Here is a 72,089-nt window from a genome sequence, read left to right on the forward strand (position 1 = left end):
ACTAGGTATTATATAGGTATCGACCTATAAAGACGTGTCTTAGCGCGCGCATGTATGACTTTTTTAATAGGTCTATAAAAAATAATTTAAAATTATTTTCCTGTCAAATTAGCACGTTCGCGTGAGCAACCTCATTTTTGAATATTGCTACTGTGGCGCACCTTTTTCTCATTGGTGGTAAGACTTCTTGTGAGTCCGCGCGGGTAGGTACCACCGCCCCGCTTATTTCTGCCGTGAAGCAGTAATGCGTTTCGGTTTGAAGGATGGGGCAGCCGTTGTAACTTATACTTGAGACCTTAGAACTTATATCTCAAGGTGGGTCGCGCATTTACGTTGCAGATGTCTATGGGCTCCAGTAACCACTTAATACCAGGTGGGCTGTGAGCTCGTCCATCCATCTAAGCAATAAAAAAATAAAGAAAAATACAAATTTAGCAACGTCTAAAAACGTCCCGCGCCGTAATACGTACATCTTATGATGATTTTTTTTGGGAACGCGGTGATGCTGGCTGTGAAAATCAAATGTGTTGCGGCACTAAGTAGATGCGCCATAGGAATTTTCCCACAAAATAGAAGTCCAAAGACGTTCGGACAAAATAAATATGATAATCTAGAGGCCGTCATATGACGTTGCGCCATTTCATAATTTTAAAAACACGTAAGACGTTGCTCACGCGAACGTACTAGCATTGATTTTTGTATTTTTTTAAATTTTTTATAAGGTACTTTTTCAAATACCTTTTGCAATTTCTGCGAAAATAAGCTCAGCCCTACAAACAACTTTTATGTTTCAAGGTGGGCGGGCGGCTCCACTTATCTGCGACGGCGGTGAATCCTATTAATAAATAGTTTTAAAAATATATGTTTCAGCTAAATATTTTCATCAATTCTATTATTTAAAAAAGATAATGAATTCCGAAACAAAAGACTATTGAATTAAATTATATTTTTGCCGTGACGGCTCATTAGTGGGTCGCCTTTCCGATACGATGGTAGATTCTGCGAAGCACTGTTAGTGTTAGCAACGTCGTCAGGTTTGAGTCCCGTGATCTCTCACCTACTTGTTAAGTTACGCTGATATAGCCTCTCAAGGCTATCAGCTTAGGTAGGCTTAGATAGTTAAATAAGATATAAAATTTAGACATGTTAGATATGGTCAAGGTCATCGGGTTAGGAGATGCTTGTGATGTTTAAGGACCCCGGCACTAATTGAGAACTAGGTGTGCTGTGAGTTCGCCTTCCCAGCTATTGCTTTACAAGAATCATTTAATTAAATTACTATGAATAACTACGTAGGCATGTCTTTTAAATAGGATTGATCAATGAAACAGACAATAGATTGCACAAAACATTTTAATATAAACTTAAAAAGTCGTACAACAATTTGAAAAATTATTGACTAATTATATTAGCCGGCAATGGAGTGCCGCTTTTTACTATATTATGCAAATATTATATTATCTTTAACACTTCATCGAATATATCTTACAAAAGGAAAGAAAAATAAAAATTATCTTTTACAATAAAAAATTTCATTACACTAAATTGTATTAATATTAAACTTACATTATAGATTTTATCTACAAAATACTGTAGCATTTCGGTCAGTTTTTCAATGGATTGTCATAGAAAATACATTTCATGTAATTTAATAATAAGATATTAATAAAGTACACTTTAAAGGTATAGAACTCATACAGCTAGACTTAACTCTAAATCAAAATATAAAAATAGTAAAAATAGTTGTACATTTCCGTTTAGGTACAACTTGTCCATGTTGTGCATTGAATTGTTTCATCTACAATACATATTTGGTGAAATTGCGAGATACGTATAGAGCAATTTCCCGTTGCCAATTATTTCTGTTTTGTATTCGCAACACAGTGACAAGCTGATCCGACTACCCGTTTCCCGCGCTATAGCAGCGCTTAAACTACAGACCTCCATTAAAAAAACTGTACCGATCGCTAATGAAATATAAAAAAGATAAATAACACATAGTATTCAATTTTCAATGAATCGCATGCACCCGTTATTTTAATGAATTGAGATATATTTTTCTATGATTTATTCTTATTCATGTCTTTTAATAACAATTTAAATATTAAGTATACGATACACGCTAAGACCGGCCACCGCGGTGCGGTCGACCAATAAATTTACACAAGGACTAATATCTTCTTAAAAAAATACTGTTAGATTGAAACGTAGCTAATCCTATATTATTATGTTATGTATGTTAATTATTATAAAAAGGGTACAATCGTACGAGTGATGATAACACTATGTGAGATCTCCGACGCCCTCGGGCGGCCCGCCGCGCCGTCCGACCGCGTCCGACCGGATATGCAAATATTACAACATACGAATACAATACACAGGTATACCATACCGATACGCTAAAATAGTATGATTTATTTATTTATTTTTATTAAAATACACAATTTCTCTATTGGCTTTTCGTTTTCACGTGAAAAATTATATATTTATCTCGTACGAATATATATTGTATACATAATTAAATATTAATACTTCTTAGATCGGAGGACGTATGTATACAGGCTCGCTCTAGAAGGTACGTCGTCAACGCACTCGGCCGTGCGGCTGTTGGCTCTCTTAAACTACTAATATATCGATATCGAACGAAGACATCAAAAACGACTCGGCTTTTAAATATTACGAAAATAAATCGCCGGCGAGTCGCGCGGCTAATTATTATTGCTCCTATCGATTAAATTTACACATCGACGTAACGAACGAGAATACAAAAAGTTATGGAAAATCGTACGGATATCACAAGCGGCGGGCGGCGCGGGACGCCCCCGCGGAAAATAAAAAAATAAATCGCGGCGCGCGTCTCTCTCGTAAAAAAGTAAAGACTCTATGAGCGGGTCGCGCGGTGTGCGGCTCAGTTGGCGAGCAGCAGATGCGACGGCGCCGGAGGGTAGGGCGGCGCGCTGCCCGGCGCCGGCTCGCGACGAGACAGGTACGCCGCCTCCGGGGCCGGTGACATGGACCGCGCCGCCAGCTGCTGCTGCATCGCGCGCTGCTTTATGTAATTGCTGAATTCGGTGGGAGACATGCGGTTTGCGCGCTTGCTGCTCGTTTTGAGCTTGGTGCTGCCAAACTTCGTCTGTGCAAATGTAGCTGTCGTGAAGGTGAGCGGCTGTGCACGGAACGGAGGCGCAGGAGAGAAGGCCGCGGGCGCTGGCGGTGATGGCGCCGCAGCAGGCTCCACTGGCCTGAAGCATTGGGCCTCAGGGTTGAACGCGCGTGTTACCTGCACATTACAATTATTGTTTTATTTTAATTATTTTTAAAAACTATTTGTAGTTATTTATTATACTTATCTTAACTTTTTTTTTTATTAAGTTTAATTATAATTAAGAAATATGTTTTTCTATTTATTATCTACCGTTCCATTAATCTTATGAGATACTAGCCGCACTCGCCCGCTTCGCTGGGCATTTAAAATTGACATTATTATTTATTGTCATGCTTATTAGGGAGTCCAACACTCATAAAAACATTAGCTTATCCATTAAGTACATGTATTTTCTACATGGATACCAAGTTTCAAGTCAATCGGATCCACGGTTCAGTAGTTATAACGGAACATCCGTAAAAACCACTGTAGATTTATATATTAGTATAGACTACATAACATACACATTTCATGGATTAATAATAGCCATATAAGGTGTTACAGTGGTCTTCAATTTAATCAATCAGATACTGACGATCTGTTTAATAGGGTTGTTATAATTGATTTGAAGGTGATTAGTCTGCACGTAGATGTTGCTTCCGGGCCACCAGTAATCTTTCAATCACAAAAAAAATATGTAGATATTGGTCTTACCTCCCGATCGGTTCTTTCATCGGCAGCACGCTCGTCACTGCTGAACAAAACCTTCACAGCGCCCTTTTCTCCGATACGGTATGATACTTCACCTGAAATTCAAAAGATCCCAGTTATTCAAAAGGAATATTGCGTTGATAAACTAAAGCTAAGTATTTACTGTCATTAGTCGTTTATGAATTACTTCTTAACATTCCCGATCCTGTGGACCGAATGGTAAACAGTCGATGTCGCCCAAAACAGGTCATTTCTGATCCTCCCTATCCACTAACGGTGCTTTTAGGTACCCCAAACACCGGTCATCGTTCTCGTCGAACCCGTCGCTTGTGACGAAGGGCTCGACGAGTAAATTAACCCACAGACACAGCCCACTGAGTTTCTCGCCGGATCTTCTCAGTGGGTCGGGTTTCTGATCCGGTGGTAGATTCTGCGAAGCACTGCTCTTGCTAAGGTTAGTGTTAGCAACGACGTGGACTCATCTATTATGTAGTTAAAGCTACGCTGATATGGTCTCTCAAAACCATCAGCTTAGGTAGGGATAAAAGAGGTTCTTAACGATTCATCTAATAACTTCGTAAGATGTATTTTCGTAAGATATACGGCCAGAAGATATGCATACAACCAAGGCCGTGAGCTTATCTATCCAACTATGCTAATGAGTAAAAAAGATTGTCTGTGTTTGTAATTTTGAGCTATGAGCCATTGAAGACACATCAAATATAATGGTACTGATAATTAAAACTGTTTTACGGTTTATACTCGCGTTTTTTTTGTTTTCATGTAATGAATGTTTCCGAGGTTTTCAATACTTTACAGCTTACGTAGTCACGGACGACGATAAAAAGCGATTAGAAAATTTAAACGTAATTTTAGTTACATGTCTACGACTCGCGAACACTGAAGAAAATACTAGAATGATAGTGTTTTGTCTCCCACATTTTTAGTTAAATATGAATGTAGTTTAAACACTTTAATGTCTGAGCTGTGTGCTGCTGTGTGTGTGTGCGAGTTTTTTAACGTTCTCGTTAGCGTAAAAGTGAACCCAATTTTGTAGGCAGTTGGAACAGTGCCCCTAGCGACAAACGTAAGCAAACGATCCCATTCCATACAAATATGAGCTAACTTTTACGTTCTCGAGAACATTAAAAAACTCGCACTAAGCACACTGATGAAATCTCTGTAACAATCGTCAAGTTCAATATACTTAAATGCAAAGTAAACAATTAAATTTCAATTTGCACGTCATTCTTAAACAATACAGATGTCACGGACTTCGCTTGCGTCTCAAACGAGGCCTTAGTACGTGCGAGCCAATTTACGTGTATCCGATAATGCCCTCCTATTCTCGGTCGCCTTATAACTATTACCGAGATTACATCTAGTTGCAATAGTAGTGGTGCTGTAACATTCATGTTATTATTGTCGAGGATTATATGACCTTTACTATTTGTTTGTTTAATAATACACGTTTTTTTTTTATTTTTTTTTTATTTTTTTGTTTCATGTGTGTTTTAATGTTTCCGAAGCGAAGCGAGGGCGGGTCGCTAGTAATATTATAAAGAGGAAAGGTTTGTTTGTTTGTTTCGAATAGGCTCCGAAACTACTGGACCGATTTGAAAAATTCTTTTTCCATTAGAAGCCGACATTGTCCCTGATGAACATAGGCTACTTTTTTTTTATATTTTTTTATTTTTATTTTTTGGTTTCATGTGTGTTTTAATGTTTCCGAAGCGAAGCGAGGGCGGGTCGCTAGTAATAATAATAAAATGAAATGAAAATCCGGAAGCCGGCAACGATATTGTTGTTGTTGTTTTTAAATTCACCAATAAGCAGGCAAAGAGCGTAGCCTAGTCTGTCGAAGTTATATATTTTTTATGTCAATAAAAAGCCGGTGTATCTCTTTTTATTGCTTTTTGGGAGTTTTGACGTCAACTCGACGAATACCACATTGACTGAGCATGAGTTTACGCAGACCTTTTATACACAATATTACAAATACAAATAATACAAATTACATAATAAACTATTAAAAAAACATTAAAATAAAAATTCAAGTGACGCTTCACTCGGTTTGCTGCCAAAACTCTCTGATATAATAAGAATAGAGTAATGGTAGGCCATTGATATTTTTACTAATGGAATCATTAATATCGAAAAATATTAAATAATTCATGGTTTTAAGTAATAATTATTATTACAATATATAAATATTGAATTGAACAAAAATAAACTAAGAAGCCTGTGAATTATAAGCATTAGCTAATTTTTTTTAATTTGTTGTTCAAGTCACAAACAACTTTTTCGTTTGACAGCATATAGGTTTGCTATAAGGCTGTATGGGCTAAGCCCTTTGCCTATTGGCGAATTTAAAAACTATGGCATGGATAGTTTTGGGATGTTATCAAATAAGTAATTTATTTTTTTGGAAAACAATGCCAGGTTGAAAGAAATGTTGATACATAAACTAAACAACGTAAAAAAATAAGGCATCGTTTTTCAAGTACAAATAGTTTTGACATAAAGTTGGCCCACTTTTGGGCATTGTCCTTTTCATTACGTTCGTGTTAAGTATAAGAGCGAGAGTGTTTTACAATTTTATCTTGGTTTATTAAGTAGCTCCTATTTGAATGCCATCTGTACTTGTATCTATACCTAGATACAGTAACATTTTGATCGTTCGTACGTTTATGCAAGCTAGTTTCTACAATGGCTGACTAATTTGCATTTCGTTTTCATTTGGTCATGAAAACGGTGTAATGTCAGTAACAGAACAGTATTTATAACCAAGAATAAAAGCTAAGCAACATTACATTTGTTTTGTTAAATCTAGCGAGATGCAGCGAGATGCAGTTTTTAGCGAGACGAAGTCATCATTAAAATGATTATTATCTACTATCCCATACTACCCACTGTATAAAATAGAATTTATTATTGCCGACGTTTCAAATACTTTGCAATTTTCGTGGTCACGAAAGACACGAGCTCAATGGTCACGATGTCAGTGAGATATGTATTCGCGAGTTAAAAACGAGTGTTGAGGTGTCTTATAAAATTTTACTTTTCAACATCTACAATGAAATAGGAAAAATAGTTCAGTATTTTTTCCCTTTTGTTTTCAATCGATTTTTTTTACTAATTGCTGTTGTCCAGCTTTAGGGTTTATCAATACAGTTTTTTTTAATTAGAAAGTAGTCAATCACGAATCAAAAGAAAATTTAATTACATACAATTGAGGTGCCAATGAATATGGTAGAATTTCGACCACTGGGCGAACACTAGTAACTTAATATAATTGATCAAATAAATAAATAAAAATATAATTAAACATCAAACGAACCTGGATCAACCCAGACAGCCAGATCCCTGGGTAGGTGTTCTAGTACATCACGTACGGGCACTCCCGATTCCCTCGCCGCCCTTTCAAGCACTGGATCCAATGGGCCTCCAGTTTTCAGGCATCGGAACGCAGAGCCCCGGCACGGTCTGTCCGGGTACCAATGACCCCTGAATTTATCCTTGAGTGCCTTCTCTAATTCTTCCCCGAAGATGTTGACTCGCCGTCTTGGCAGCTTATTGTATAAGTAAGATATGACGAAGTTTAGGGCGACTTGCACTTCAATATGCATTTTTGGGAGCACTGTGAACAAGAATAAAGGTTGAAATTAGTTTTAGTAGACGCTATCGCAGTTTGTTTTAATGCTCTTGTAGGTAGACGAACGAGCATACGGACCGCCTAAGGGTGAGGGGTCACCGTCGACCATGGGCGATCGATCGATCGGTCCATTTAGATAAAATCACGGACCACCGAATATACTGTCATATTTACTATAGCATATATACCCAGCGTTGTCCGGCTTTACCATTTACCATGACAAAAGTATCATCTGTGTTAATTCAGGTTGTAATCCATCTATGTGCTAAATTTCATGTAAATCCTATCAGAGGCAATCTAACTCATTTTTGCGTGATTATGTTACAAACATATGAACATTTTATCTTTCGAATGTTTTACATTTAGTATTCTTTTCATTTAGTATGATTTTTTTTCATTTAAATGATTTTTTTTAAGAATCAAAATTTGTATAAGAATTTTTCCTTCATGTCATGCAACTTATTGTTGCATGTTTCTGCGTTGTTTCATTAAATTGACTACATTAAATGTTGACTTTTCCTAACAAAACTCATTCCATTTGATCATGAAGATGCTACAGCTAAATTTTTTTTATTGCCATTGTAGGTAGACGAGCATACGGCCCACCTGATGGTAAGTGGTCACCGTCGCTCATGGACGTCAGCAATACCAGGGGCAGAGTCAAGCCGCTGCCTATCGTTTAGTTATTAGGTACATATGTAAATACTGCAAAAGAATTAATTAAGTCATGACAGTGACACGGCTCATTAGATGCTGAAATAAAACGTGGTTCCTTAAGCCTAATAAAATTGTAGGCTAATCGATTTTCTAAGGCGGCGGAACGGTAAGCGAAGTTTCAAGTGATTTGCAAATTTATTATTTAAATGAAGATTACTTTCACAATCATTCTGCGAATTTATCGATCGAGTCACTGGAAGCGTTTATTTCAAAAACTAGCACTCACCCGCCGTTCGAATCGTGTTAACTTAGAAATAAATCGGATCTAGTACTTTTTTTTGGACGAAAAGTGACTAATGTTATTTTTTGGACTCCTAGTGATAATGTTTGTATAATTCCATGTTCTTTGGTAGAGTAGTTAAAAGACGAAATCGTTGCTAACAAATTCATATTCGCATTTATAGCATTAGTGTCGATTTCGTATAGCTATTATGTTCTTCGATGAAATCTACTTCGACAAGTTTGAAACTGGATACGCGTATTTGTGATAAGTTTATCGCGCTATAGCATTAAAACTTTAAAGAGTACACTTCAGTGGCTAGAAGGAAGGGGTAGTTGGATTTTAAAGAAACTTTTACGTAATGTTATATTGCTTCCTACCTCAAAACTAGTTTCGGAAGTGCTATTAAACAATAAATATTTTTCGACATTCAATGTTTTTTTCCTACCTATGCTAATAGCCTTGAGAGGCTATTTCAGCTTCACCCTAACGCGTAAGTGAGTTCACGGGGCTCAAACCGGAGTGTTGCTAACACTAGCCCTAGCAAAAGCAGTGCTTCGCAGAATCTACCACCAGATCGGAAACGCGACCCACTGAGAAAATCCGGCGAGAAACTCAGTGGGCTGTGTCTGTGGGTTAAACATTGAATGAAATTCTTAGTTATATCGCAGACGAACAGTCTGATACATTTGCTATTGCATGACGGTCAAACGGATACATAGTGACTCAATGAAAGTCAAAATATTGATTTGTAATACAAATAAATTTGAGACACGTGTGAATCTAAATAGTTCGTGTGATACTACATAGTTTCTTCAATGTATTCAAGCGAAGAGCATAACTAAGTATGTGAATTTGGTACAGTGATATCGGGCATTGTCCCCAGACAAGATCGAAACATGTATATGTAGTTATAAGCGTATTTGATCGCGTGAGAACATATTTGATGACTATTTTTTATCGCCATACTAGGCGACAAGCGTACCCGTGGTGAGTGGTTATCGTCGATTATGGAAGCCGCTTAGTAACGTCATTTAAAATACCTATTGCAATTAAACGTCGTGAATAATATAAAAGCTCTGGTTTTTTATAAATAAACATGTAATTAATATTATGTTTAGGTACAAATGCCTTTGTCCTAGAAAAATATTTGTATAGGTATGTGTATGATTTCTAAGCCATGGTTACTACCTATGTTGAAATTTGAATATTTTTTGTTTGCGACCTTGAAATATATTATTATGTACATTTGGGCCACGTGTGGCTTTTTGTTTTTGGATTTGTGGTCAGTGACCTATCAGTATTGTTAGATATGCTTGGCTAATTTTTCGGTTTCAAATTTTTAGTTCGAATAACTATGTTCATATTTAAAAAAAATGTCTACTTAATCATAATTTATATATAAATATATATATGTATATATATATATATATATATATATATATATATATATATATAAATATATGTGACCACGAATTCTGACCTTGAATACCTTAGTTATGATAAAATTCAATTTACCTTTTTTTCATTTTCACGATTTCGTTTTAATTTGGCTATGGATATTGTGTAAGTTTTTTTTTGTAATTGAATTTTTTTTGTATTTCAATATATACAAATTTTGAACATTAATTATTTCAAATAAATTTCCCTCAAACTTAATGGTTTTATGGTGATGTAAAAAGAATTGTTAAAATGAGTAATAATAATAAAAAAGTTCAAATATTAAATGGAACTAGAGGTCCCGCACTAGTCGAAATTCGACTATAATTAATTAGAATTGTAAGTTTGCACACTATTATGATTGTATTTTATACTTCTATAATCACAAATTCCGCCAAGACTACACTATAAAAAAATATTAACAAAAACAAACAATATTTAATCTGACAACAGACGTCAAGAACAAAAGTTTGATAATAAAATTATGCATGCGTGTGTGCGTCAAATACATGGTATGTAGTGTGTGTAATGTTTTCTTCATTGATTTAATGTATCTTTTATGCATTATTTAAAAAAAAATTAGCATTGTGCACTTCTTCTCTATATTCTCTATAAGTGTGGAAAATTTAATACTCCTCCGTCCGCGCAATTTTCGTAAAAAGGGATACAACGTTTTTGCTTCACGTATTAATATATAGATGTATTTCAAATCTTTTGCTATGCTAAAATCAACTGTAAAAACCCTTAAAGTGTATACTCATACATATAACAAATATAGTATTTGTCTCGTGACTTTCTGTTTTGACTTTGATTCTAATTTGAATTTTAAATTACAGTCTGTGGGCCTTGTTTTTCGTATATTAATGCACATTATTTACTTCATTCAGAAACATATTTATTTGACGTTCTCGTGTTTTCAAGAACTTTCTAGAACTGGTTTTCTTTACTGTGTGAAGTAGAAGCAATTTTTCTCAGACGTGACCAGACGTCACGGTTGTGTTATGAGCTGGAGATAAAACAGAACTGGTTATAGATAAAAATGTTTATTTCAGACTAGCACTTGAAGTCTGATTCGTGATGAATGCGATATAATCGTGTTTTTCGGTAATCTAAAAAAACTGTTTGAAGTGATACTCTATTGGTGTGGTATGACAAAATATGCTATTTAGATTGCATCGGAAAGGAAGCCTTTGGACAAGCTAGAGTTGCTCTATAAAAAAATTGCACGTGACAATAACTTTAGAAAACAAATTCAATGTAATATATAAATCGAAGGTTTTGTTCGAGACGAACGATATAACCCCAAACCTCTTTGAAGGGTACTCAAAGGGTCTTCTGAGATAAGTTTCCTCGGAACAAACTAAACAGCTTTGGCCCAAAGGAATGACAATATTAACCCATTTCCGTCAACACAAAAACCTTTTCACTAAAATATGCACATATTGAAACCAAAATTTACACCCAAAGTGGTTAATGGTTTTTTTTGGCAACCGTCGCTTATTAGTCAGACAATAATGTCTTTGGATTTCTAATTACGATTATAACCGAACAATCGAAATTTCTAGAAGGTAAAATGGAACAAAAATGTCCTTTAACAGTCAATTGCCGCAAGCTAAGAGTGATTCGGAAAAAGTGTCAGGAACAAGCGCAAAAGAAGCTGATCAGCAATAGTACTAGAGCTAAATCGTGTAGCAGGGTCACTAGCTACTAAAGCAACCATATCCGATCCAGTCGACGGGGCAAAGCAAATCCGCCGTCACCCAAAACATGTCTTGTCGGATCCCCGGATTCATTCTCGGTACTTTTAGGCTCTTCAAGCACCGTCTTCAAGTCACCGTCTTCGTCAAACTCGTCGACTACGGACGTGCGAACTAGCCCGTAGACACAACCCACTGATTTTCTCGCCGGATCTTCTCAGTGGGTCGCGATTCCGATCCCGTAGTAGATTCAGCGAAGCACTGCTCTTGCTAGGGCTAGTGTTAGCAATTCTCTCAGGTTGAGCCTGTGACCTCACGTACCGGTCCGCGCGAAGTTGGAATAGTCCTCTAGGCTACCAACGATTAGGTAGGGAATAATTAATTAAGGCAACAGGGCAATCAAATTTTATTAATGTTCCGTTTATGTATGTTTGACCTCTGTGCGTTTGATTGTGAACGAACTTGGTACGATTGTTGTTGACACTACAGGGAAAGTTTCTGTCGTAGTACCATTAACGAAAGGTAGGTGGCGCGGTAATTTCAAGAAATCAATATTTTTCATACAATTAAGCATGACAACCGCGGGGCGCGACCGAGTTTTACCAGTATATAATAAAATATGTAGTTTAATAAGCATTTTTCTGTGTATTTCTGTAATATGTGCAGTGATTAATGAATCGGTTAGTTCCTTTTTACTTGGAGTTTGTCTTCTATGATTTATTGTTTATATGCGGTAATGATGATGGATCATGGATAGGATAGAATACGGAATGAATATGTTAGAGGAAGTCTGAAAGTGGCACCTGTGACAGAGAAGCTGAGGAGTGCGCGTTTGGGATGGTATGGACATGTGATGAGACGAAATGAAAATGAGGTTGGTAAGAGAGTGTTAACTATGAATGTGGAAGGATATAGAGGAAGAGGTAGACCTAAGAAGAAACGGATAGATTGTGTGAAAGACGATATGGGTAATAAGGACGATATGGGGAGTGAGCGAAGAAATGGTATATGATAGAAGAGTATGGAAGGAGAAAGCATGTTGCGCCGACCCCAGGTGACTGGGAAAAGGGCAGGAGAATGATGATGATGATGAGGCGGAAATAATGAACAAACGAAATGTGGACAGTTTGCCTTATTTCGATTAACATTATAGAGGAGCGAAAGCGTGTGTTCTTGTCTTTATTCTTTATTGCATGTATTTCCGTTTTTGTGATACACATTAATTATCGGATGAAGACATGCACATAGTATATATAGGTGATTTAGTTCGATGAGTATTATTTAGTTTTATAGTGTAAGTGGATGTACATAATAATATGTGCGTATTGTGTTCCTTTTTTTTGTTTTTTGTTTTTTGTTTTTTTTGTTAAAACTTAAATTTTTAAATTTTCTCTTATTTTTCTTCCTTTGTCCACTCTCTACTTATATGTGATTTTTTTTTAACAGCCTTAGCAGGTAGACGAGCATACGGCCCACCTGATGGTAAGTGGTTACCGTCGCCTATGGACTTCAGCAATGCCAGGGGCAGAGCCAAGCCTCGTTTGAAGAAGGACATGTCATAGCCCTCAGGAAACACCGTGGAGGGGAGCTCATTCTAAAGTCGGGATGGTACGTGGCAAAAATGATCTCTGGAAACGCACTGTGAATGAATGCAGTGGCTCCAGGTAGTATGGATGAACTCTACTCTAGGATTTTGATGGTGGAAGCATGTTTGGCTATTGTTTTAGCTATTTGTTAAAATATTATAAGTTTGTATTGGACAGTTGGTTTCTCAAATAAAGAAATAAGTTAATAAATAAATAGTATAATAAGTGTTAAATTTACTTAAATTTAAAAAGTTCGCAATAATTGTATTGTCTAACTCTTGTCAGCTTCAATTCTTGAATCACATTGTACTTGAAACGGAAAATATCATGTTGGAACACCAAACAGTCCTAATTAAAAATACAATACGGACACCATTTATAAATTAAAGATAGAAAAGCTACCTACATAATATATGTATATTCAATTAACTTTACGTGTCGTGAATCGTCGTGAATTTATAAACAAAGAATAAAGCTAAATTATTTTATTTCCAAAAATTATATAAATCTCATATATAATACATAGTTACTATAGTAATTATTATTTTAGTAAATCTGGTTTTTAATTCGGATTTATTATCTTCATTGCCATTGTTATAAAACAATATAAGAAAACGTAATAAGTAGAGGCCGACAATTATACCCAGGTATTATTTTCTAGGTGAATGTTTCCTAACGTTATATCTGGAACAAAGCCACCCTTGTCACGATGAGGAATGGCAGAATGCGGGCGCGGCGTTTGGCAGAAGAGATAGCGACTATGGTATTTTTTTATTTAATAAAATGTAACAACTTAAATAAATAAAATTGTTATAATAAAAATGCATAGAACAGAAAAGGTTTAAAGGTAGACTTGAATACTACATCATTTTTTTTTATTGCCTTTGTAGGCAGACGAGCATACGGCCCACCTGATGGTGAGTGGTTACCGTCGCCCATGGACTTCAGCAATGCCAGGGGCAAAGCCAAGCCGCTGCCTACCGAAAATGGCCGCTGAAATGTTACTGAAAGAAAAATATTCAAAGTCAAACTATATAAGTTCGATCAAAACCGATTGAACGATTCCAAGCAATAATTTTCTCAAACGTTAATATTTACCAGAAACATAAATGAAACAAGAACGATTACTAAATGATTTTTCACAAAGATTCCGCTATAAATCAAATCCAGACCTAGTAGCGTAGTTATTATGGATCATTTTTAAATATTTGATGTATATTTCACCTGACAATTCGATTTTAATTTTCCTCAGGAGACACAAACGTAATTATTTGTAACTATCTAACAAAAAAATATATATATTTTACCTACGCTATTATTAATTACTATTAATAACATGATTCGTTGAAAAGGTCCCGGCCCTCTTATTTATTGAAGGGTGGGGCAGCCGTTGTAATTATACTGAGACCTTAGAACCTATATCTCAAGGTGTGTGGCGCATTTATGTTGTAGATGTCTATGGGCTCCAGTAACCACTTAACACCAGGTGGGCTGTGAGCTCGTCCACACATCAATGCAATAAAAAAAAAAAGTAGTTTATCACAATTATTATAACTATTTATGAGACCTCTTATAAAATAAAATAAAATAAAACTAGTAATAAATGCACAATTTCTTATGAATTAATTCGCAGAAATGCGGTTTCCCAGGCCGCGGCTGTTAGCCGAACCATGTGAGCCGTGAAGTATGAAGGTCGGTAATTAATTTGAAGATTAATCACGCAGCTTCGTATTTGCTTCCAGGCTGATGGTTACCACGAAAGCTTTTAGCTGTTCATTGACGCTTAACTCGGCTTTGAATTCGTGACTGTATATGAATGATTCTTTGATGGATTGTTAGCAATGGAAAGCTGTTCGAACTGTAGGAAGTTGGAATGTGTGCTGCGTTTGTTTAAAATAACGTGGTTGGAATTTTTCGTGCTCTTTATTCGTGTACCGTTTGAAAAGTTTCATAAACAAGTCTCAACATACATTCAAAATAATAGAGAATGTGTACCTAATAAAAAAAAATGCTACGATTTAGCTACGATTGGCCAGTATGTAAGGTACAACAGATTGGTCATTTGACATTTCACTTAATTTTTGTAAATTGTGTATGTGTGTGCGTGTCGTTGTCGACAGTACGAGTCGATTAAAAAGTCATTTTTCTCGCTGGATGTACCAGAAAAAGAAACATTTATCTGTATTTTTTTTGGAACAATGACATTATTTACTTAATTTTAAAGTAAAGTTTTTTAAATTTTAAAGTAGGTTATTGTTTAAAATGTCGCATATTATCTGTATTGAATTTGTAAAAAAAAAAATTCTTTTTTTTTGTCGCCGACATCATTCTTAATTAAAAACCACTACCGCTTGTTCGTATTAGAAGAAAATTGATGAAACAAAACCTTAATAAATAATAATTATGACCTAGTTAGTACGTAAGCAAGCGGTTTCGGAAAATACATTAAACCTTCATCTGGTGCGGCGTCGGGTCGAAATTCGCCCCCAACGATATTCCCAACAGTGCGTGGCAGGTCTTTTTCGATCCACTAAAACTAGGGTAGATTAAAATGTTATAAATACGCGAAAACGTACTGTATCAATTTATAGTACACTAGATGATGACCGAGCTTTGCTCATTTTTTTTTGTTACGCCATCTTGTTGTGTCTTTAAAGCGTTTAGTTGCCCTCAATTAAGGAAAATAGTATTATTATTCGCCAATAGATGTCGGGAAGAGTTGATTATTGAAAACACGAATAAAACAACATTTCCTGAAAATAAATCGTAGCTAGATCGATTTATCGCCCCCGAAATCCCCTGTATACTAAATTTTATGAAAATCGTTGAAGCCGTTTCCGAGATTCAGATTATATACATGTATATTAATATACAAGAATTGCTCGTTTAAAGGTATAAGATAGTTGTTGGTGTCGAACTCTTACAAACTCTTGAAATAAACGGTCCGCACCAGCTACCGCGACATACCTTCACCTCCGGTTTGAGCCCCGAGAGCTCACTTACAAGCTAGGGTAACGCTGATAAAAAAAACAAAGTTTTCTTCGTCCGCACCATCTGACAGTATCGCGGCGGGCCGACATTGGCCTGTTCTGCAGTAAAAGTGTTAAGGATAACTTCCAATTCAGTGGTAGATTCTGCGAAGCACGGCTCTTGCTAGGGTTCGCGTTAACAACAACGTCAGGTTTGAGCCCCGTGAGCTCACCTACTAGCCCGGTGACGCTGATATGGTCTCTCTAGACCATTAGCTTAGGTAAGGAAAAAAAGAATAACTCAAAAGCATTGGTCAGAGTAGATAAAATTTAAAAGGGATCATAAAGTGAGAAGCATCTTCTCTGAAACAAAAAAAGCATTAAAATGGACCTAGGAAATACTTCTGTTGTAACTTATATAAAAATACAGTTACTTAAAAACCTCCCCCTTTTTTGAAGTCTGTTAAATACACATAAAAGTGATTAAAGTGATTGTGATTGAAAAAAAAAATACACCCTCAATTTCAAACGAACATAAATTAAATCCAAAAACTTTTAATTATTATTAATAATCATTAAAGTCACAATAATATCTTTAAATAAACACATTAACTTAAATAAAACTTAAATTGGAAACTGATAACTGTTATTCATTTGATAATAATTTAATAATATTTGCCATTTGTCAATCAGTTTTCTAATAGGATAATCTACACAATTTTTTTACACTTTAGGATTTTATGAGTCATAGACGTGATACTGCGACTACTGTGACCATGAAAACGGTTAACTATTCGTTCTTTGATCGCGAAGCAATGATACAAGTTTCCCTATTTTGGAAGTAGATTTTTTTCATGCAGGTAAAAACGACGAAGCTACCACATTTGAACGTTAGCATTCGGTTCGAAAGGCCTTTGTGAATTACAAATGAGCAGAGGTACTTATGTAGCCAACTGATGGCGGTCGGTGATTTTGGTCCTCCAAATGTCTAATCTAGTTGTACTGTAATACTGTTTGAGGCGGAAAGCATGCCGAAGCATTACTGGTGGTAGGATCTCTTGTGAGTCAGCACGGGTAGGTACCACCACCCTGCCTATTTCTGCCGTGAAGCAGTAATACGTTTCGGTTTGAAGGGTGGGGCAGCCGTTGTAACTATACTGAGACCTTAGAACTTATGTCTCAAGGTGGGTGGCGCATTTACGTTGTAGATGTCTATGGGCTCCAGTGACCACTTAACGTCAGGTGGGCTGTGAGCTCGTCCACACATCTAAGCAATAAAAAATAAAAATGAAACCAGTGGGATTTTGTAAAAATTTTGAGACACGGAAAGAAGTAGTTTTGTTGTTTTCATTCAAATTGTAAAACTCAGCTGCCGCATCGATTTGCACGAACGAAACCGAGCGTACGGAGCGGCCTTAACTTCGCTTGTCCTATTTATACGACGGCCTGTAACCCAGTATCGATCGGCCGCCCCACTGCCCGACAACCCCCTTTATACGCTCACATAATTACATCCCTTAAGATTCAAGCGACAAAGTTGATATTCCTATGTGCGATATCGCGCTGCTAAGCTTTAAATAGTCCGTCCCAGTAGTGTTCTGTGGTTATATTCGAACGTGAATTTTCTTTCTGTTTTTTTTTTTTGTCATTGCAAAATGGAAGTTAAATATCGGAAGCTGTTCAAGCGGTTAATTTTGTTATAGGATCAGGGCCAGGATTATCGAAGATCCTTCGATAAAAAGATAATTAAGCGAAACGCCTACCGATTTCATGAATAAATTACGAACCAAGAGAAAATTACTTTCTTAATCAATTCCGTTGACGTCACGAGACGAAGAATAATTAATTAATACAACGCCCAAACAAATTGCATAGTTCAGTTTTAATATATTAGACATTTACTAAGACTCTGTAAGTCGAGAGATGTGATTTATTTAGGCGTATTAAAACTACAAATGATTAGTAATTAACCACATAAAAAGTACATTAAGTACGTAAGGGTCTTAATTTAACATTATTATTTACAATTTGTTCAAGTTCATTAATCGGCTTAAATATAATAGATTGGACAATAGGTACATCGTTCTTAACAAAGCTGATGATTTTAGAAAATTTTCTGAAGAATGTGCATTTCTGTAGCGTTTTATTCGATAGCATGAAGTAATTGGATAGTTTCACGATTCCAGAGTATTTAGAGATAATAATAGTAACGTAACTGAAACTATATTGTCCGCAGACTGCTAGAAAATGGAAGATAAAATTCAATAAACTCTGAGACAGAGATATTAGTATTTATTTACTCCGAGCGCGTGCACTGAAGTGTTTTTACTTCATTTTCTTTCATTCAATTGCGCACCCTGTGCGGAATGTTATTTTTAAACTATAGTAATTATTTTAGACATTCTACAAATATAAAGCTATTATTTCTTCCTTTGGGGTGGTTTGGTGTAGGCTTTTAATAAGCAATTGAAATTATAAACAGAGTATTTTAATTTGAATACATATTTCTTTTCATTGTTCGTATGACATTAAGTTACAAATGAGTGCAGAAAAATGCAAACGGCCGAAGAGAATATGTTGTGATAAAATGAAATGGAGACAAAACAAATTCTTACCTGTAAGTAATTTGAATTTATATTTCACTGTCGTAATACATTGAGTACCGATGCTGCATAAGTAAAAGGCACGTTATTGGAGTAAAGGAAACAAATGGCTAAACCCTTCTTCTGTCTCGAGGCTTACAGATAAAAATGGGATGCATCTATCCTATTTACGACTTTCTCCGCAACTAATCTGTTGATAAATTGTTATGGCTTAATATCTTCTTGCACCTAATATATCTGAATGGATTTAAACTTGTTGCTTCTTATAGTTTTGCTAGTGTTGTTTAAATGTTATTCGGCTTAAGTTTATAAAGTTGATTTCTTTAAAATTTATTTCTTCAAAAGTTTTTCATTAAAACTTGTTCTCATTTTATTTTGTTAATAAATACGAATAGTGTTTTCACACTGTAAGAAAGCTAGGGATGGACATGATTGTTTGTCTTTTGTTATGCAAGATCGTTCTTTATTTTAGAAGAATATATAAATATTTAACACGTGATACTCTAGTGTGAAAAAAGGCACTTTATGGCATAAAATTGGACATGGAAAGTTGTTAAAACCTGTAAAGTTCTTTTTACTTCTGCCTCCAGGAATTTGTGCCTTTTGGTTGGAGCAAAAGGATAGTTGTTGGAATTGAGACCGAGTTCTCGCCTTAATTCTGAGCGACACCATACAAGTCGTCATATCTATGAGCATTGGTGAGCACAACGGAGGCTCACAGCAGCGTGTGAGCAGCAACCGATTTAAAACAACACTCTGTATAAAGAAGCTTGAATATTTCAACACAAAGTAAAGCAAACGACTGGAACGGCGTCTCTGGTCGAAATTTTTTCCGATATTCTTTTAGCTTTCAGAAAGCTTTTAAATACATTACACGGTCCGACGACGGAGCAAATTGATGCTAAATGCTGAGCTATGGTTCGGTCGTAGTGAAAGAGCTTATTTTTATTGGTTCCTTGGGTACCTAAATTTCTATCTATCTACGCTGATGTGGTTCTCTGTAAATGGTATTTGAAATGTTTCCTAACGCTTAGGATTTATTTTGTTGCATTAATTTGATTAATCACGGCCTGCTGGTTAGCGGTTACAGAAGCTAACAGAAATCACAAGGAGAACGGCGTCGTCTTTCTTGAGATCTGAATTTAAAGTCTCAATTTTATTGTGTTGGGTATGTCAATTAATTACTGGTGGTAGGACCTCTTGAGACCACCACCCTGCTTATTTCTGCCGTCAAGCAGTAATCGTTTCGGTTTGAAGGGTGGGGCAGCCGTTGTAACTATACCTGAGACCTTAGAACTTATTTCTCAAGGTGGGTGGCGCATTTACGTTGCAGATGTCTATGGGCTCCAGTAACCACTTAACACCAGGTAGGCTGTGAGCTCGTCCACCCATCTAAGCAACAAAAAAACCCCTCGTGACGGCACGAATAACTGATCCGTCAATGAAACAGGCAGCATGTTGGTTCATACTGGTAAGGTTCCACAAAAACCCCTACTCCTTGTAAATTTACGAGCAGGTCCACACAATATGTTCAGCGGACCTTAGAACAAGCATTATATCCTTATGTTCTCCCTTACAACCTTCGTGATGTTTTGACGAGATAGGCCTTATCTTATTTGAGATCTACCGAGTGGTAATGTTGAAACATTTATTCGTAGGTAGGTCATTAACACTGATATCATTTTCCTTATAATTAATAGCATTGTCAATGCTCCGCGCAAACAAGGTTCAGATGACAGTCTCGTTAAACATCACGTATTGGTGAGCGAGGTTACGGCGTGTCGCAATCAGTCATGGTCGTTTCTGTGTGGTCTATGGTCACCGTACTGTATGAACTAATATTTCAAGGATCCCGTGTTTAAAACTTTAAATTCTTACTTTGAATCGCATAGACGTAATGCATAATTACGTAAGTAAGACGTAATGCATGAATTTTATTGGCATAATGTATTCAAGAAATAGGGTAAACATTTTTTAATTATCAAGAAGGAAACCTTTTTTTTTTTTTCAAATTAAATTATTGTTTGGTTTTATTGAGAATATGATTTTAAATAAAGTTTTTTCTACTATCTAGAATAGGAGCTATCTCGTTAAATTAAAAATTATAGAGAGAGATAATATACTTTATTGCACACCAAAACACAATCATCATTAGAAAAATAGTCAACATTTGCACAATAGGCGGTCATATCGCTAAAAGCGATCTCTTCTAAAACCATTTAATTTACGAAAATTCTGGAAAAGATAAAGATATAGCAGGTATGTTGCGGTGCACTATTAACAATACATCATTTAAAAAAATATACACATATAATAAATAGATATATACCGTTAAAATATAATATGAACTAACTATTTGATTTATATACCAATATACATACTTACTCGTACATATTAATAAACTTACACATAATAAATCAACTGTATGGAAACGATAAAGCATATTACTGTATAGTACATAGTGCATAGTACTGTATGGGTTTAAATATGATAGCTGATATATAATTTTATGGTAGTAGAGCATACGTTGAGTCCTGTAGCGGTTATCATTTAATAAATACCCTTTATTTGGGATATCGTAAAACGTTATACATCCCGTCAGCAGAAACAGTGTGATACTGGAACGCATCATTTCTGATTACCTTCCGGCGGGGTCCGGTGTGAGCTTTAAAAACAATTCTAAGTTCACTGACATGAGCTCGTTGCTGTGTGACGTTGTGCGGATAAAATAAAAACATGATTCGAGACGTATTATGGTATGGTATATTTAAGAAGGTGTTCTTTTTTATATAATTTAAAGTAAATTGTATTCGAATTCGTAACTTAACGTATCGACAATTCGGGTTTATGTAACTGTCAACCCCTCTTTATGATATCCTTCCAAATGACATTCCCCGGCCAATTAATATTAATAAACATGTAAATATTCTGTGTAAATTTTTATCTCCTAATAATATTTAACTCTAAAGTAGTTAGTCTAATATTTGTTTGTTTGTGTTGCTCTTAAAACCACAGATTCGCGTATGGAAAAACCGACCAAATTTATTTGTATTTAGATTTAGTATTTTTTTTCCACTCTAAGCACCTGTCATTTTTGTAAATATTTTGACATTGGCAAAATCAATGCCTAAGGCGTTGGAGCCACATTCATTATAAAAAAAAACTGTCAATCTTCGATTTGATTTACGAAAACGGCTTTCATACGGTGTTACTCCAGGTGTTGATACGTAATATTGAGATTTCGTGCAGTTCTTGAGAATAGGTACTTCAAGAACGGTGTTTGGTATCAGGGCATGCTAGGTTTTAAATGATCTTGTTTATTGTCCTTGTAGGCAGACGAGAATACGGCCCACCTGATGGTGAGTGGTCACCGTCGCCTATGGACTTCAGCAATGCCAGGGGCAGAGCCAAGCCGCTGCCTACCGTAAGTATACCTAGCGAACACACAGCGAAAAGATTCAACAATTTTGAAGTTTTTCCTATTTTATCTTGCGATAATCACAACAATGTTACCGGGTTACATTAGCTTTACTAACGAAACAGTTTTTTGCTGTAAAAAGCCGACGAAATTAAATAAATAACGTTATCGTGTACCGGCATCGGTAAAATTATCAGCGCCTATGCAAATTTCACCCAGTTGGACCGCTTTCGCATGTGTTCGGGACAAATGCGATAACGATGTGGGTTATCATTGTTTTGCAAGAGTTTACTTGTTTTACGATGTGTGTACACTCGTGTTTTTTTAGAAGAAATGCTGGGCTTATAGAGTACTGGTTAGCAGTACGAGGCTCAATATTTTAAATGTGACAGTAAAAGCCTTTATGTACTGTTTACTTATGTATCACCAGAAACTTCCGTTTCTCAAAATTTCGTACTTATTATATCTTAAGTTTTAATTATGAGACGAGTATTGGTAAACTACGCTTGGCTTAAATGTGTTCAGAATATGTAGTTACCGAAAAAAATATTACCATAAAAAATTAATAAACAACTTGAGCGGGAAAATTGTTTTCTAATTTCTCCCGAGAACTCGTTAAAAGAGAACATTCTTTGATAAACGCTATTATCGTATCGTGGGCTTCCAATTAAAGGACCAATTATGTCTAGAAATTAACACGTTTCGTCCTAGATTTGATTTTGTTTCTTGTTGTTTGTCAATTATCTAACAACTTTAATATCAGTTTAATTGGTACATGACTTTGTAAATGATTTATTTAATGGTTTTAGTTAATTATATATTTGATAGATATTTGAAAAACAAGCAATATCTTACAATATTGCTAAAACTGTATCAGAGGGTTTATTCTGAAAAAGTACTAATTTTTAACTGTTCGAATATTGTGATAGACTGTTTAATTGACAAATGAGTTTTTTTTTTAATAATAAGTTGATTTTGGTTTTAAGCTGAATGAATATATTTTATGTATTTAATAGCCAAAATTTAACTGAGAAATTTGCCAATATTATGTATCGATAGGAAAACATAATCATCTACACATATATGTTAATATTTCTATAACAAAATCGAACTATATCTGCTATGTTATTGTTCCGTAAACACGAACGAAAGCCTCGTACAAAAATTCAAATCAATACAGAATCTGTCTCAGAGGCGATCACACAATCTTAGTTTGAAAATACAGTCTAGGGAAATAAGTTGTGCCTAGCCTAGCGAGTAGCGACTGCTTATTGATTCCCAGATGTTATTTCATTTATTTTCGAAATTATTGTATGCCGGTTCTCTCTTGTGACGAAGCCATGGAGGATAAATAAAAGTTACGGTACTTCGATCTGATTCGGGTATTGTTTGTAGTATCAGTCACTTCTACTACAATAAAAATACACTTACTCTAGTCTTGTTTCAATTTTTTAAATTTTTTTCTTTGATGTGTGGACACGAGCTCACAGCCCACCTGGTGTTAAGTGGTTACTGGAGCCCATAGACATCTACAATGTAAATGCGCCACACACCTTGAGATATAAGTTCTAAGGTCTCAGTATAGTTACAACGGCTGCCCCACCCTTCCAACTCAAGTTGTTATGCTCATTTTTAGTACATATAAACCTATTATTCACGTCTTTGACTGGTCAATGTACAAAATATTATTTGAATTGATTTGATATTAAAAGAATAGCGATTTAAATAGATTTGTTTCTGTACTAAGCTCATGAAAAGTCCTTAAAGGCGAAAAAGTATCTGTAACTAAAAAAAACCTGTATGCTATGAAAATCAGTATTCGAGAGACAAAAGTATATATGCAAATATTTCTGTTGCCCTAGAGTGATATACGTGTACGCAACCCACCCAGTATGGGATTACCTGAGCCCGTAATTATGTTGCATAAGGGACGTTCTACCTACAAAACCGGAAAATAAAGATTTTAGGTATATAATTACAGTCAAAATCTGTTATAACGACATCGAAGGGACTTTTTTTTTTTTTTTATTTTTTTTATTGCTTAGATGGGTGGACGAGCTCACAGCCCACCTGGTGTTAAGTGGTTACTGGAGCCCATAGACATCCACAACGTAAATGCGCCACCCACCTTGAGATACAAGTTCTAAGGTCTCAAGTATAGTTACAACGGCTGCCCCACCCTTCAAACCGAAACGCATTACTGCTTCACGGCAGAAATAGGCAGGGTGGTGGTACCCACCCGCGCGGACTCACAAGAGGTCCTACCATCAGTAATTACGCAAATTATAATTTTGCGGGTTTCATTTTTATTACACGATGTTATTCCTTCACCGTGGAAGTCAATCGTGAACATTTGTTGAGTACGTATTTCATTAGAAAAATTGGTACCCGCCTGCGGGATTCGAACGCCGGTGCACCGCTCAACACGAATGCACCGGACGTCTTATCCGTTAGGCCACGACGACTTCCGACTGCTCATATTCAGTCGTAAAAACCGATAGTCGTAACAACCGGTGATGCTTAATGTGTATCGTGCAAGTACAAATAAATCGATAGGGAATTATTGGAAAAATATATTTACATAATACGCGATTTTTCTTCAATATTAATTTGTTTTCTTTTTCTTTGCGACATTTTGAAAGTTTCACGAATAACTCCACAAAGTTTTGGTGCGTCTTGTGTATAGATAAGTAACAAACTAACTGAAGAGATATGAAGAAGCGGGCTTTGACTCTACCGCATGCACGTGTTTTGTTTCTAAGAATTAGAAACTAAATCCTATTGTTTTCTTTCCTGATTTTAATAGCCATTGAAGACAAATGTAGATACCTATTCAAATTGTTTACAATACAGCTTAGCCGGTCGTTCTAACAGATCTAATTCTCCGAAATATTAGTTAAATGTGGTCGTTTTATGAGGTATGTCGTTATTACCAATGTCGTAGAAAGCAATATTTTTAATAAGGCGGTCATATGGCATTCAGCCGGGACCTTTGTTTTTGGTTATTATAACCGGCATGTTGTATTAAACGATGTCGTAGTAAACGGTTTTGACTGTATACATATTTCGGCAGCTTGTCATTTTTATTTATGTTATATCCACGAATGACCCGAACGAACTGTTTCTGTTGTATCGCCAGTCGGAAAAATCGAGAATCAATTTCGATTTATCGATGGATGTAGGCTTTTATTGCTAGTTAGTGCGAGTTCTGCTCGTTTCATACGTTCTTTGTGTATTGTGTTGTTATTGCTGTTGTTGTTCGATTGTTGGCAATTGTAATTATTGTATTGTATTGTGTACGGAATGAAATATATTTATGACTTTATGCACGAATACTGATTGTTCGAGTTTTAATTCGTCGTCATTATTTCAACGTCAACTGAAAATGGAACGTTATTTGGTATTGAGGTTTTAAGCTGAGTTATACGAGGGTCATTTTACGTAAAGTGGTTATGGAATACATAAACATCATGACGTAAATACTGCAGTCTACTTTAAGGCACAAGGTTGAATTATTAAATGGTATAACTGCTGTATTACCCTATGAATAGAAACCTTCATTCTCACTTGGCAATGGAAACAAAATTATTTTGCCCAAACAAGATAGAGCATTATGGATTAGGGATTTAGAAGATGGAAAATAAGTAAAGATAATGCAAGGTTCGCTGGACAGAGGTATTACCAATAGCTAAGATAAGCCATCATCAGAATAATATTATACCAAAGCAGACTTTAATATACGGCCAATCCTCTGACCTAAGCATGAACTGAAGTGTAAAAAACTGAAGACATACTCTCGGATTGGATCAGAAGTAGTAATCGTAAATTACGGATAAAACAGAGACAGTATTGTGTCAATTGAATTGAGATCTTACGGCTCAAGGTGTACGGTGCTAATTGAGCTTATCTAAGCTAGGCCAAGTGCTTTTTCATTAGCTTACGTCAACCCCATGCATATGTGATTTTCCACAAGCGACAACTCACTAGCTAGTAGTGGATGTGGCTTTGGCTATGCATAGACGGCTTGTCCATTTACGCTCATAAAACTTTGAATCAATTTATTTAATACTAGCAACCCGCCCTCGCTTCGCTTCGGAAACATTACATTTTATTATTGATGATAGTCGAGTCCCGCGATGTTACCCGCGGTTATTGTCGTACCGCACTTCGCCCCGTGGCGTCACCCGCGGTACGACAATAACCGCGGGTGACGCCACGGGGCGAAGTAGCCTAAGTTACTCCTTATATCATCAGCTAACTGTCAGTGAAAGTCCCATCAAAATCGGTCCAGCCGTTTCAGAGATTAGCCGGAGCAAACAAACGGACAGACAGATAGACAGACAGACAAAAATTGTAAAAAATGTTATTTTGGTGTATGTGCCGTATATATATTCATATGCATGTAGTAAAAAGCTGTTATTTCAATATTACAAACAGAAAATCCAATTTTATTTATATGTATAGATGACTTTCTAGGGAACGTTGTCATATGGATGACGTAACGTTATTCGTGCGAAAACTGAACGCGTGGGTGTCAATTTACGTAAAACATGTACAATATACGTTGTGATAACTAAATACAGAGGGAATGACGCGTAAGGGATTAATTTGTTAGAAATTACGTTGTTCGAATGATAAATTTTGTTCAATTACATTTCTCTTTTATCGTGTTAACACTTTTATTGTGCTTCACGTTATAAAGTAATGTATAACACGGATACAAGGATTGTAGTTTTTATTTTTATGTAAATTGGTCACGTTTTATTTTTTAATATTCATATCTTTCAGTTTAATGCTTTGAATGTTTGAAATTGAGGCATTTTTTCTGAATTTTGGTTCGAAGTTGCAATTAAGTCTACCTAGTACTTCTTATTCAAGTAGATAGAATTGAATATTGTAGATGAACTCTCGGCCTATTTGGTGATTAGCTACCAAAGCACATTTTATTAGTGGTAGGACATCTTGTCAGTCTGCACGGGTAGGTACCACCACCCTGCCAATTTTTTTCGTGAAGTAGTAATACGTTTCAGTTAGAAGGGTGGGGCAGCCGTTGTAACTATACTGAGACCTTAGAACTCATATCTCAAGGTGGGTAGTGGCATTTATTTTGTAGATGTCTTTGGGCTCCGGTAACTACTAAAACCAGGTGGGCTGTGTCCACCCATCTAAGTAATAAAAAAAAAAGATGTCACGTGGACGCTGTCATACAGCTTAAAATGTGACGTCTGAGTTTTAACTTCAGCATGTATCTACATCACACGTACATATGTCAGAAATTGTTAATGAGAATTCTTCAACAAATTTAGTCGTTTTAAAATATACTTGTTATTTCGTGAAACGTCAGAAGTGAATCGTGAATTGTGTTCTTGTCATAATAAGATACGTCTCAGCAAGGGTTGCCTAACGCGAATTTGATGTATGTAATTTTTTTGTATTTAACGTTTTAACCAAACGATAAATGAGAATTATTCATTGATAATCCGCCATATATCTCGTGATTGACGTTACTTATCCGGGGCAACGCAGAGCCGACGTCTCCCGAAACATGTCTTGTCGTATCCCCCGGATTCACTCTCGGTGCGTTTAGATCTCACAAGCACCGGTCACCGTCCTCGTCGAACTCTTCGATTACGACGAAGAGCTCGACGAGCGAACTAGCCCATAGACACAACCCACTGAGTTTCTCGCTGGATTTTCTCAGTAGATTCCGCGAACGACTCTTGCTAGGGCTAGTGTTAGCAAATTCTCTCAGGTTGAGCCCGTGAGGTCACTTACCCGTCCAGACGTAGCTGGAATAGCTTTTTAGGCTACCAGCGAATAGGTCGGGTAAAAAAAACTGGCGTTACCGGAAACTAGATGGGCACGTAACAATGCTTTCCGAGATGTTGTCGTGGGCGGTAAAAATCATGACCCATTTGTTCATATGGTTTTTGTGGCTCATATGTTCTACATCTTTATACACTCTGAAATTTCAAATCTTAATAAGCTTTAACTATTCACAGTAATCTTCTCTTTTAACTGATATGCATGTTTGCTTTAATGTGGTAAATAGATCTTAGTAAATAGCGCTTGAATAACTTCTTATTATCCGTAAAACAGGTACATGGGTAATGTTTTGCCAAATATACTAGAACGCAGAAGACTACGTCAACATGATATTCAGTTTCCAAACTAGTCGTATTCGAATATATTTATTTTGCAATGTAGCGTAAAATGAGTTCTTAAAAAATAACATAAGATTTCAATATTTGTTGGTTGCAATATATGTCAATTTTGCCCAACCCTATTAACAGAGTACGCTATGATAAAGACAAACTCACGTTTTCTTACAAAGTTATATGCCCGAGACGCACTTAAGACACATACATATATAAGTATGTATGTATAATATGATAATGTTACGTATGATACGCATATTCAGAAATTTTCGTAAACTTCCCGATGAAAATTCTAGAATTTGTATTGTAGGTATATCGTTTCAAAAGTTTTAAATTGAAAAACTTTTTGCCTGAATACTTTGTTTCTCTCTTACTGCTTAGATAATTGTTTGTGGGGAATATTGTAAGGTCGTACGATTAGTACCAACATCGTGGCTACATCTGCTGAAAAGCATATCTTTCGGTTTGACAGGGAGGTGGATTATTACAATTCAGACTTTGACATTGTGCATTGCATTGCAACTACGATCGAAAATGAAGTCCAAATAGACTTATGAATTTTAAGTATCTCTTTCTCTCTCTCTCTGTCTCTCTCTCACTCTCTCTCTCTCGCTCTCTCTCTCTCTCTCTCTCTCTCTCTCTCTCTTACGCTCTTTCTCTCTGTCGTCTGACATTAATGAACTACGGTCACTGATGGTAACAGAGTCGTAAGTAAGCCTCTCCAAAAATTTTTAAAACGTATCGATGATTCTATAGATCGATTGTAAGCTTTAAAACATTGTTCTTAGCGGTTGTAAGTCTCAGTTATTTTCACTATAATACCAAATACTTGATTCAAAGGTGAACCGTAGCGCATTCATTACAAACATGATTTTAATAATAATTACAAGTCACTCTCCCAAGGTTACAATAATAACACATAACGAGTTAGTTTGAAATACACGGTTTCAGCAAAACATTGTGTATGTTAATTAAGAAGTTTCTGTGACAGGAATGACAGTTTTCAACGAGTTTTGCATATTAAAATTAAGACGGATAATAAAAACAAAATAAAAATAAAACAATGTTACTTTTGTTGGTTTATAACTCAAAATTCGTTTGACTGGAACTCAAGTCTAAATTTGACAACAAAAAAAAAACACGCGTCTTAAAACTAAAATAATAGTTCTTTGCAAGCAATACAAATGGCGGCAGTGATCTTCAAGAGACGGTATCTAATCTTTGAAGTACTGCTTCTTTTTTAACACTATGAGGTACCCCGTAGTTTAGGCATGGTTATAAGCTAATTGTTAAAGGCAATATCACGTTTCATTCCTCATCGCAACCTCATTATTCAAATGGACAACATTTTGGTTTAATAATAATGTTTCATGTCGTAAAGAGAAAACAATTTTATTCTACTGGTAAAGTCTTTAAAATTTATGACGGCAGAACCTGGAGGATCTGGAGGATCGCCAGCTGATCAGTGACCGACAGTACGGTTTCCGTCACGGTTGCTCAGCTGGCGATCTTCTTGTATACCTTACTCACAGGTGGGCTGAAGCCTTGGAGAGCAAGGGCGAAGCTCTTGCTGTGAGCCTTGATATTGCGAAGGCCTTCGACAGGGTCTGGCATAGGGCACTTCTGTCGAAGCTACCATCTTACGGAATCCCCGAAGGTCTCTGCAAGTGGATCGCTAGCTTTTTGGATGGGCGGAGCATCACGGTCGTTGTAGACGGTGACTGTTCTGATACCATGACCATTAACGCTGGTGTTCCACAAGGTTCGGTGCTCTCCCCCACGCTTTTCATCTTGTATATCAATGACATGCTGTCTATTGATGGCATGCATTGCTATGCGGATGACAGCACGGGGGATGTGCGATATATCGGCCATCAGAGTCTCTCTCGGAGCGTGGTGCAAGAGAGACGATCAAAACTTGTGTCTGAAGTGGAGAGCTCTCTGGGCCGAGTCTCCAAATGGGGTGAATTGAACTTGGTTCAATTCAACCCGTTAAAGACACAAGTTTGTGCGTTCACTGCGAAGAAGGACCCCTTTGTCATGGCGCCGCAATTCCAAGGAGTATCCCTGCAGCCTTCCGAGAGTATTGGGATACTTGGGGTCGACATTTCGAGCCATGTCCAGTTTCGGAGTCATTTGGAAGGCAAAGCCAAGTTGGCGTCCAAAATGCTGGGAGTCCTCAACAGAGCGAAGAGGTACTTCACGCCTGGACAAAGGCTTTTGCTTTATAAAGCACAAGTCCGGCCTCGCGTGGAGTACTGCTCCCATCTCTGGGCCGGGGCTCCCAAATACCAGCTTCTTCCATTTGACTCCATACAGAGGAGGGCCGTTCGGATTGTCGATAATCCCGGTCTCACGGATCGTTTGGAACCTCTGGGCCTGCGGAGGGACTTCGGTTCCCTCTGTATTTTGTACCGTATGTTCCATGGGGAGTGCTCTGAGGAATTGTTCGAGATGATACCGGCATCTCGTTTTTACCATCGCACCGCCCGCCACCGGAGTAGAGTTCATCCATACTACCTGGAGCCACTGCGGTCATCGACAGTGCGTTTCCAGAGGTCTTTTTTGCCACGTACCATCCGGCTATGGAATGAGCTCCCCTTCACGGTGTTTCCCGAGCGCTATGACATGTGCTTCTTCAAACGAGGCTTGTGGAGAGTATTAAGCGGTAGGCAGCGGCTTGGCTCTGCCCCTGGCATTGCTGAAGTCTATGGGCGACGGTAACCACTCACTATCAGGTGGGCCGTATGATCGTCTGCCTACAAGGGCAATAAAAAAAAAAAACCTAGATTTTCTAAATAATCATTCATAAATCATTCTTGCTAAACCACACGTCAAAACTTAAGTAAGTAACATTTAGGAACGATAAATTTTCACACATCAAAATGATGGATTATTCATTTTTTACTATCGGAAAGTTTTGAGACAATGATTTATCTACGCACAGGCTCTTGTCTTATTTCTGATTCTCGACATGATAAAATATTTAATAAAAATGAAAACATAGAAAACATTTTCAAGGTTTTTTAAGCATAGTCTTGCGAATTAAAATTCTCCCTCAGCTATTAATTACTATATTTACAAATATGTACAACGATTTTAGTTAAAACCTAATTATGACCTATTTAAATATTTGATTGTCAATGAAGCTAGTTGTTAGTAGGTAAACAGGCCAAAAGTTACGTAAATGCCGTAAACAATTTATAATGGTGACATAGTGACAATAGGCATCATGGTAGTGCGATGAGTGTGTCAAGGCATTTCCTATTACAGTTTTGACACGGACCATATCAATAACTACAGTGACCTAGCTTTGTTCTTTATTTGAATAAAATTCTTTTCAGAAGGGCCCCTGTGGAGTTTTTTTTTCATAGATATAAGTACGCGGGCTCTGTTCTCAACCTTGAGGTATACGATCGCAACCCTTGGAACCGGAACATACAACAGTTTCGCCTTAAAATTACCAACGGCAGTAATTAATTACGTTCAGCAAATGACGCTCGGTTTTAATTACAAGACGTTTCTCTGTATGTACCCGAATAGTGATAGTGACAGTGAAAACCTCTTCGAGTAATTGTCAATGTAGTTTTAAAATATTGTTCTCACTGTTTTTTTCTGTAAACGCAATGAATTTAACTCGAGTCAACCTTAATAGCGCTTTTGTTATATTATGACGATTTTAAGCCACATAATGTTTTTTATATTGTCTCGATTCATGAAATAATCCCACACAAAGTAACTTTATAGGTGTAATTTAAATATAGTAGTTTGTGACGTCATCACGAACAATAGTCTACATGATATTGAACCTTGCCTGAAAAGCTTTAAGAATTGTTTTCGAAGGATAGCGTAGTCACCACTAATGTGAAAAGTTTTACGTCACCGCCCCACATAGCAGGGTCGTTTAAATAAACCACACGTCAAAAAGTTAACTGTTACATATGTTATAAAGGCAGTTATCTGATAAATGTTTTTTGTTTAGCAGGTTGGGAAGCTTTATAAGTTAGTCATATTGCTTTTGTTCTAGAAATTTCATTTGCAAGAAGAGAACGACTTTTTTCATCCTTTAGGGAGAGCGTGAATTGCGCAAATTCTAAAATATTTCTCCTTCCAACAACGCCAGTAAAATTCTGTTCGACTTGTATTTTAGAAAGTTGCTTTTTCGATAAAGTTTTCAGGGTCCGATCGAATACCGAACATATTTTTATGATAAGCAACCCCAGTAAATTATTTCCTTCTAAAACACTGTATTTTACTCGGAATGGCGGACGTACAGCCTAGAGATATAACGATTTTGCGAAGGGATACGGCGTATTGAGGATTATGGTGATTCCTTTAATGGTCCCAGATCTTATCGATATAATGGAATAGTCACTTTAGAAGTTGTCAATATTAGATCGAATTAATCGCGTGTGACAAAGAACGTTACTTGATTACATTACTTCTATTCAAGTCAAAATTAAAACCAGATCTAATAATGTTAATGTTTGAGCCAATGATAGCTAGAAGGACTTCTTAAAATGAGAGAACAATAAAAAAAACGACATTACAATACTCGACAAAAAAAAACATCTGCCCAAGACCCATTTTCCCAGACGCTCGATAAAGCATAGAAATAAATGGCAAGAGATATCTCAGATAAGGCATTCAGCGAGGAAACTCAGCCGTACTGCGTCCGATAATGATTAATGTTGCCCATTACATCGTATGGAGGGCCCCAAAGAAACTTGATTGATGGAGGGTAGGGAAGCGGGGCAATATGTGCCCCTGTTTCGGAGATGTGTTTCTTTCAATCTATATAGGGCAGTAGGGCGGCCCTTGTTGAATTATATCGACGGTACGGGTCGTGGATAAGAAAACATAGGGATGCTAATTATTAGGTAAGTTTGTGTTAAATTATACATTAGATAATATGTTAATTTCGATGGATTTTCTTGCGTAAATAAGGCATTCTAATAAACAGCACACGTTAGAATGTAAAATTGATTATCTCTGTACAGAGTATTGATTATTGCACGTTACTGATCGGATTAACTGTTTCTGATGTGTATCGTTGATTCAGAAGTAGATGGCAATCAATCGGGAATAGCATATAATGGGTTCTGGCTTGTTTTAAATAAATGACAAATAGAACTTGTTATGAAACTGCAAATGCAAAGAAATTAAGGTATAAGTCGTAGAGATGATCTGACATAATAATTTTTAGTACGACTATTTTTCAGAGGATACAGGTATACCAGCGCTGGAGCAACTACCATTAGATTTCCTCCATATTTGTGTGTATTAGTGAAATAAATACTTTATTTTGAAACCTACCCATATTTGATAAAATTTTGTATTCGATTTTGTTACATAATGTCTTATTCACCGTGAATATAATTCGCAAGCGTGTTTTTTTTTTATTTCTATGTTGATGAACGAGCTCAGGGCCTACATGGTGTTAAGTGGTTATCGGAGTCCATACAAATCTACAACATAAATGCCGTCACCCTATGCCGCCAGACTTCTATGCCTCATTTTGTGTCACTTAAAAATGGTAATTACCAGCGGGATTCAACTCTATCATTGCGTCACTGTACGATTATATCGAGCGCCTTATTCAGAAAGAGCTTTTCATATCTTGATTGGTTTAAAGCTCCAGTCTCTTGTTTTAAATTCCTGTTTAATTCCTATTTAAACGAAATTTTGTCTCGATCGTACATAATACATATCGACGCTTGAAAGGCAAAGTGACTAAGCGACAATGCGTTAACTTTACAGTAGACTAATTTTTAACTTTAAGTTGAAATACTTGAAAAAAATTCTATTTTAACGAATCTAGCTGTAGGATTGAAATGATTTTAATAGACTTAGAAACATATTTTTTTTGCGCATCGAATATGGTTATTGCCTATCATTTATGTACAAAGCAGCTATTGTTTCTTAGTCACGTTTGCCTTTCAAGCGTCGATATACTGCCAGAGATGGCGTTCGTATTTTATTGACGGGCCCTAGTAATCATTTCATTAAAACGCGTATCTGACATACTAGTATATTCACTGATAAAAGATTAACGCTATTTATTTCGTTCTGAAAATAAATATCATTTGCCTCATGTCCCAAGGCCCTATATCGATTTCATAATTTGCATAATTTGAAGAAGGAAAAAAAACAAGATTCTAGACGTTTTCACTTAAGAATTTTAATAAGATTTTAGGCCGAGATTACGGATTAGGCACGTCCCAGGTTAAGTGTCGACCGACACCTAAAAATACAACCGGCCTATGATGACATAACGATAAGTCGAGGTTAATCTTTTGTTAATTCTTTCACAGGGTCGTAGATATAATCTAAATAAACGCTGAAACCTGGTATATGTATATACGGATCAAATACTCTAATTCAACCTTTCTCAAAGTGGGTGGGCGATGCATGCCTAAAGGGGGACGGTAAGAGACTCAGAAATAAAATGGGGGCGTTGTGTAGAAGCTTGGGAAGCGCTTTGTAATTTGATCTAGGAGGACTCTTAGCCACCGACTGAGCCCTGGCTATAGTGGTTTTTAAGTAGGTGAAAAAAGGGGGGCGCTAAAATATAATTTATTCTCAAAGTGGGCAGTAGAAAAAATAAGTTTGGGAACCCCTGCTCTAATTCATCAAAGTGAAGCCACTGCAAACTTGAAGTTTTGGCTGTTAATACTTTTTTATGTTTGAGCAACCGCTGCGAAAGCATGTTTCGACGTTTGCCTACGTTTGCCGCTAGGGGCGCTGTTCCAACTCCATACAAATTTTAGTTAACTTTTACGCGGTCGAGAAGTTAAAAACTCGCACTAAACACACATATCGAATATGGGCCACTTCGACCTTGTATATTAGAACGGGGGCATAGCTGTGCCATTCATTGCTAACAGTAAAATATATTTTTTTAAATTCGCACGAAGAAATGCCTTTGTCATTCTATAGTTGAAACTCGAAGACAGACGAAACGTCGTTGTCGTTCTGAATTTATCGTATTATCATAGATTCGAATTTCGTGTTTAAATTTTTAAGTCCCAGGACGCACAGATTAGGTTTACGTAAAACATGTACGAAGGTAGTTATATATCATCATCATCTGCTGGTGTAAACACAATTAATGTCTCATCCGTAAAAGAAAATGTTGTGGAATTAAAGAAAACATTTGGCGGAAAAAAAATTGCTATTTTCAACCAAACTAGAAAAGGTTATTAATTACGTAAAATCAATCACAGACTGCTATTTGCATCAACTATACTTATACGCTAATTTAACATCAAGGTCATCAGGTAATGGCCTTATCAAAACTTCTATATTCATGGAAAACGCATTTGCGGGCTTGTAGAAATATTATTAGATCGATCGATTACGTATTAACGCCACGATAGCGATCGATTACCTTCCCTAAGACAAGTCCTGTTATCAATCAAAGAAATTACAGTTGTCAAAATCGAACGGAGCGTAGTTCACGGATGCGCCCAATTTTTTTGTTTCATTATTGATTATTTTATAAATCTTGAAATGATAATTGTGTTTTTTTTTATTATTATCCGTAAGTCCATGTTTTATTGCAATTAATGATAAAATAGCAGTGACGCGGCTACAGAGTAATGCCTCACTTCACACGAGTAAACAATAGCCATTGCCCGTGACATTGACGAGGTCGGCGCAGCATTGTAATGCGAACAAGACAGATGGTCGCTCGAAAAACACGCGTCCGATCGCGTTCAGGATGGCACGCTACGTGACGTCACAAGGCCATAGAAATTCAGATTTTTGATAACGATTTTAAATTGTTGCGTAATGAAAGAATTTGTGCATCGGCCTCAGCCTGAGGTCGCGGTAAGGTCGAATTTGATTAGACGTGTGGTAGTAGCAAAATTTTGATGAACATCGGACTATTTATAATACGTATTTTCCTCGTAATATCGAACAACCTCTGCATTTGAGGTTAAATGAACACGTTAAATAATGTGCCTCGTTAACTAACCTTTAATAGCAAGGTAATTTTAAAGCCAACTTTTTTTTTGTTTATGAGTATGTAATACAAACAACTCTGACCATCATTGACAGAGGAACCAGTTAGCTATACGTGCGTAATACTCGTATAGTGTCACTTTAGTAACAATGGATGGTATTATGCCATTGACACGCATGTATAAACCAACCAATGCAGTGCGCTGTTTGTGTTTTTTTTTCGCAACGCAAACTGCATGACGACCTTTATAGTTTTTAGGTTTATTCAGCATTCTATCAACAGCTGTCGTATTTCTTTGTTATTTCTTTTCTTATCCATAAATCATGTGTTTTTGTATTTACTTCAATGACTGTTTAAAAAGGTCAGAGTAATATACATTTTTTTTTTCGAAAAGAACACTGGCAATGGGTGTTGTTTTTGAAACTTAAAACATTTTTAAAGGCGTTAAGTTATTTACATGCTTAGTATTGCATTAATGTATTAAGTATACGAATCCAATTTTAATATTGATGCTCACAAATCACAAATTTACTACAAAGCAAAAAAAAAAACTGTTTTTCGAAATTCATAAGCGAGGACATTATAAGCAAAGACGCTCAAAGTCATCTCTATAAATTTTAAAATACAATTATCTGTAAGCGAACTATGATTTATTCATTCATGACATGTTCCATTTGCATCTTATTAATACCGAATTTTGATATGGACCTTAACACATCAAATTACATTCATTAGCATAGTTACAAGGCGGCATTTCAATCAAATAATATCCATATTGTCTATTCATATCTATTTAGCAAGTCAATATTCGGGTCGTTGCGAAAATTCCAACAGTATTTCAAAGTAGGTATCGAAATTGCATATTTATAGATAGATTATACTAAATTTAAAGTGAACCCCTCTTAGACCACGACGACCTTGTTTAAAATGGCACGAGCGCTATTGGTGGTGATATTACTCACTATTATTCCTATAAAAATGTATATTGAAATTTAAACCGATTCCTTCACAAGATTTCAAATCAATTGGATAAACAATGGACAATGGATATTTTAAACTTATATCCATTAAAATTTTACCTTATTGCAGTTACATTCATTAAGCATTGAAGTCGTTGTGGCCTAACGGATAAGCCGTCCGGTGCATTGGTGTTGAGCGATGCGCCGGTGTTCGAATCTCAGGCGGGTACCAATTTTTCTAATGAAATACGTACTCAACAAATGTTCACGATTGATTTCCACGGTGAAGGAATAACATCGTGTAATAAAAATGAAACCCGCAAAATTATAATTTGCGTAATTATTGGTGGTAGGACCTCTTGTGAGTCCGCGCGGGTGGGTACCACCACCCTGCCTATTTCTGCCGTGAAGCAGTAAAGCGTTTTGGTTTGAAGGGTGGGGCAGCCATTGTAACTATACGTGAGACCTTATATCTCATTATACTATACGTGAGAACTTATATCTCAAGGTGCGTGACGCATTTATGTTGTGGATGTCTATGGGCTCCAGTAACCACTTAACATCAGGTGGGCTGTGAGCTCGTCCACAGATCTAAGCAATAAAAAAAAAACATATAAATGTAAAAAAAATATTACATCATTCATAACTAATAGCTGTTACGGTTTTGGGATAGATATTCAATCAGTAGAGGTGTTTAAAAGTATTTATTTGGTAAGCTACCGCTAGAGTTACAAACAGTGAAACTGTTTGTTGTTAAGTGGTTTTTATTAAGTTTACGTGTGATAATCAAACTAAAATTACAAATTAATTTTAAACTCGCGCAATTCAATTTATGTATTTTTTTATATTTGTATTCGCCACACTGTTCCAGAATAGTTTTGGCAATGACAGTTGACAACCGTGTAAGCTGTCACGTGTTTACTAAATTTAAAAACGTACCTACAAAATATTCTAGCACCAATATTCTTAATTATTATTGAAAATTCTTTGCTTGGTAAGATAGAGTCGAGTTCTGTAGAACAAAATCTGGTATTTTGAGTCAAATAGTTACAGGTATCCGTCATATCAACGTCGTTAATAAGAGTATAGTTTTTAATACGGATCACTAACAGTAAGCCGCATTTAAAAGTACTAGAGATCCCGCAGTAGTCGAAATTCGACTATAATTAATCGGAATTGTAAGTTTGTACACTATTATGATTGTATTTTATACTTTTATAATCACAAATTTCGCCAAGGCTACTCTATAAAAAAATATTAATAAAGACAAACAATATTTAATCTATTCTCGATTTGACCACAGACATCAAGAAACAAAGTTTGACAATAAATAGTATGCATGTGTGTGTGCGTCAAGTACATGGTATGTAGTGTGTGTAATGTTTTCTTTATTGATTTAATGTATCTTTTATGCATTATTTGAAAAAAATATTAGCATTGTGCACTTCTTCTCTATATTCTCTATAAGTGTGGAAAATTTCATACTCCTCCGTCCGCGCAATTTTCGTAAAAAGGTATACAAAGTTTTTGCTTCACGTATTAATATATAGATGATTGCGTTCGAAAGTCGTAATTCCACAAAACTATAACAACAATAACAACACATAATATGTAGTAACAAACCGTAGACTGCGGATTGGTACCGCTTCCCGTATCTGCCGCTAAGCAGTTACGTGGCAGAACAGCGGATGCGTCATATTCGTACTCATCATTCAATATCCTCATTTCGCGTCGCACTCGTATTGTCTAGATAAATCTCAGTGCAACCGGCACAGTTTCAGTGTTTACGAGTTCTTTGCTCTTCTTAGATTTAGTGGGATAATTTGAGATACAGTCTGTCGCAATGTGTAAGCGGGTTTGTTTAATCGGATTATTTTAGGACTAGCGACCCGCCCTCGCTTCGCTTCGGAAACATTAAAACACACATGAAACAAAAAAAAAAAAAAAGTAGCCTATGTTCATCAGGGACAATGTCGGCTTCTAATGGAAAAAGAATTTTTCAAATCGGTCCAGTAGTTTCGGAGCCTATTCGAAACAAACAAACAAACAAATCTTTCCTCTTTATAATATTAGTATAGATTAGTATAGATATAGATATAGATAGAGTAATTATGAAATACGAAACAGATTTGTGCATTGATACATTTTATTTGAATGATAGAACGGCTGGACCGATTTGGCTAATTTTGGTCTTGAATAATTTGTGGAAGTCCAGAGAAGGTTTAAAAGGTAAATAAATATGAAAATGTTCGGAATTAAATAAAAATAATAATTTTGTTTTCCCTTTGATGTGTCCCCCGTCGGACGGATTACTTTTGTTTGTTTTAAGTTTATTTTATACAAGAGTTTAGGTCTTGGCACTACGAAGTCTGCCGGGTCAGCTAGTAATATGATAAATTTAAACTTTATAATAATTAGGTAATGTATACATGTACAAGTAATTATTACCGATTTGATTATCCTTCTGAATGGTATTCTTCTACAAATATTTGAGGAAATTTATCATTCAGCCATAGGAGCCTAATGCAGACAAAAATTGTAGATAAAGGATTATTTATATTTTTAGAAGTTAAAAAACCTATTCGGATAGTCAGCTTCCCTTAATGAACATACTTCTTATCATATAAATATACCAGCAGGTGCTTTAAAATTGAGTCAATTGTCAAAAAAATATAAATTTAAATCACATTTTTTCAAAGTTCGGATTATATTGTATTTTTCGAAATAAATCTGATTTTATTACCTATTATAAATGTTTAAAAGTTTACTAACACGAAACTAAACAATGTGTTCCACAAAGAATCTCAATAACATTGCCATTTGAAAAATAACTCCCCTAGAGAGATATTAATAAAATGTAATAAGCCCCAAGCGGGTCGTCAAAGAGTTTCCACCGATTTAATACTTCGAAAAGAATTATTATTTGATTGAAACTTTTAGAATTACCTCATTTGTTTATTTATTTACGACGCACGTTTGATGTTACGTACTTTGATATCTTTATATTAATAGTAGTGATGTTTATGTTATAAGCGTTAGGCGACCCGCTTTTAATGCTCGAAAAGAATGTAATTTTCTTATAATTTTTTGAACGAGTATATTATCGACTAGCGGCCCGCTCCGGCTCCGCTCGGGTTTTTAACAAAATTTTCATTCAATCAATTCAATTATTTTTTTAAATAAAAGAGCACTTAATACGCGGCATAACTATAGTTAGATATAATTGCTGTTACGACACTTTTTGTAAATAATAATGTGTTCTACAAAGTCGTAGTACATTATTTTATTCTATCATCAATAGTTTTCAGGGCACGCGATGTAAAGAATACTAGAGGTCCCGTAGTAGTCGAAATTCGACTATAATTAATTGGAATTGTAAGTTTTTACACTATTATGATTGTATTTTATACTTCTATAATCACAAATTTCCCCAAGACCACACTATAAAAAATATTAACAAAGACAAACAATATTTAAACTATTCTCAATTTCACAACAGACGTCAAGAACAAAAGTTTGACAATAAATAGTATGCATGCGTGTGTGCGTCAAATACATGGTATGTAGTGTGTGTAATGTTTTCTTTATTGATTTAATGTATCTTTTATGCATTATTTTAAAAAAATATTAGCATTGTGCACTTCTTCTCTATATTCTGTATAAGTGTGGAAAATTTCACACTCCTCCGTCCGCGCAATTTTCGTAAAAAGGGATACAAAGTTTTTGCTTCACGTATTAATATATAGATTTTAGTAAGGATCCCTAATTTTTTCAAAAAATATTATAGCCTATGTCACTCGGGAATAGTGTAGCTTCCAAACTGAAAGAGTTTTTGAAATCGGTTCAGTAGTTTCGGAGCCTATTCAATACAAATAAACAAATCTTTCCTCTTTATAATATTAGTATAGAAGACGTGGCTGCCGAAACTTTGGCATACGACCATAAGGTGTTTTTGTAATAGAAATCAAATGTATACATATATACAAGTAAGGCTGTACCCGTCCGCTTCGCTGGGCATTTAAAATTAACATTATTATTTCTCACACCCACAAAGATTCTCATCATTAACGCCTCCGCAACTGGTGTAGGGAGCTCAACACACATATAAATATTAGCCTATCCATTAAGTACATGTATTTTCTACATGGATACCAAGTTTCAAGGTCAATCGGATGCATGGTTCAGTAGTTATAACGGGACATCCGTAAAAACCACTGTAGATTTATATATTAGTATAGATGTACGAGGGTCCAGATTAATACGGTGGGACAATTTTAAGTTTATGACTTGCGTCGGTCACAAAACAAACACTGCTTTCATCGAATGCTGTTTGAATTGAGACCAACTGTCTAAATAATAGTTACCGATCGGCTTTAAAATGCAAATAATTTAACAAATAGACTTACTGATTGACCTATTTTTTTTTGTATTTTATCCTATAAATGATGTAAAATTTTGGACTAAAAATTATAAATAATATTTCTGACTGGGACAAAGAGCAGACAAAAGCGGCCCAAATCTTAAGTTAACCTTCTTTAAAAAGTTATGAAATTGAATATACGCATTACAAACATTTAGATTTCAATTTGAACTAATAATAATATTTTTTATATCACATTACTATAATTTTATTGGTAACTAAAATCACGGCATAGTTGGATGGACGAGCTCACGACCTATCTCGTGTTAAGTGGTTACCGGAACCCACAGACATCAACAATGTAAATACCGCCAACAACCTTGAGACATGAGTTCTAAGTAATGTTGAGAGAGATGAGAGTTTTTATAGGACAAGGGCTGCCCCGCCCTTCGGACGGAAATTGCTTTGTGACAGAAATAGGCACGGCAGTATCTATAGGTGTGAGCTCACAAGACGCCCTACCGCCGGTAAATTAAATAATACTTTTGCCATAATTATTTTATCTAACTCAACGTTTTTATTGAAGTGAAAACTTCTTTAGAATCGTTGTGATTTCAAACCGGATGCAACGGAAAAAACGACAGGTAAGAGACACAAATACAAAAGAATGTGACAGAAATGTACATACTATTTAATACAGCGCCATCTGTGAGATTTTTTAATAATAACGTGTGTATGAAAATCTTGTAGTGAATTTTAATTTAGGATTATACGTGAAATTAAAATATCAATTCACAGAGGGCGCTACCTTACAATTATTTACTAACGACAAAATTTTACATATACTTAAGACGTTTAGGATAATTGTATTTTAATTTTGGAAGGTTTCACTTCTACCACGTGTGAATTGCACACATGTTTTATTTTTTGTTTAATGTACATCTCTCGCACAGTACCTTTCGAAGTTTGTATGTCTAATTTCATTACATTAAAATCAAGCATTAGAAATATTTCAATTTTCGAAGTCATACCTTTTAATTTAATGATGCTTGTTCAGAGTTACATATATCTAGAGATGACCTGAATTTGGTAAAACATTGCGTCTCTAATCGTTTTATCTATAAGGCATATAAAATAAGATAAAGCGTGTGCCCAGCGCCCGGGCTACTGATTTTGTTGTTGCAAAATGAACGTTTTAATTGTAACAAGGACATCGTTGTTGATTTAGTGCCATTTTTTCATAACGCTGTCAACGTATTCATGGCTGCTAAGGTTTATATAGGGCTTAACGAAACCAAAAGACGAGTCTACGACGAGATACAAGGGCAATAAAAAAAAAGATAATGACACGCAGAGCTAAATCAATGAACAGTTGAAAAACATTTTTTTAAACGATTGAAATGAGTTGACTGCTCACTGCCGATCCAATGTCCGGTTACCGTAGTAATCACTTCACATTTGACATCGAAATTTATTTTATTTGGAACAAAGGCGTTCTATTATGACTTTGAAGGCGAAATTGTGAGGGCGATACCAATTAATGCCGATCTACGCCGCCCTTATGAATGCTACTCTCGGCATTTTAAGTTAACTTAAATTCTTAATTAAATCATTTTTAAACCTCATGCTTAGATGACATTTAATTTGTTTTTTTTTATTAGTGCTACATCACAAAACAAAAGAATTAACGGGTAGTTCTAAGCATTTCAACATTCCTATATTAACTAGCAGTTACTTTACTGAATTAACTATTAAACAATAAAAAATAATTGGGCTCAATTTCTATGACATACGATCGTTCTCGAAGTGCGAATTAAAAACCAATGCTTGCCTATTTATAATCAAGCAGTTAACATAAAGGAGATGTGGTATATACGTAACTAGGTTTGTATATTACGTCTCATGTCTGTGTGAACTTGGCAATGGCTTCTTGACGTCATTATGTAATACTTGGCTCGTTTTCACTCTCGGAAAATTAATTTATTTGCGAACTTTACAAGTAAGTTAATCAATATTACCTCCGTGTATATATTTTAGGCTATTGTTTCATTGTTATTATTGGTATTGATTGTTTCACTGTTTCGTAATTAATTTGAATATTAAATGGAGTAGTTTCTGTTTAAAATAATACTTTAAGATTCTTAGGTTTAAATTTCGATATTCGATAAACCACGAATTTCATGTCGGACAAACTAGGAAGATTTTACTATTTATTGTTTTGTACGGTTTTTTTTTCTAAGTGTTCCTTAAAATTAATAACGTTTAATTGAAAACCAATAATCTCATCGTCAGAGCTCATTACTTATTACACATTATTAGTAACTCATTGACTAAATAGCCGTATTGCGTGTCTATCAATACCTTTGTACGTTTTTATTGCGATATACACATTCTATATCGGTCACGTAATATTTCGTAACAATCAAAAAACAATTTCTGATGACCGTCACCGAAATACAGAGTAATTTATTTAGTCATTTCCCTAAAAGGTTACCTTTTCGACTTCGGATTGACGTAATGCCCAATTACCGTAATTTACTACGTGTTTTGTTAGTCTATACGGAGAGCTTTAAGTGAGGGTATGTCGAAAGTAGAAAGTTGAATGTTTATTTTGGTTGATTGGCGAGAAAAAGTTATATAGGTCAGTCGATAATAATAGCATGATTCAGGCAGTACGCATTGCCGTTAGTACAATTCACGACACTCATAAAATTACTGTTGGAGATCGAAGTTAATTATAATTTGAGTGTCAATTATTACATTCCTTACATCTTCTATCACTTTTGAAGGTGTAGAAAAATATATTTTTTTAATCGAATATCTAGTTTATTTTATTGAGGTGACCATGAAGATTACCCTAATTAATATCAGGCGATACCTAGTGTCCATTGAAACCGCGAACGAATGTTGTTGTTCACCTTGATATATTAGGTCGAATCTTTAGTGACCAAGAAAATTTTACGAAGCAGATTTTTTTTTATCAGCGTACAAAACCAGAGGAAAACATAAAAGTAAATTTATAGATCGGCGGAAAAGGCCTCAAACATGGTTGCGTGATGTGAAGAGGTAAAACGACTATGGTATAAATTAGGACGCGTTCAGTCTGTCATATTGAAGGCGTTGTGAGGGCACGACTTGAATATTCAAGGTTATTACTGTTTGCGATTTTTAAACTGATATATAGGCATATTTATTTAGGGATAGTTAAAGCTATTATTGTTTTGTTGTGTTAATTAAAAAATTTAAAAAATCTGTCATAATTTAGAACAGGCAAAAAAAATTGCACCTAATACTTTTAACACAGAATTATTATGAAGCGATCCAGTCTATTCATTCAAATATAAAATCCGTTGATAATAGAATTTCATAGTGACATCACAGACAGGGTAATTGGAGTTCGTAAGACGAGAATTGGGTATTTTTAGAAGAAAAAAAAAACTTGGTGCTAATGACATCGTTATGTAGATTTCGATCCACATTTACGGGTTTGGCTCTATTGAACGGCTGAGTTCTGGTTCCTAATATTCAAAGGCGGCCACGAATTTAAGCCCCTATTAAAGAATTGGCACCCGTTGTTCAAAGCGACATCAAGATAAGGCCAAGAGAAAATTTTAAAGCATTAAAACAAATTGGATTGAATAAAAAAACTAGGTATAAATCGCTAGAATGATCTGTACAGAATTGATTAATAATTTGTTTTTTTTTTAACCCGCATAGAGCCGCCCGCGTCGAATTCGTTTCACGCTATTTAACCGTTAAACAATGCGAAACGTTGTTGTTTATTAAATTAAATTTTCTAACGTATGTATTGCATTATAATTTTTCATATGGTTGCAATTTTATAAATCGATCCCGAAACTGAAAGAGGGTTCGGTCTATACACAAGGATCATCTTCTTTTTTCTTACCTATTCTGATAGCCTTGAGAGGCTATTTCTGCTTCACCCTAACCTGTGTAGGTGAGCTCACGGCGCTCAAACCGGAGTGTTGCTAACAGTGACCCTAACAAGGGCAGTGCTTTGCAGAATCTATCACCGGATCGGAAACGCGACCCACTGAGAAGATTCGGCGAGAAACTCAGTGGGCTGTGTCTATGGGTTAATTTGCTCGTCGAGCCCTTCGTCGCAAGCGACGGGTTCGACGAGGACAGTGACCGGAAGGATCATCAAAATAGTTTAATATTAATATCTCTTTTGTTTATCAACTTTTTTGTTTATTGTACTAGCTGTAGTTAGTTTTTTTTCTATCGTTACAAGAAAAAATGTCAATCACAAAACAAAACAGACAATGTTTCACGAAAATATTACTAAATCAGTAGATATTATGATCGAATTTCAATCAGAAATTGATTGACAAACATCAGTAAACTATACCTACATCCGTGGTAAGTAATATTTCGTGAGCCCGCAATGAAACGCGAAAGCGAAGGTTTTCCAGGCGCACCCCGAGTTCCGTTGTAATTACGACTGTCGCGTTTATCAAAATTTTATTTGCGTTACATTGCGCGACAGGATATTTCAACTAAAGCGATCACAAAACAAAACAGGTTGAGTTCGAATAGAGCCGTATTCTCATTGAAATCAAAATGATTGATTCATGATTAACCGATACAGTCCTCACAGATGCGATTTGTTTAAGTATTATGACGTCACATACATTAGTAATATTTAACTAGTACCTTTAAATACTTGGCTATGTTTTAATTTTGAATGATGCCAGATAATGACCATCGAAAACACCTTGGCATTATTAACAGCAGCTATTGTTTGTATTGATGACGGTTTAGTGGTGAATTGTGATAGTAATAATAGTTACGACTTCTGAAAGCATTCTTTAGAAGTAAATGTTGCTCCTAAGTCTATTTGATACAAGCAGACTCAGGAGTGGTATTTTTGCTTTTTCAATGCAACGACGCATTCCGATGATTCAAATAAAAGCTACTCTGAACCACAACTCTTCTTTAAATATTCGTTAATACGTTTAAAAATCAGAAAGGATCTCTAGTTTTTGTTAATTTTATTACGCAACTGAATATTTGTTAAGATGTAACTAAGAACGTTACACAATTGTATTTTGACATCGGAGGAAGGAAATTTTGAATTTTTTAGCCGGAAAAAGTATCATGATATTTATATAAACAATACTGGTGGTAGGACCTCTTGTGAGTTGGCACGGGTAAGTACCACCGCCCCGCCTATTTCTGCCGTGAAGCAGTAATGCGTTTCGGGTTTGAAGGGTGGGGCAGCCGTTGTAACTATACTGAGACTTTAGAACTTATATATCTCAAGGTGGGTGGCGCATTTACGTTGTAGATGTCTATGGGCTCCAGTAACCAGTAACACCAGGTAGGCTGTGAGCTCGTCCACACATCTAAGCAATAAAAAAAATACAAACGTTTTTAGGCGAGGTTTAGTGACGTCAATTGAAAACAAGACCTTTACTTTGTTCATCGAAAGGCTTAAAAAGAAAACTAATTTCATGCTCGACTCGGCGTCAACCTTTAAACATTGTTTATTCAACCCTTTCCTCGTTAAAGTACCTATAAAGGGCACGCGTGACTACCTGTGATCTTGGCGTTTTGTTTGCATATAGATTCAATAGTGTTTTTCAGTTTGGTTTTAGTACGAATTACTTTCGACGAAATGTCTATATGAAATATATAAAAATGAATTACTGTTCGTTAGTTTCGCTAAAACTCGAGAACGGCTGGACCGATTTGGCTAATTTTGGTTTTGAATTATTTCGGGAAGTCCAGAGAAGGTTTAAAAGGTCGATAAATATAAAAATGCTCGGAATTAAATAATATTAAAAAAAAATGTTTTTGTTGTAAGTTTATTTTATACAAAAGTTTAGGTCTTTTATTTATCGATTGAGGTACTACGAAGTCTGCCGGGTCAGCTAGTATTAAATAAATATTATAAATAGTATATATGGTATAACAATGAATCGCGAGTGTGAAGTAAAACTTATTTCATGGAAATATAAAACTATCAAAGAAATAAAAAATACAAAAATTCAATTCACGAACAAAATTTGAAATCGAGTTAATGTTTCGTCATTTCCACACGTAAGCACGATACGTAATTGATGTTATTATGATTTTCAAGTAACAACAGTATATTTATTTTGTGGCCTCACGAATAGAATTTTTATGGAATACGGACATTAATAACTCGAGTAACTAGTAAAAGGAATCACATGATTATTGATATATACATAAAACGCCTCGTGATATCGAGTGTTATATTTGTTAACAGAATAAATGCTTTATTCGGTAATTTAATTAGCTCTCTTACATCCTGTAAAGTTTCATCCAAATGGATCTATTCTGAATGCATTCCGTTTTCGGTGTGTACAACCCTATTATTATTTTATTAGACCTAGAATTTTCAGAAGAACATTTTTTACGGTTTGAATTGATCTTTTAATTTAGCCTTCACATTAGAAAATTAAGCTGAAATTTTTGAAAACGGCTTCAAAATGAGCTATCAAATTCTGCAAGCTGTTTCTAAAGTGATAAAAATTTAACAAACATTTTATGGATTTAACAGATTTATAAACGTAAAACTTATGAAACCTTTGAAGCATAGGGAAGTTTAGAGATGTATCAAAATTATTTTACCTATTCATCTGTATTAATATTGAGAAATAACAAATGTAGCTGTTTTAATACACATTCCGTTTTACAGGATATTTTCAAATGATAAGTTGATAAAGTTAATAATTATAGCATTTACAGGGAAATCGAGCCAACCACCAATCTCTAGTCTAGTTTCAGAAACCATAGAGACATCCACACGGGTAGGTATCACCGCCCTGCCTATTTCTGCCGTGAAGCAGTAATGCGTTTCGGTTTGAAGGGCGGGGCAGCTGTTGTAACTGTATTGAGACCTTAGAACTCATATCTCAAGGCGGGTGGCGGTATTTACGTTGTGGATGTCTATGGGCTCCGGTAACCACTCAACACCAGGTGGGCTGGGCGGTGAGTTCGTCCACCGATCTATGCAATAAAAAAAACCCACAACTTGAGCGCATCCAACCAAATGAAGTTACTCGAACTGGATTCAATAGCGACTATCCTGATAGCCTTCAAATTGTTTTGTGTCAAAGAAGCAAGATCTACTCTCCACGGATTAACAACATGCTATATCACTCTCTAAATAGAAAACTTATTTCAAAAACAACGTTCCAGGGTGTGTTGTTTCATAACGCATTTGACCCTTCAGATATAAATACCTAATTATGTGAACTATTTTTTATGAGTTGAACGAATTTGAACCTCATTTTATTTTGTGTAAACTGTCCGCAGTAAAAAAAAAATATTTCTTTCACAAAAAAAAAAAACTGTTTGTAATTGTAATGCAATCGATGTAACCGCGATAAAAAAACCAATAACAGTTCCAGATAAAGAAATGTGATTTCCATTATTTTTTTTGCGTTTACCAACTCATATTTCGTGAAAATAAATTTATTTGGTTTCCTATTTCAAGAGTATTGCCTAATTCCTCACATTGATAAATTGATCGAAAATCTTACAAACGTTTCCTAAAAAAGAGTACCTTTCTTTTCGAACTAAAATTAGTTATGTACTAAGAACTACTAGACGAAGTTCTATTTACACAATTTAAAGAATGCAAACATCGAGAGATCTCTGAATGAACCGCTGTCTGAACGACTGCCAGAATACGGATCACTCTCGTCTGATTTAGTGCCACTCTTTAGGTCATGACCATTCTCATGACCACTCCGTCACACATCTGGCCAAATTCAAAAACATCTTGATTGACGTTTCTTTACAAATATATTTTTAGATTGAAACATAAAAGTGTAAGTGATAGAGTAAAAAAATTATGCGCATAACTCTCTACCTTTACCATAAAAGCGTTATCGTAATTCATATTCTAAGCACGCGCCGAAGATCACGAGCCGTGAAACCGATTCGTTTTCCTCTCGAACGAATCGCACGTGACAACACGATGACATACAACGCGTAAAAAAAACTAAACAAGCGTTCAAAACATAAACGTAAACTCTGCAGTAACGTAAACGAGAACGCAAACAAACGCGGCCTTGAACGTTAAGCAGATCGCCTGAAAATACTCCGGCGCGTGGAAATAGCCGCGATGAAAATACGAACACGTGATGCTACGTACCTAGTGAACAGTCGTATGGAGAAAATCGATGGTGCTTGCCACTCGGCGACCGGCGGTTGACTAAGCCACTGTGTCAGCAGAACGCGCCCCACCCGAACGTCAGCCCGCCTGATTCGATGTCACGGTTTGCAATAAAAAAAAAATACTATACACAGTTTACGCACTAAAAATATAATTGAAACACTTTAGATTGTGGAATTCAGGCGGCTTGAGTGAGGTTGTGATCGCGATCGGCCGCAGCGCGGGTCGACTAGCGCGTCTCGTCGAGTCGCTGTGGAGCTATGGACTGTCGGATCGGAGTATCGGAGCGAGGCAGCGGCGACCGACGAGGTGCCTCCCTGCCCCCGCTGTGACGTAGGCATAGCCCGCGATGCTGGAAATTAGCAGCTTCCCGAGCGAGGGTCGGAGGATGTAGGTCACGGGGACTGGGCTGCACTTGCCCGCTCTACCGTGATGCTACACTTGACAAGTTTAAGGACATAACTAGGCTTGATTAGATGCATGCCGTTATCAAAACTATGCCGTGAATATAGATAGCTACGGTACGAATACTCGTAGCATGCAATAGCGTAGACATACAAAAATATAATTATTAATAGAACAATCGTAATTTTGTTTCGGATAACTTAAAATTTTGGGTAAAGACAACCGAGACGGAAAATTTCTTTTGAAGTGCGAATTGGAAAAGTTTTCGGACCTCTTTTTTCGGGTTATAGTCAAATAAAAGTTGGGCCGTCATCGCTGCGGCGTTTATCAAATTACAAAGGAAAAGGTGCTTGAGTAAGGAAAAGTGTTAAATCTCGTTTTCTTGGAACACGTACCTTTTTCGTCCAAGCAAACCATATTTGATACGAGGTCTATTTTACCCAATAATTGTTCTTAATAAAACACAATTATGATTTAATTGAAACTACTTTCACGGTTTAATATTGCGTGTATTATCCATCGTTCCGAATACTTAACAATTTTAGTGGTCAGTCGTTCGTGACCACCAGAAACAAGATTATAAAATAATAGTGACCATTGACTGTTTTTATAGAGAGTCTATTTATAATTTAACTGAATGAATGTTGTCACTTTTAGAAATATACCTGAGACCTGTTCACGAAACATTTCCAGGACAAAGGAAAAAATAATGTGTAATGAAAATGAAAATAGAGATCCTAGGCCGTAATGTAAGTCTGTGCGCTTAGAACAACCGGCTTATCCCAACTAATATACATAAAGTCGTAAAATTCTAGATTTAATATGATTTTTAATAAGTTGGTGTATAGCTTACGAATCTTTACTCTGTTTATTATCTCTTTTTTACATGTTTCAAGGTAACTGTTGATGAAAGGAAGAAATGCGGTTAAAAATATCACCCCAAGTTTAGCTGTCTAAAGATGTTCAGAATAGAAGAAATAAGCAAGTGGCGAGGTACATAGTCACTTTACTTTACATTTTTGAACAAATCAAAAAGCCGTTATGAAATATCGCCATATTCTTTTAAAGCTTTGAAGGCAGAGTTTGATAATGAACGGATTTACCATTTTTGTTCGTGTAAATAACGTATACCAATAATGTCTACAACATATACGAACAAAACTTCAATGAAACACTAGGAAATTTTTTTCATCCAAAAATGAGAAATCAGTCATTACGAGTATTCAGTATACGTATCAATAAACACAACAGAACCTCTTCCGGAATTATAGAGACGTTTTTTTTAAAATTAGACGAATTACACCCATTTGACAATTATCGCTCCAAGTAATCTTAATATGTATATGTTTAAAGAAATCTCGAGCATGCTTAACAAAGACAGCTCGACCGGGAATCCAATCCGGAGTCTGTAATACAATACAATAATAATTTAACACATAACTGACTAGACGAACGAGACAGTCTAGATTGAAAATATTTTTCAGGTCTTCCATTAGCTGAGTTTGGCCCCGAGGGTGAAACTGTAATGATAATTACAAACTTACTTGTATCTAAACGTAAAACTATGCTCATTTTCGAAACTAAGCCGGAGCGTTCTCAGAGTGCCATACCAGAATACTGCGATCATTATTTGACATTTATTACTGGTGGCAGGACCTCTTGTGAGCCCGCGCTAGTAGGTACCACCACCCTGCCTATTTTTGCCGTGAAGCAGTAATGCGTTTCGGTTTGAAGGGTGGGGCAGCCGTTGTAACTATACTTAAGACCTTAGAACTTATATCTCAAGGTGGGTGGCGCATTTACGTTGTAGATGTCTATGGGCTCTAGCAACCACTTAACACCAGGTGGGCTGTGAGCTCGTCCACCCATCTATGGAATAAATAAAACATTGCCTATTTTAATGTGTATTGTGACTACGCATGGGCGAGTGACCACCATCCTGCCGCGAAACAAACATCTGTTTCGGATTATAGGGTAGGAGTAGAGTAGGGTCGAGTTATACAATATTAATGTGGTTTCCACATAATGTCTCAAACTGGGCGACGGCGTTTTACTTGTGATGTCCATATGCTCCGCTAACCACCAGCTGTACCGTGAACTTGGAAGCGCGAGCGTGTGCAATTTATACACTCAAAATTTAATTTAAAAACAGCTGGTGGCCATCTGGGTCCGAAGAGATACAAGTCAGCTGATTTTTAAGTGCTATGTACATTGCTTGCAGCGCAATAAACATTATTCAAATATTTATGTAATTTTTTTATGTGCTGAAACTTTTTAGCGTCGTTTGGCGCTTGTTTGCCAGTGAGTGAATTCAGAAAAAAACTTCCGCCATCATCCTATTGTGCAAGTTACCTTCTCCTACAGCTAGTGTGGCAATACCACTATTTCATCCACACTCACACATAACTAACTCTCAATTCATATGTCTCTCCGCGCTTTATAGGCTGTAAGCGTATGTACTAATAGGTTGGGGAAAAAGTCTTTTCGCATTATGCGAAAAGACATCTATTTCGCAAACCAATTGTCGTTGTATTTTGAACAGAAGCCTCAAAGTTTCAATAGCAATGGGATCATGTCCCTTCCTACAAGATGGCAAAAAGTTATCGAACAAAATGGTACCTACATACTTTAGTTAAATGTAAATAAACTATTTTAAAAAATGTTGTGAATTTTCTTAAAAAATACGAAGAAACTTTTCCCCCGACCGTCGCTTTAAGTTCATAAAAATATGCTCTGATGCTCTCACCCTCTTGTTCCGTCTCAATCTGCGTACATAGGTACGTCATACGTGTGCTTTTTAAGCGGTTTTAGAACTCTGTAAACAAATTCGAAACATTTAATCTGAATTATAATTTTTTGTTGTTTGTTGTTTGTTCGACCCTATAGATCTAACACTTGAACTTAGTACAGTTGTTCTTGCCACTTCAGGAAGTTTTGGTGATACGAACAAAGTACGACGGGTGGCGTGAAAATGTTTAAACAAATATATTATGTCTATTCCATTTAAAATTGTAATAGGTAGAACGAATCTTGGCCGGATTTCACTAGTTTAAGATAAAATTTGTTACGTAGTCACACCGATTTTTTAAATTGGATAAAGCCTTCGACTATTTCGGCTTTTTCATGACGTCACACTTTAGTTATTGCGTCGACACATAACGAGCCCTTTTAGTGGCTTCCTTTTTGAAAACGTTCCCCTTCCGAACGGCTTTGGACAGTAATATTGATGTGAAATAATAATAAAAATCATCCTCAAATAAAAAATCACGGTTTCCGCAAAGCGACTTCGAGGTGATAATTGCATTACGCACGTTTTTCAGTGCGCGGTTTACGCGGTAGTCAATAGTAGACAAACCAAATAGAAATACAATGATGATAAGAAATTTACAGAGTTCATGCCTCTGTGGTTAGTTTGCTGTACTCGTGATCAATTTTATTCATGCCTAGCTTTGATCCTGTGGCATAAACTTCTAAATAGCCGCCCTTAACCTGTTTTCACGAACGTTTTTGACTATGAAAAAACAATATTGGATGAGAAACCTTCACTGGTGGTAGGACCTCTTGGGAGTCCGCACGGGTAGGTACCACCACCCCGCCTATTTCCGCCGTGAAGCAGTAATGCGTTTCGGTTCGAAGGGTGGGGTAGCCGTTGTAACTATACTGAGACCTTAGAACTTATATCTCAAGGTGGGTGACGCATTTACGTTGTAGATGTCTATGGGCTCCAGTAACCCCTTAACACCAGGTGGGCTGTGAGCTCGTCCACCCATCTAAGCAATAAAAAAAAAAGAAAACGAAGTATTATTTTATTTGTGTTCTTTTTTATTTTTATTTGGGTAAACCTGCGAGATATGAACATTTGCACAGTCGCATCACCTGATACGAGTAAGCCGGGTGCCTTATCATTAGGGCCACGACGAATCCCTCTTCTTGCATTGTAGCACAAAACCAGTTTTTTTATTGCTCAGATTGTTGGACGAGCTCACGACCCACCTTATGTTAAGCGGCTACCAGAGCCCATAGACATCTACAACGTAAATACCGCCACCCACCTGAGTTGTAAGATCTCACTTTTAACAGTACAACGGCTGCCCCGCCCTTGAAACCGAAACGCAATACTGCTTCACGGCAGAAATAGGGCAGGGTGATGGAACCTATCCATACGGACTTACAAGAAGTCCTACCACCAGTAGAATTGAAAAATTGTACATGAAATTTTTAAACCTTAATAATTAAAAGATTATATAACACGTGCAAAAGGTAAAGCTTAAGAAGCTTGTTCATTTATCACGTTAAACAGAAACATAATGTAAACAACACAAAACATTGAAAAAACTTTCTTATTAGCTTAGAAGGCCGCTCACCTGCTCTGCTCTGCTTTTTTTGCTCTATCTAATCATTGGTAGTCTAAGGGCCTATTCCAAGTACATGCAGAGGGGTAGGCGAGCAAACGGGCCGCCACGATGAGATGAGATAATAGACCTGATGAGCTGTTTCTGGCGATACTCGACTTCTACAAATGAAAAGGAAATTCCACGCCTATTCGTTGCCTAGTCATGGATAGATGCAGATAAGACTTTTTTTTTGCTACTCTAACCGACATCTCTTTTTACTGTATATGTCATTTATAAAGGGTGTTTGGATTGGTGGCTTTTGGGCCTTAATGATACTCCCTATTTTCATAACCCTTGTATTTCCCGACAGATCTATAGTAGACTACATAAAACAAATGACTCAAAGCAAGGAAATAGATTCAACGCAATAGCCTTAAACCAGTTAGTAAGCTGTGGACTCTTATAAATTGGTATATTTTGGGGGAAACGATAAAGGTAAGACTTTTCACCAAACTGGTCAATTGCTTCGTAGACAAGTGGCTCGAGTGTTGCCGTTTGGAACTTGTTTGCGTACGCACATAGATCTTGAGAATGTCATTGCAAATGCCTCCTGCAATACAATACATAGCGACAGCGAGGATCCATTTTATTTCCAAGATTATTTTCTCTAAAAAGTTTATTTCGATACCTCATTGATATTTCTAAAATTATATCTGTTTTATCTTATTTTATCATTTTTTGATAAGAGATAAATTTGTCTCTCAACGCACGTAACACAGATAAACTTAGGATGCTTAAGAATGTTTAGTTCAAAATAACAATTTTTACATCATGATGTTAATATTCTAGAGCACTCTATTATGTACATACCCAAGTAAAATATTTGGTTTCAACTTTAATCGTGAAAAATTGTTCGTTCGATATATCAGTCTTCCTATCTCTGACGCCAGACAGAATGTAATACGATTGTTCAAATTCTATAATACTAGTAAATTAGATTTCCTTCAATTTATTTTTACATAGGATGTTATCATGATTCCGAGATTGAAGTCCTGACGTCATAGGTATTGATCGGTATATTTTGGTTTGTTATTTCTGAGCAATGTCTCATTTGTATGCATCCTTCGATGCCTAATATAGAGAAACGATTAATTGCCAATACAGGTAGATGAGTTATACGGGTCACCCGGTGGGATGTCGGTAGGTCGTCAAAGTCACTCAAGAACATCAGCAATACCAGGGGCGCAACCCCGCAATTGCCTTTAGCTCTCTCTCTCTCTCTCTCTCTCTCTCTCTCTCAGAAGGTCATGCCATAATTCTCGGGAAAAACTGCGGAGCGGAGTTCATTCTAAAGTCGGATGGTGCGTGGAAAGTAAGATCTCTGGGAACACATTGTGTATAATCGCACTGGTTCCAAATAGTGGTACGAAACCTACTCTGCTGACGACAAGTGCGATAAACAGAGATGAAGATGATTATTTCGAATACTTCTTCAGAATACTCCCCATGGAACATACAGTGCCAAACACATATAATAAATGGTAATTTACTATTGTGAATTTACATAGCCACCAAAGGACCTGATTTTTGAGATTAAACATAAAACCAGTTCTTCTGTCGACGAGGACGAGGACGAGGAAGGTGACCGGTGCTTGTCCTACATTACCACAAGCACTGATCACCGTCCTCGTCGAACCCGTCGCTTGCGACGAAGGGCTCGACAAGCGAATTAACCCAGCCCACTGTGTTTCTCGCCGGATCTTCTCAGTGGGTCGCGTTTCCGATCCGGTGGTAGATTCTGCGAAGTATTGCTCTTACTAGGTTAGCATCACTCCGGTTTGAGCCCCGTGAGCTCACCTACTAGTTAAGGTTACGCTGAAATAGCCTCTCAAGGCTTAGGTAGGAAAAAAACCTACATTAGTACGTTCGATATGTAATTCTAATATTTAATAGCCTTTCATTTTGAATACTTTTACAAATGAAGAACGACAGATGTGCATTTAAAATCAAGTTCGTTATTTTACTTGTTCAGAGCACAGGAATTTCCATATATGCACATTTGAAATAAAAGAGTATTTCGCTAACATTCTGAATGCGGCAAAATTTAACGAGCGCTTTTGTTGTTGTAATTCAGGGAGCAGCGCTTTTACTTACTAAAATAATCGTTGGAATATGTTTCAAAGCTAAAACTTCATTGCATCATTTGATTATTTTTATTGCTTTTATTGCTTGCTATTATTTTATTGCTTCATTTAAACTTGAGGTAGGACCTCTCGTGTATCCGCGCGGGTAGGTACCACCACCCTGCTTGTTTCTGACGTGAAGCAGTAATGCGTTTCGGTTTGAAGGGTGGGGCAGCCGTTGTAACTATACTTGAGACTTTAAAACTTATATCTCAAGGTGGGTGGCGCATTTAAGTTGTAGATGTTTATGGGCTCCAGTAACCACTTAACACCAGGTGGGCTGTGAGCTCGTCCACCCATCTTATTGCTTGCTTATTCAATCGTTCTCGCCATCTTGCTTTTATCTTTAATTCTTTGCTCCCTTTTTTATCGTTTTCTCTCTCTCGCACTTTAGCTATCCCTTTCACATTTGTTTCACACGTTCCGTTGTTAGACATGCTACATAAATGTATATGTAATATTACACAATACATTTTCTATTATCATTGTTTAAGCTACGAAGGAATAACACGTACACCGGACGACTTTTCTTTAGGCCACAACGATTAATCTACATTTATTTACGTAATAAATTGACTACGTATCAAGAATAAAGATAATCGGACGAGTAGCTAGCACCAGTATGAATCATAGTAGCAAAATGAATACGAACAGCTTTAAAGTGGGCGTTGATAAAAGGATTGAAGTGTTCACTTTACTTATGGCCAGTTCCCAATAAGATAAGAAGATAAAACCTAAAGAATACGTTGAAAATTTGAATACGCAATGTAAAGCAATCTAAGCAAGCCGGGCGCAAGTTTGCATAAAGTAATATATATGTGAAGCAGTAATGCGTTTCGGTTGGAAGGTGTGTGGCAGCTGTTGTACTATACTGACACCTTAAAACTCATATACTGGTGGTAGGACCTCTTGTGAGTCCGCACGAGTAGGTACCACCGCCCTGCCTATTTTTGCCGTGAAGCAGTAATGCGTTTCGGTTTGAAGGGTGGGGCAGCCGTTGTAACTATACTGAGACCTTAGAACTCATATCTCAAGGTAGGTGGCGGCATTTACTTTGTAGATGTCTATGGGCACCAGTAACCACTTAACACCAGGTAGCCTGTGAGCTCATCAACACATCTGTACAATAAATAAATAAAATAAAACCAAATGTCATTTAGTACTCAAGTACTGAAATGAACACTTAGTGCACCCTCAAACGACATGAAACACTGGCTACTTTTAAAAATAAAATCTGTGAGTATAATAATAATAATAATAATAATGTTTTTATTTCAAGTATCCATGACTCATATAAATTGTTAATAAAACTTGACCTATGTTAGTAGTTATATTTAGATCACAATGAATTACTGTGGTAACATCCCATGGGAGATGGCACCACAGCGACCCATGTATATACAGTCCAGCCTGCTTGCGATCATGCTCATGATACTGTTGGAGCTGGCCCTCACTCTGCCTACCAGAGATGCACACCTCTTACGCATGGTAGCGTAAAAACAATCTATGTGCGCGTCTGCAAACATCCCTGATGCGCTACAAAAGCGGGGCAGCACCACCAGCACCCTAAACGCGTTATTGTATTGAACACGGAGAGCATTGTACGATCTTTGAGTATATCCAGCCCACAAGCTGCACGTGTAAAAGTTAGTACAGTAGGCCCTAAAGAGGGTGACCTTGACTTTAAGTGAACACCGTGCAAACCTGCGAGCTATCATGTTTGCTCTAACCGACAACGCTCTCCGCTCTCGTTCAATATCTTCATCATCTTTGAGATCAGGGGTCAACACATGGCCGAGATATTTAAATTTATAAACTCTTGTCAATGGCGTTATAGATAGGTACGACGGTGGTATCAATCGGCGAGAATATAGAATCAGAATATCAGAAATTGATAAATGTTTCTTGATCAGATAATCACTGATCTTCAGTTGAGTCACAATGGTATCGGCTTACGATAGCAATTAAAAAATGTCATCATGAACATTTTTTTTGAGGTTTTACGCAACATGAAAATAAATTCACGATGCTTTTAGATCTAATAAATAGCTATTTTAGAAATTCAAATATGCTTAAACTTAATATTGTTTACCTTCCCTTAAAACATGATTTAGCTAAATTAAGTAACACTAGTGGCCCCGCAGTAGTCGAGATTCGACTATAATTAATTGAAATTATAAGTATAAACATTATTATGGTTCTATTGTCAAACACTATTATATTTCGATAATATAATCACAGTATTCACGAAAACTGCACTATAGATCAATAATATTAAAGACAAACAATATTAATCTATTTTCAATTCGACCACAGACTTTAAACAATAACAAAAGTTTCCCAATTGACAGTAAACAAAGAGTATATTTTTATGTATGTGGTGTCAAACACATGGTAGTTTGTGTAATGTTTTCTTTATTGATTTAAATTATCTTTTGTGCATTATTTAAAAAAAATATTAGCATTGTGTACTTCTACTCTGTATTCTCTTTAAGTGTGAGAAATTTCATACTCCTCCGTCCGCGCAATTTTCGTAAAAAGGGGTACAAAGTTTTTGCTTCACGTATTAATATATAGATTACGACTTCATATTAATAAAATTACTCAGTTATTACATTAGGGGTTAAAATATCGGTTTTACTGTTGTTAGGTTACTGGAATAAGGGGTGCTAGGTTTTTCGTTGTGATAAATTGCTCCACCGTGACGCGTGAAAATCGCCGCATTACAGAACCTTTAGATAATTATACTGTTCGTGAGAACGTTACAGATTAAAGGGCTTGCCCCCTGCGGCTGGTCCGTTCCTACAGCTTTTGTGAGCTGTTTAAAAATGTTGCAATTCTTTCAGCGATTTAATGCGTTAATCGAATTAAAATCATTCGGATTCTACAGCTAATTCAGCTGTAGACCCACCTGATGGTGAATGGTTACCGTCGCCCATGGACTTCAGCAATGCCAGGGGCAGAGTCAGGCCGCTGCTTACCGCTTAATACTCTCAACAAGTCTCGTTTGAAGAAGGACATGTCATAGCGCTCGGGAAACACCGTGGAGGGGAGCTCATTCCATAGCCGGATGGTACGTGGCAAAAACGATCTCTGGAAACGCACTGTGGATGACCGCAGTGGCTTCAGGTAGTATGCATGAACTCTGCTCCGGTGGCGGGCGGTGCGATGGTAAAAAAAAGATGATGGTACCTATCATCTCAAACAATTCCTTAGGGCACTCCCCAAGGAGTTATCATGCTCATCTGCATATATGTCTATATGTGCCTATACGTCAACGGCTACATCAAAATTTATAATAAAATAAAATAATTAAAATGTAAATTAATTATTGAGCTTTAGAATAACTGGTGGAAGAAATGCCCTACTGTAAATTTGAATTTCACAAAAGGATATCTGTTTTTTTGCAATAGCTAGTGTTCTAATAAATAAGCCAGATATTATTTTTTAAAGTCCGACAACACGCTACTACTTTAATATTATAGATAGCGTCATTAATTACAAACGTTAAACTGAAAATTTTTCGTCTTTAATTTTCTATTTCCTAACTTTTGCCAATGCCTCCGAACGTTGTGCGTATCAAATAACAAAGTCGTAAAGTAAATATGGTATCGCCTAATATTACCTCAGCGTGATTCGGGAAAATAAACCGCCATCTGTCGACCATTTCTCTAAACTTTATCCGTTTTTCTCGAACAAACTTTAGTAAGATGGATTTAGATTTCCATTTGATATAAATCAAGTTATTTGTTTAACTGAATATTTTTGAAGAAAGAAGAGTGAAGATGGAGATGAAGAGGGATGGAAGAAGAGGAAGAGGTATCCGTCTTCACCTTCATCACAGCATGTCACTTGATGTTCAAACCTGTACATATAGAACCATACCAGCAATTTCACCACACCTGACTCGTCAGGCAAGGAGTCCCAAGCCCGGGCACAGGGGTTTCCCCGAAGCCCGTTCCGCGCCCGCGTAAGGAGACGTGACGACCCCAGGAACTGAATATTTAGACTTATCTGAAAAATAAATATTTTTCTTCTTACCACCGCTTTTGCCTTTATTTAGGGAATTAATTGGAATTTATTAAATCTTTATATTTATAACACGCCCATCCCTATTTATTCTACTCGTGGGTCTTGGAGAGACATGCATGCGGGCGGAGCGGCAGAGACGTCGCCGAGCAACCACGAAGTTTTTCCGAAAAAGCTGTCAGTCGATATAGCACCAATGAAATATATTTTACATCGTTATACTTTATAAATTATACACCTTAAGCTTTCTTTCTTTTTTTTTAATCTTCTTATCTTAAATCATCTTAAACCAATAAAAAAGTACCTACTTTCAGCAAATAGCATCTTCCATATTTCTCCATAATCCAGGTTTTGCTTTTTTGTGCGAACTACGAGGTCCCCAAACCTAGAGGGCGCGCTGTGTATGTGGGAATGGATGGTCCACAGATGTTGAAAGCGGACCTCGGGCCGTAGGGACGTATTATGGGCCCTACCCACTAAACGACTCCCCTGCACTCTCGCCTAAGCGTTCGATCCCCCCTAAGGTCAGAGAACGGGTGAGGTAAGGAGGTTACCTCGGTGAACACTTCAACCGGACAGCGCAGCTCACCTCAAGGACGCCCGACCGACAGCGCCTTCGAGGCGAATTGAAAGCTCAGCAACGTCGGCCCTCTCAGTACCGCAGTCCGTCAGGCTGCCCAGACAGTGCCACTAGTGTCCCGAATACCGCACTGGACCTGAACCAGATCCAGCTTTTGTCTAACTTAACCCATTTTTTTATGTTTTCTAAGTTATCCTAAGGTTACATCTAAGCTATATTTAAGGTATATAATATATGGATGTGAAATACTTGCACCACCACTGGCCTCATTATTTAATCTGATACTCAAAACTGCGAATATACCTGCACAATGGTCAGAATCCATTATAATCTTGCTGTATAAAAAAGGTAACCCTAATGACATCAGCAATTACAGGCCAATAAGCCTTTTGGCAACTGTTTGGAAGCTTTTCTCTTCCATAATTAATCGAAGAATATCTGAAACTTTAGAAAAGAGACAGCCCATAGAGCAAGCTGGCTTCCGTAAGGGATATTCAACCGTAGACCACATACACACGCTGGAACTTATTATCGAAAAATACCAAGAGAAGGAAAGACCGCTCTATATAGCTTTTATAGATTACCAGAAGGCTTTCGACACAATTTCACACACAAGCATATGGGAGGCATTAAATCAACAAGGAGTGGAAAGTGAGTATATACAAGTTATAAAAAATATATATAACAACAGTGTCAGTAAAGTCAAACTGGAAACAATTGGCCCTGATTTCAACATCAATAGAGGAGTGGGACAAGGGGATCCACTGTCTCCAAAACTATTTATTGCAGTATTGGAATCAATTATAAATCAATTAGACTGGAAAAACTATGGCTTGTATATCAAAGGTGACTGCTAAAGTCATCTAAGGTTCGCAGATGACTTAGTACTGCTATCTGAAACCGGTGGTAACTTAGAGCGCATGATACAGTCATTACACGAAGCTAGCAGACAAGTCGGATTAGAAATTAACCTGAAAAAAACAAACATCATGACAAACAGTTGTAGAAGAACCATCTCACTAGAACACAAACCAATACAGTAGGTGGAACAATATATCTACTTAGGAAAGCAGATAGCACTGGACAACAATAGCAATAAACTAGAGGTGGAGCACAGAACAGAAACAGAAAAAAAAAAAAAAAAAACAGAACAGGAATTACGTGGAATACGTTCTGGAGTTACAGAGAAGTAATGAAAAGTAACATGCCAACAGAAGTGAAAAAGAAAATCATGGACACTTGTATATTGCCGTGTCTTACATACGGTTGCCAGACGTGGAAATATACGCGTAACATAAAAAAAAAATTAATAACGTGCCAGAGGGGAATGGAACGCAGCATGCTCAACATAAAAAAGACACACAGAGTGCGTCATACAAAGATAAGAAGCATAACCAAAACAGTGGACGCTCTCAAATATGCTCAAAGACTGAAGTTTAAGTGGGCTGGCCACGTAGCACGACTCGGGGATGGGAGATGGACATCGAAAGTAACTGCATGAGACGGTCCACTGGGCAAGCGGCGCGTCGGTAGACCGTACATGCGTTGGGAGGATGATATTAGAAAGGTTGCTGGACCACACTGGATTTATGTCGCCAGAGACAAAGCAGAGTGGAAATCTTTGGAGGAGCCTTTACCTGAGAGGGGTCCAGACATAGAACTAAATATACAAAAAAAATGTGTAATTACATGGAATAAAGGGGCTTAATAAAATAATAAATAAAATATATGTTGCTACTTGCGTAGTGCCGTATCATCCTTTTTTGTTCCAAAAATAAACATGCCCCAAAAAACCCGTTTTTAGTTTTAGTTCGGTAAATCCTCGAATAATGAAACACATTAATCATGTCGAAAACGTCGATGCGTCGGAACGCGTGCCCACAACAATGACTTTCATAAAAACGTGTGCGTAAACATCCAAAGATTGAATTCGAAATTGATTTGAGCCTGAAAACTTGATTTACTCTCGCTAGTAACGTCTAGAATACAAAAGATGCAAGGACTTTTTCGTTTAACTCAAGTGCTGTAGTAGTTGAATCGTGAACGTGTGATTCAGTCAAGGGAATTGTTCGATTGTCAAACCTGAGACATACTTCAGTCGCTTTCAATTACGACTGAGTACAAAGGCACTGCTCATTGGTCTTGTTTTGGTCTCTAAAATTCGTAAAGAATAATATAAAATAGTTTTTTTAAATAGTATTTTATGCTATATTAACGGATCCTCAGGTTGGCGGCGACAATTGAGACACTAACATCCACACGAAATAATATATTTTCTTTAGTACACGTTACGGTGGGTAGAATACGAATGCCCCAGAGATATGCTAACCGCCGGTATTTATACAATCATCTTGACCTATTTTAATACAAACTTAGTAGGTAATATTAAACATTGTTCATCTTAATTATTCTGCTGATTATTTACGTACAATTATTATTTAATAATATCAAATTATGTAACAAATAACATTAAGGCTTATTGCGCCGGAAGCTGTCAAGCGGAAGGTGCCAATAAAATATTATAAGTATAAAGAAATATGAATGAACTATTTACTTGATTATGAAATTACTAATTATATTATAAGAATAATAAGTTCTATATATTTCCTAAGTTCGTAAATAATTTATTATGTGAGGCCGGAAGTGTTGTTCGATAACATTCGGCCATCCTGTGTATGCCGTGTCCCACGGCGATCAGCGCTGCTATTGGCGCCTGGTTTGTCGCTGGTGTATGGCACCTGAAATTGACATGTTTAAGCAGTAATTATATCTTGTATTATCTAATTCATACGACACACGTTATATTTATCTTAGATCACACACACACCTGTTATTTATCATAGATCACACACACACCTTTTATTTATCATAGATCACACACACACCTTTTATTTATCATAGATCACACACACACCTTTTATTTATCATAGATCACACACACCTTTTATTTATCATAGATCACACACTCCTTTTATTTGTTGTACATCACACACTCCTTTTATTTGTTGTATATGACACAGCTTTTATTGTTGTACATCACACAGCTTTTATATATTGTACATCACACAGCTTTTATATGTTGTACATCACACAGCTTTTGTATGTTGTACATCACACAGCTTTTGTATGTTGTACATCACACAGCTTTTGTATGTTGTACATCACACAGCTTTTGTATGTTGTACATCACACAGCTTTTGTATGTTGTACATCACACAGCTTTTGTATGTTGTACATCACACAGCTTTTATATGTTGTACATCACACAGCTTTTATATGTTGTACATCACACAGCTTTTATATGTTGTACATCACACAGCTTTTATATGTTGTACATCACACAGCTTTTATATGTTGTACATCACACAGCTTTTATATGTTGTATATCACACAGCTTTTATATGTTGTACATCACACAGCTTTTGTATGTTGTACATCACACAGCTTTTGTATGTTGTACATCACACAGCTTTTATATGTTGTACATCACACAGCTTTTATATGTTGTACATCACACAGCTTTTATATGTTGTACATCACACAGCTTTTATATGTTGTACATAACACAGCTTTTATATGTTGTACATCACACAGCTTTTATTGTTGTACATCACACAGCTTTTATTGTTGTACATCACACAGCTTTTATTTGTTGTACATCACACAGCTTTTATTGTTGTACATCACACAGCTTTTATTTGTTGTATATAACACAGCTTTTATTTGTTGTATATAACACAGCTTTTATTTTTTGTACATCACACAGCTTTTATTGTTAACTTATGCAGCCTCTATCCTGAAATAGTTTGATTTTGTTTTATCAGATACTTGCAATTCTGAGTTCGTAGATTGGTCAAGTATCATAACATTCATACTACTTTGTAGACTCATTTTTATTAGTAATAATTTCCACGCGTGCTTATTAATCAATTATGTTTCCATTCAATGATTTTGTCTCGGATATTAATTATTTTTAAAAAGCAATCTTTCGACCTTACAAGTCCACCCAAAATTACATAGGACATGCAGCCCAGCTCAAAATATACAGAATTCATAAGAAATGTTTCATTAGTGTTAATATTGAGATAAACTTGTACCAAAGCAGCACTTTATTGTGATATTATACAGCTGTGTCCTAAATACATTGGACAAGTCCGTCTGTAATTTTATTTCACTAAGAGTACTATTAAAAGTGTCACTACTACCCACGAATTTAACAGAATTTTGTGATCTATATCAGCGATGTCGTAATTCGTTATTTCCACAAAGCCACAATAATGTTGTCTATATGAACATTCACGGGGGATGTTCCTAAAGAGGTCGACAGTATGCGCTTCCAAAACCTCTCATTGTAACCACGGAAGACTTAATCTTTAATTTTTTAACTTATCAGCATATGCCACACAGAATATTTAATTTGCTGCCCATGTCTATGTATGCAATGAGACTAGAGCCATTAATTAACACTATATTTTTTTTACAAATCTATGCATATGCTGTATGTTGTAAATAAGACATTACTCACTTTTGGGTGTGAAGAGCTGGCCGCATACCATCAGCTGACCGACGTGTGTCCCGGGCGATGGCACACCTCGCAGCGCGGCTCTTTGCAGTTCTTTGTTTCATGACCTTCTCTTCGGCAGGCGTAACATTTGAAATTCGGTCCCTCTTGCAACTGGAGCAACAGCACCTTCTCTTCTCCATGTGGTAGCCATTCGCGGATGTGTAGTATAGTTGCGGCGGTGTATCGCACAATCCCTAGCCGACCCACGAAGACATATCTGCATGATGAACTGGTGGTCTTTGTTGTCCCATCCATATACGTGTTCCAACTGGTCGATCTTGTGCAGCCATCCCTTGACGTTGCTAGATTTTTCATCCGACCGGAACGTTGGAATAACCCCCGCATCGGTTTGGGTGACACGTCGCATTTTGTATCCCCTGTGTTTCTCAGAGATCTCAAATCCGTCAATGTATGGGCCTGGCATAATCCCGCTTCTGAAGTATTAACGGATCCTCAGGTTGGCGGCGACAATTGAGGCACTAACATCCACACGAAATAATATATTTTCTTTAGTACACGTTACGGTGGGTAAAATACGAATGCCCCAGAGTTATGCTAACCGCCGGTATTTATACAATCATCTTGACCTATTTTAATACAAACTTAGTAAGTAATATTAAACATTGTTCATCTTAATTATTCTGCTGATTATTTACGTACAATTATTATTTAATAATATCAAATTATGTAACAAATAACATTAAGGCTTATTGCGCCGGAAGCTGTCAAGCGGAAGGCGCCAATAAAATATTATAAGTATAAAGAAATATGAATGAACTATTTACTTGATTATGAAATTACTAATTATATTATAAGAATAATAAGTTCTATATATTTCCTAAGTTCGTAAATAATTTATTATGTGAGGCCGGAAGTGTTGCTCGATAACAGCTAGTTATCGGTCAAAGTTATCGAAATCACTGCCCATAGGTGCTGGTAAGGGTAATACTTATCCTCAATTCAATTGAATTCTATGACAAGCTGTGATTAAATGAGTTGTATAATAAGAGAGAAAGATTAAGCGGGTAAAATAGATATAATGTTACAAACGTGCCCCTATCTAGTATGTTTTTCCGGGTAAAATATCTTCACATCTTCTCATGTTATATACATCGTTAGTATTTATATGACTTCTCGAACCACAGTTGCCAATCATTACCTGTTTTACGTCAAATAAATTTAAAATAAATATAAATCCTCAAGTAATCTTGCATTGTGATAAATTGAAAGCCACTTCTGTCATCTCAATCGGACCCATGTCACTATCATAGCGACAGGCCTGCTTTCGTGCAGAAACAAGTGACCTACAAGTAAAGCCTCTACAAGCCTCCTGATTATTCTACTTCGTAAATTTTATCACAGAAGTAATCGCCATTGTATATTCTTTTCTTTGGTTTTATGGCGTCGACAGTTGAATGATCTTACGGCCTATCTGAATCAGGAACCAGGAACACATCTAAACGAAGTGGTTACAACAGTGCATAGGAATCGCAACATCAAAGCCGCTTCATATTGAGACATAATTTCTAAGTCTCAATTATTCAGTATATTGGTTGTTTACCCTCTAAGGATTACGTATCCGTAGATTACCGAAACGCAATGGATTACTGCTTCACTGCAGAAATAGGCAGAGTTATGGTGCCGACGTGAGCGGCTTCACAAGACCCTACCGCTAGTAATTATACGCAGTAAATATTTGGCGGTTTTCATTTTAATGTACCTTAGAATATGTGCCGGTCCGGTAAATAATTACTTAATAATATAGCTAATGTAGAGTACATTCTTGTAGAGTACAACGTGGCATTGCGCATTGAAATTTCGACGGAATATGGGCAACGATATTACGTTGCCATTTATGCTAGTCAAGAACTTGGGTAGTTCCATACTGGACGTAAGGCAATTCGACGCCCAAACTCTAATAACAAACCTCAAGATAATAGCACCCATTTGCTCAGTTAAGCACAAACAAATAAGACACGCAGTTTGGGAAATACCGATGACCCGATTTTAAACAAAGACAGATCGCATTCGCACGTGACCTATTGCTTGCTACTAGTATTCGTTGTTTATGATTTTCAAATCCTTATTAATGTTAGTGTTCAACTGTTGGTCGGAATTCAACCTATATTCTTCTGATTTTCATTTCATTGCATTTGTGGGAATGGAAATATTTTTATTTATTTCTTCTTATTGATACAATCGCATAGACCTATATAGTACTTCAGTGTACAATCGTTATTTTTCTGACATAAATTTTTGACACTAACAGATTACAGAACTATCGTAGCGAGTAAACAAAGATAATAGAAATTATTTGTCCACCTTCGGGACAAATAAAAATCTGTTCTGTGGAAGTGATTAATATTTTTAGGCCGACAGTAAAAATTAGATGAAATGTTTGAAAAAATTATCAAAAAGGCGCCAAAGCCTTCATTTTTTTTTTTAAGGGATTTTATGACCTGGTTACTAAGACCTTTAAGCCATGTCTTATTTTAATTTATATAATCTTATTTTTATGAAAAATGATAATATGGAGTGAAATGAAATGAGATGAAATGGAGATGATTAATTTGAGACATTAATCAACGGGATGAAATTAAATGAAATGGGATTAGATGATATGGGATGAAATGTAATCTCTGTAAAATGGTGGTAATTTACTGAGATTTTTTCAGTGGACTTTTTGGAGGATCCCGAGAAGTTACGCCCAGCGGCTTTGTTTCGTTTTCCCAAATTTGTGCACTTTCACAGATATTAAACAGTTAATAAATCACCGTTATTACACATTTAAACCTGAAGAAACACTAAATAGGCAAAATAAAACAAATCACACAACTTCACTCCTCGCGTTCCCGCCAAAAAGACCTCAAAGCCTTCATTGGTTAAAAAATGCACAGATAATATAAGAAAATGAGTACATGCGTTTCGTTAAACGCTGTGAAGGATCTTAAACACTATGAATTACTGATAGGTTTAAAGAAAAAAAACTAAACAAACTAAAATTTATTAAATATTCCTTATCTACTTAGTCTGGCCATACATACTGTTACAATTAAAAATAAACAAAATATTACATTTGAATTTGGAATCTGTCATTTTTATATGATTGCTCATTGAGTTTTCTCATTTTGGTGCAAATACATTGTACAATATTTTGCGATTTTAAAATGGAGTGGGGTGATAAAGAGCACCGAATCACTGTAATTGCATTAAACAAAGTAGGTATGTAGCCAAATGCAATTTTTAAAACTCTTCATACGCTTGGTGTTAGTAAAATGTTTGTGTACCGGGCTATTAATAGGTGCAATGAGACCTCCTCTGTTTGTGACAGAAAAAGATTTGGCCGTCCACGTAGTGTTCGTACGAAAAAGGTGGTCAAAGCAGGAAGGGAAAGAATTCGAAGAAATCCTGTCCGATAGCAAAAGATTTTATCTCGGGAGATGAAGATAGCACCTAGAACCATGTCGCGTATTTTAAAAGACGGCTTAGGACTTGCAGCCTATGAGAGACGTACTGGTCATTTCTTAACTGATAATTTAAAAGAGAATAGGGTGGTAAAATCGAAACAACTACTGAAGCGGTACGCAAAGGCAGGTGATAGAAAAATTTTGTTTACGGATGAGAATTTTTTTACAATTGAGCAACATTTTAACAAACAAAATGACCGTATATATGCTCAAAGCTCGAAGGAAGCTTCCCAATTAGTCGACAGAGTGCAACGTGGGCACTATCCGACTTCAGTGAGGGTTTGGTGGTGTATTAGCTATGAAGGAGTGACTGAGCCATACTTTTGTGAAAAAGGTATCAAAACATCGGCACAAGTGTATCAAGATACCATTCTTGAGAAGGTAGTGAAGCTCCTTAACAACACCATGTTCAATAATCAAGAATGATCTTTCCAGCAAGACTCGGCGCCAGGTCATAAAACTCGGTCTAAGCACTCTTGGTTGGAAACGAACATTTCGGACTTCATCAGAGCTGAAGACTGGCCGTCGTCTAGTCCCGATCTTAATCCGCTGGATTATGATTAATGGTCAGTTTTAGAGAGTACGGCTTGCTCTAAACGCCATGATAATTTGGAGTCGTGCTTCTATTGATAACTGGCCTCAACGCTAATTTTGGTCTTTAATTATTTGTTGAAGTCCAGAGAAAGTTTAAAAGGTAGGTAAATATGAAAATGCTCGGAAATAAATGAAAATAACTATTTTGTTTTTCCTTTGATGTGTCCTCCGTCGAACGGATTCGTTTTGTTTTTTTTATAAGTAAGCTTATTTAATACAAAAGCTTGGGTCTTTTACTTATCGATGAAGGCACTACGAAGTCTGCCGGGTCAGCTAGTATACATATATAAATAATGTTTTTATAATTCTAAAATGTAATTAACGATAACGAGAATTTGTTCGCATTGAGTTTCAATATCTTCTCGGTGAGCTGTACCTTTGTTCAGTGACCTTTTGGGTACGTAGCGATGAGATTAAACACACCGTTTGTACGACGCGATACACCGTTTTATATATTATTCAGAGCCAAGCGAATCCACGTTCTGTTTGAATACGGTTTTAGGAAAACATAAGTAGGAAACGCTACATATGGAACGGGTTTTACAAAGATAAGGGTTTGTTTAAAAAAAAAAAAACAATTGATATTCCTGAAAACAAAAAACAATGAATTGCAATTTTTTTCCTTTCCACACAATAGAGACATTGTAAATTTGATCTGTACTCTTTCTGTTTTCTGTTTTCTGTTTACATATATAAAATGTAAGCGTGAAAATCTTGGTTGGTGAAAGCTTTATATCTTTAAGATATCTTTTATCAAAAATGGTTGTTAAATATTTTATTTTTGGAACAATTAACGCAAAAACTTCCTGGGGCTCCGGTCATCCACGTTAAGTTTGTAATACAGAAGGAATGGAACACGTTGCAATGAAAAGTTGCTTATCACTATCTAGTACACAAACTACCAGAGGATTTTGAGATTCGTTGGTACGTAATGTAGAAAACAACAGTCGTATTTATTACACATATACCGGGCGTATAAAGGTTTTCTTTTAATGCCACATTAAATTGCAAGCCGAAATCCTCGATTTTATTTTTAATGATTTAAAAAAAAAGGTTTTGTTGGAACGCACCGGCTGGGTGTTTCAACTACTTTAATTTGATTAGCCGGCTTCATTTTAGCCGATTTATTTAAATGAAATTTATATAATTAATGAAAGTAATAATAATAAAATTGAGGATTATCGACGCAAGGAAGGAAAGAAACCGGGTTCATAAAAATATTAAATACGTGCTAGGTTTAGTATAAGTTGAGGTAAAAACTAATTCAATAGCTTGAAGCGTCCTAGCCGTTAGTGATTACGTGATACTTGTTTATCTGTTTACTTGAAGCCGGTCAGCCGAATCGAAATCAATGCATTTGAAGGCCAAGATAATGCATTTCCTACTTCCTAAACAGTTCCAAATAAAAAAGTTAAGACGCAAATAAAAGAAAAACAGTGAAGGGCCTCGAAAGGCAGCGACGTGAGTAATAACGTATTAAGGATTCGCTTCCCCTATAAGAAGTTTGTTTTTGAATAATTATTTTGCCTTTGGAAATAGTATTAATTTTTTAAATTTATAAATACTTCAATTTCTCTCTCACGTAAATTTTGATAAACATTAAAATTAATACCTTGTTTACATAATGTAAAATTAAACGTCGATAAATCGACCCAAATGTAATGTCTAAAATTAAAGTATATAATCATATTATTATGTACGATTACGAAACTTCCTTACATAGTGCAGACCAAGGTTGCAATGAAGAATGGAAAACCTCGGACAAAATTATCGGTTTCGATAATACTAATCTTCGATGTCAATAGCGCGAGAAGAGTAACAATAAATATTAGATGTACGGTATTTTCAATCACTTCCTTAGTTTAGTCGTCAGTGACTCTGTGCTTAGTGCGAGTTTTTTAACGTTCTCGTTAGCGTAAAAGGTAACTCAAAATTGTATGCTGTTGGAACAGTGCCCCTAGAGGCAACGTTTACGCTATCGAGAGCGTTAAAAAACTCGCACTAAGCACACTGATTTCTCTGTATCATAGGCTCCGGTTTCGATTCCCGATCGTATTCAATGTTATATTTAAAGTTAACTTTTAAATCAAAGCTTTTATTTATATCTTTTATTTATTGCATTGATGGGAGGATGAGCTTACAGCCCACCTGGT

The 72,089-nt window shown here is 36.3% G+C and overlaps 1 protein-coding gene across 1 annotated transcript; it reads right to left on the minus strand.

Moving 5' to 3' along the window:
• Window positions 1-1,337: 1,337 nt before the first annotated feature.
• On the minus strand, window positions 1,338-50,060 carry Tob (Transducer of ERBB2). Its single transcript, XM_028174578.2, has 4 exons — window positions 49,760-50,060; window positions 7,197-7,496; window positions 3,860-3,951; window positions 1,338-3,280 (listed from the first exon to the last, which is right to left on the minus strand). Exons 2-4 carry the CDS (start codon window positions 7,483-7,485, stop codon window positions 2,909-2,911), a joined length of 753 nt encoding a protein of 250 aa, XP_028030379.1. The 5' UTR covers window positions 7,486-7,496; window positions 49,760-50,060; the 3' UTR covers window positions 1,338-2,908.
• Between the last annotated feature and the right edge of the window lie 22,029 nt (window positions 50,061-72,089).

Source organism: Bombyx mandarina, chromosome 10, assembly GCF_030267445.1.
Source record: "Bombyx mandarina strain Sakado chromosome 10, ASM3026744v2".
Classification (NCBI taxonomy): Eukaryota; Metazoa; Arthropoda; class Insecta; order Lepidoptera; family Bombycidae; genus Bombyx; species Bombyx mandarina.

Coding starts and splice junctions, on each gene's coding strand:
- Tob (XM_028174578.2), bottom strand. CDS start 7,485: ATGCATATTGAAGTGCAAGTCGCCCTAAACTTCGTCATATCTTACTTA. Junction 3,952..7,196: donor GGCTGTCTGGGTTGATCCAG/GTTCGTTTGATG, acceptor TTTGAATTTCAG/GTGAAGTATCATACCGTATC. Junction 3,281..3,859: donor ATGAAAGAACCGATCGGGAG/GTAAGACCAATA, acceptor TGTAATGTGCAG/GTAACACGCGCGTTCAACCC.